The sequence below is a fragment of the Pleuronectes platessa genome, chromosome 14, assembly GCF_947347685.1.
Source record: "Pleuronectes platessa chromosome 14, fPlePla1.1, whole genome shotgun sequence".
NCBI lineage: Eukaryota > Metazoa > Chordata > Actinopteri > Pleuronectiformes > Pleuronectidae > Pleuronectes > Pleuronectes platessa.
Window position 1 is genome coordinate 6,054,093 of NC_070639.1, and position 71,757 is coordinate 6,125,849.

Consider the following 71,757-nt stretch of genomic DNA (forward strand, 5'->3'; position numbering starts at 1 on the left):
TTCATGACGCCAAGAATCAAAGAGTTCGATATAATTACGGTCTGAGTTAGAATCTAAATTACAATTCCAAAATCATATATGTATATGTTTTTGTCATAGATTAATGAAATTAGAAGTACACACCTGAGACTTTAAAATCAAAATGTAAAATAAATAGTCAGAACTGTGAGATTTACAAAATAAAAGCTTTTGGTCATTTTTATTCTTAAATGTTGGACTTGTTTAGTGACTCTTGTATTTGTCATTTGATGTTATATGATTTTTAGTGAACCCTTTCACTCATGTCATATTATACTGTTTTGTGGTCCAGTGTAACACGTGTGTGTGCAGCAGTCCTGCAGAGGGTGTCCTTGTGTGACTCCACATCCTGGTGTTTGGTTCCTCCTCTCAGGGAAGCAGACAGACCTCAGAGACACTGACACACTCACAGTCTCTGACAGGCACAGAAACAGAAATACCTACTTCATCTAATGTGATGATATCAAGGATTTATTCCTTTTTTTGGCGGAGAGGAAACACGTGACTGGACCCGGTGGTTTGTGTGGAGGAGGCAGATTCAGGTGAGACCGAGTTCTCTGCATGAAACAACGCTCAGTGTCTGGTTAGGTTGATTTAACGTAGCTTATCGCACAGAGAGACGAACTGATGAAGTGTTTGTGCAGTGGTTTGGGTTTTTATTTAATATCCTCGATGTATGATGTGTTAATGCGGCGCGGAGGTAACATATCACGTGTGTGTGTATGTGTGTGCGTGTGTTACACTGATTCACTTCACCTGTAGATTCATGATAGTGAAGTGATAAAGCTGATTGGTAAAGTTCAGGTTTCATGTGGTTTTTCATAGTTTGAGAATGCATTTTAATTTATTCAACAAACCTCCATCAGGTTTAATATCTACGTAAATGTAATTTAAACATCTTAAATAGACTCGCCATATAAAATAAACCATTAGTTGGTGGTGTTAGCTAGGTCACAGATTTGGTTATTGTTGTAGGGGTTATATGAGTATTGTAAATATATGACAGCTCAGTAATTTGTAATCTATTTTTCTTTATAAATGTCTTAAACATACACACAATATTAACTAATAGTTGTTTTGATGTTTTAGGGACAGTTGTGCATTGTAACCATTACATTTTGACAAATGTCAATTCAGTCATTTATACATTTATTTATCTTTATGAGAGGTCAAATGCAGTACGTATGAGCTAAAAGCTGGTTCACTGCTGATTAGTCTTCATGCTAAGTTAGGCTAAACCAAACTAATCACTTCTTGGTGTTACATTCTGTATATAAAGATGGACAACATGACGGCCCCTCAAAAGTGAGGCAAAATCTTTCTGATTCCCCCCCTGGTGGGTGGCTACAGTAAAGGTCATAAATCCTGCCTCTTCCAGTTTTTTGTTAAGCCGGAGATATACTTAATGTAAACTACGCATGTGCATGACGGCTGCCTCGCGTATCCTGCGTTCAATTGGAGTGCCAGTTGTGCACGTCCTCAGAAATTAACGCTACCTGATACAAGATGCAATATGCACTTAACCAGTTGTGGCAGTGTAGCGGTAGTATTAGGCAATGTGAGAGGGTCAGGTGATGGCGAGCCGCTCTGCTGAACTGATTGGCTCGCTGTTTGTTGTGGGTTTTCATCAGCGGGCTTATCCAGTGAGGCAAAGTGCTTGTGGTGTTTTTTTTAATCAATTTCTCACATTGGCTGAACGAGAGAAACATACTCGCCATTGTAACGCCATGCTTGTTTTAAGGGCCTTACAGACCATTTACGATTAGCGTCGCCCTTTTGCTATGATCTCAGAATGAACAAAGGGATTTCTGTCGTTTATGGTTCATATCACACTGATGTATGTGTTAATGTTTAAGTGCTTCTGATAAGTTTGGTTTTGGATGACATGATTAGTTTAGACTATTTTGCGATTGGTTAAATGTGTAACCCCCATTCTGGCTCCTAATGATGTCATAGATGCAAGATGTCAGCATTGGTTTCCAGGATAATTTTTCTTTATTGTTGATAGTGGGAGGAAGTGGAGATATGTTGTCCATCTCTATTAACAGTTAATGAATTCTACAGTTTCTTTTCACTTTTATAAATTAGCTGAGTACCTCCATGATCTCCTTTGTATACCAGGAGAGCTGGTGTTAATATTTCCATTGAATTCGTGTCCCCAAAAAAATGGCAACAAGCAAATTTTCAAAACTACACAGACAATGTTAAAAAAAAGAAGAATTTGAAATTGAAGTAGGTGATGTAACAATATCTTGATGAAACACTGTATCCATTCTCCCATTTGTTCTGTTCGCTCTGTGTCTTAGCTCGTTGCCTAGCAGCCTCATTAAGTCCAGTTACAGTCAGATTTCTCTATTAAGCTGATTTCTTAAATCAAATGTGAGGGAGAAACATGGATTTCGTGATCAGGTTAGGGAATTAAAGACGTGTTTTTATCCAGATTTCTTCTGGAGAATGTATTTCTCCGTGATGCAGTTTGTGTCACCAGGTTTTTTTATGGGCTTATTACTGTCTGCATGGACTTGACAGTCAGAAAGTCAATCTGAGTCAGACAGGAAATGCACTGCTGTAACTGCAGGAGGGAAGAAAGTAGAGACCATTACATGTATCGGGTATATAAGAAGGAACTGAAGTAGGAATAGAAAAGGTAGGAAATGACAAGATGTAGGTATTGTAAATGATAATGCATGCAATATTACACATGATCTGAATATAATGCTGTACATGATGATGATGGACGTGATATTGTGCATTAATTCAACATTATTAGTTGCACTTAAACATAGCACATAATAAGGAAAACGTGATACTGTACATGGTCCTGTGCAGTAGCAGTGTACATGTTGAAAGGTAGTTTGTTATATGATATTGTCAAAAAGAAACTTCACTGCGCCTTGGTGTATTTCTGACTGTATAAAGTAAATCGAGTTCATTTAAATTAAGCATAAGCGGCAATTCGGTGAAGCTCTATGAAGACGCTGCTGATGTCTTGACTGCATCAGAGTCTTCACAGGCTACATGCCAGGTCTGCAGGTCTTTGTAAATACGACACATAATGACAAGAATGTAGACAACTTGAATGGCTTGGTGCCACTTCTCCGCCGCGCTGTCATTAGTGACTCGCTAAAACACATCTTTTGTTCATTTTTAGTATTTGGCATTTGTCAGAAGCAAGTGTACAACATTTGTCATCCGGCAGGAGGGAACAGAATGTCTCCTTCCGAATGTGGTGCAAATGCTTAATAGGAAAAATGCATGCGTTTGAATCAGTGTCACCAGTGAGCTTTCATGTTTCAGAGGATTCACACAGCAGTGAGATTTATCCTCCTCTGTTCAAAGTATTGAAATTTAGAAGTAATCTGACAGATTGGGTTGAGTGCAGCTGATTAGTCTTTGACTTTAAGCAGTGTCCACTCTCATCAATGTGTTAACTTTTTCACAGGAGCTTCTCGCATTTCTCATCTGGATTCCTCTTTTATCAGGGGTCCAAAAACATTGGGTTTGGCTATTAGCTTTCTGTTCCTTATATTAGTTCTTTATTATAAGGATATCCATGTCACAGTACATATAGTGTATGTGTTAGGTACAGTTGTACATGCTGCTTTGTGCATGGCCTTATAATGCAGCACATGGAGGATATTGCCCAAAGCTACTCACAGCTGATCAGTCACCGGAGCTTTGCAAGGGACTTTAGGGGCCTAAGGCAAAAGAGACCCAACGGGACCTCGGATAAAAGAGACCTAACACCACCAAATGATATACAGGATACCAGACACCACATCTCTTTTGATATCACGATTTTAAACAAAGATGTGTCCATGCATATAAATAATAGAAGGTAAGTAAAGTTTAAGTGTAAACTTCCACCACCAACCCAGACAGATCATATTCAAGACATTCTAACCTTTAATCAAACCCCTAACATCATTAAGATTTTTTAACAGCATGCTTTAACATAATCAGCTGTTCTTGTGGGCCCCAGGAAATTACCTGCTTAGCCTAATCTTAATCATTCAGTGGGGAAAAATGTGAAAGAATGTGATATCATCCATAAAGTTGTAACTATCGACACGGACAACATAGATTCAGCTGCAGTAGTATGTGTACCCGCAAGAAGCCTGCAATGCATTTCTCTTTCACACTTAAAGGACCCATCGAATGTTGATATGGTTCCTTGGGGTCTTAATGAAATGTCTGACAGATTTTGGTCAAAATACCACAAGGACCATTTAAAATATCACCCTTTCTACCCTGTCTAAAACAGCTCTCCTCAGATTGACCGGTTTTGAGTACCCCGCCCCCCTCTCACCCCCCCCCCCCCCCTCTCACCCTCACCCCTCCTTCACGAGATACAAGCGACCAGATTTTAAGCCATCCATTACCTCTGTAGAAATATGGCTACTGGAGAAAGAGATTCAATCTTGCAACCATATCGTTTTGAACCAGGGTCAGGTGGGCCGAAGCCTGGCTGCGAGAGCCCCAGCCCCAGCATGTTTATGCGGCCACTGAGATGTCTGACGGGTAGCAGCAGTGCGCTAACGCTAGCCGGGGGAGCGGCGAGCTTACGCCGGGGGGAGCGAGCTTGCCGGGGGAGCTAACGCCGCCGGGGGGAGATGGCCCGGCTCCCCCGGAGCCGGTGAGATGATGGTGGGCGGTGGTCCAAGGCCATGTAGCGAGACTCCCTACATAGGCATGGTTGGAGCATTATGTATTTTTTGGTCATAATCCCATTCGACGCAATCTAGCGTATCGTTTCTGACATAGAGGAACCACAACAAAACGCGGGAGTTGTTTTTTTCCAGAGTTTTTGGGACGGTAGACATGCCAGATACACAAATTAACGTGTAGAAGAACTACAAAAGTGGAATTTTCATAATATGTCCCATTTAAGTCTGTGTACCTGTCACTCAGAATCTGTTGCACGTGAGAACGACCTGCATACGAGTGCACATGCACCCCCGCTATCGCCATGTATTGAAGTTATTCTGTAAGAAATGCTGCTAAGAAACTGTAAATAAATCCTGTGCCCGTCCCCTTTTTAGAACAGGTTTATGTACTGTATTACTCAAATTCCTGAAGTGCCTCTTTCCATCCTACGTCTGAAACGGTCTGATTGGTCAACTGGCACATTCTTGTGTGATTGGTTAACTGTTTGAGCATGTGTCAGAAATGTCACACCCCTTACTCAGAGGATTCCGGATCAGCTGTAAACACTGACTGTAGGCAGTAAAAATATTTCACTGGAACAGAGAGAGTTCCTACAAAGGTTACTCTGGAGAGTTCCTACATTTACATATTAGTGTGAATACAATTAAATAAATGTCAGCGCTGGTTTCAGAAGATTAAGAGGACATTTTCATGAAACAAAGATTGAACAGCTTCAAGTAGCTTTATGTGGATAAGTCACTCTAAATTAAAGCGTGAGGTGTTGAATTGCCCTGTGACTGAACCTTGACCGCAGGTAACCCCTCCCACCTGTCAGCTGTGGAATCGCTCACAGCTGCGAGTCCTTCCTCTCTCTTTCCTCCCTCTTTCCTCCCTCTCTCTCGCTCCGCTCTGCTGTCGTGTGCATGTCTTTACATGCCCAGAAACACCAGGGGAGGGAGGAGACACACAACAAAAAAAAACACACACTCAAAAAATAAACTAGAAAAACCGGAGCGCATGAGAGATGGTGTGATAGAGGAAGGTGTGAGAAGAGCGTGAGAAAGGAAAAGAGACTCTTTCTGAAGCTGCATTTAAGGATTATGCAGAACTGGGACAGAAACTAAGAAAAGGGAAGACTGTAGATGTGGTTGGAAGATAGGGGACGACTCAGGCAGGGAAGGGGTGAGATAAATGTCTCTATTTTTGTGAAAAACATGCTGTCAGTTCTTCTCCTGACTTGTTCCCTCTCTCCTTAAGATTTTTGACAGAACAGCTCCACCATCGCCGGGGGAGGCATGGTGAACCTTGGTAATCATGCATCCTCCTCCTCGCTTCACTGCTTCAAGATCAAGATCGACAAATACATCAAGTCCAGTGAAGGAAGTGATGAGTTGGAGGACTTGACCTTTCTCTGACTGATTCCTAAACCTCTGCAGGGGAAGGACAGCAACTGATACTAATCGCCTGATGCAACACTGTCAGGAACAGCCTGTGTGATAAAATACCCGGACTGTGACCAGAGCTGTGACGAACCAGAGCCAGTAGTCTCCAGCTGCAGCTCAACCGGACAGTCAAAGTAAGACCGGTGAGGAAGCATGGGAAGTGGATTTCAGAACAGTGAGTCTTCTCCAGCATGTCAGGCCATCGGGAGCAAATGAGCAGTGACAGCTTTGACGGCAACTCCAGCTTACTCCAGGGTCGGCGTTTCTATTGCCGGAAATGGGCCCTGGAGAAGCTGCGGCACTGCCTGGACACCCGCTCTGTGCCAGGACAACCACCAGGGCTGCTGGTGATGGGGGGCCCTGGCGCTGGAAAGACTGCCCTCTGCACTGAGGTGGTGTGGCCCACCTCGAAGGCAGGGCTGGCGGCAGGCCTGGCAACACGCTGCCTGGCATCCCACTTCTGCCAAAGGGAGGACCAGAGGAGCATGGTGCTGTGGAAGTTTGTCCTGGGCTTGGTGGAGCAGCTGAGGGCCTCACCTCTCCTCTCGCCTGGGTACAGAAAGGTCTTCGACAGCCCATCTGTATCTTCTGCTCTGGAGCCCGTCAACTGTCAGAAAGACCCTGATGACACGTTCAAGAGGTTCGTATAAAAGACTTTCCTCTTAATATTCTCAGTGTACGTCATGGCACCTTTTTTTCGTTAGTTGCTTGAGCTGAGGAGGGGAACTTTTTATTAAAGGAGAGTTGAGGTAAAGTTTATGGTTGTCAAATGAGAGGGAGTGGAAAGTTGCCGAAGGTAACAAGCATGGGGCCCGTCCAGGGGCCCAGCATGTGTGTGCATGTTTGGGAGCGTGGCTCATTCCCAGCTAAATGTGTGTGTGGTATCAGAGACTATAAATGGTGATAACACTTTTTTTACATTATTGCTGAAAATAGGAGCGGCTGAAGGGAAAGAGGTGGTTCATCAGATTAAGACATGAGTGAAAACAACCTGCGGCAATACCTACAACACGAGTTTCTGGTGTTTTGTAAATAGATTGAACAGTTGTTGTGACAGAAAACCATTTGTCTAATAGCTTTGAAAGTATGTGTAGCTTTTAATTAAATAAGATGAATAATTTTATTGTGTTGTAAGAGCTGGCTGTCGGGACAACAGATGAAATCTCTTAGATTATACCTCCACCGAACAGGTTTTTGTTTTCGTGAGTGTTTGTTTAGAATTTTGCAAAAATTACTGACTTCCATAACATTTTATGGAGGGGTGGAGGAAAAAACCTTGGTGAGAATGGTGAGAAAGGGTGTTAGCCTTGTCAGGGGTATGTGGCCTCTGGCTGCCTTTCTAGTTGTTGCATGAGATTACATCAAGAGTCCAAGTTCAAACTCCTAATTTTCCTGATTAATAGGAGGCCTGTAGCTCTGAGCACCCTTCTAGTTGGACAATTTTGAATGACAGACAGATTCTCATGTCTGGTAATTTTATTCATAAACTGTTTTATTCCCAGAAAATATATTATTACTTGTATAAAATGACTTATATCCTGACAGGAATTTTGTCCATATCACCTACTACAGCTGTCTGCATCACATGGTCTCATGTGACTAAACGTTTTTAAGCAAATATAATATGCAGATTTTGTTACTCATTAGAATTGTTGCATCATGCAATAAAACATCAGAAAAAGTGACTGAATATGAAACAATTGTGGGAAAAAGATCCATAAAATCTTTACCGCTGCATTTACTTTTATTATTATCTAAATAATGGTGGCTCTGCAGGTATTTAGTCTTTCAACACAAAACATTTCTCAGAGCCCATAAACTGCAAAGTGACGAGTCCTTCAGCGAAGCAAAGGGAAGCCCGGACAGTCACAGGAAAAAGACGGCAGCAGCCATTCTTCCTAGTCTTATATTTATTTCTCTCATAATGCTGCCCATTCACAGCGCACACAATGGGCCTCCAGTGTGAATCAATGCTACAGTGTTATTTACGACACAACACCCTTTCAGCGAGAGAGAGAAAAAGAACAAAGAGTTTAAAAAAAAAAAAAAAAAAAGTGCCTCCTGGTGACCGTCTCAGCAGGAGTCAGCGAGGTCACTCTCCTCTCCAGGACTTTTCTCTCTCTCTCTCCTGGTGTGTTTGCTCAGCGATGAGCCTCAGCCCCTTGCACTCCTCCTGTGTTTACCCTCCTCTGGTGTGAAGTACCGAGCACATTCCCCTCAGACTGGCTCACGGCCAGCGGCTGCTTGTGTTAGGAGAGAGAGGGAGGGAGATGGTGGCTGCGACGAAACGCTGTCGTAAGAGAATGGCTGTCTGCAAACATGATGAAACATGGGCTTGAATTGGCAGTGAAAGGGCATGAATGGGACGATACGCCTGGAATTGAGTTGTGGCTGAATACAGTCACCAAGTCATTAACTCGTCACTGAGCCATTATGTGCTGCTGCCTGGAACCTCCTGCACTTAGATTAAACTTTCTGTGACTTCAGCAGATATAGTTGTTTGATGCATTTGACAAAGCAGTCAGAAGTATCACCATGCACACCGAATTGTCTGTTCAGTCTAACATTATTCAGTACATTAATATTTATTTCGGTTGTACAGATGGTTGGATTCTCAGTGAGCAGACTAGGTTACAGTTTGCTGTTGAGTGTGGTTTGTTGCAGAGAAAGGACAACATTTTTGAAAATACAACTCACCCTCACCAGACCTGGATCTGGATTCTCGCTCCAGTCAGAGAACCATCACCTGAGGCCTGGGAGAAGGTCAGAGAGCCACTGAAGTGATTTAAGTTATATACGAACGCACAGAGGCAACCTCCGAATGAATGCTTCTGTCAACAAGGTCGATGAAAGCTGAGGGTCAAAGGTCACATGCAGACCTGTGCATACGGCTATGTGAGCTGAATTCATTTCACTTCCTCCTCCGCTATGACTTTAATCAGATGACTCAGGCACACAGAGGTATGATAAGCGAGTTGAAACCCAGATGCTTCACCCAGGGCATTACTTCCCTTCGCGTTTTATCACAGGATATGATCGGTGATAAAAGTCAAGGCTAATGAGGCTAATTAGATGATTCACACTCATTACAGATTGATCTCTCAATATCTTAAGATAATATTTTATGGAACAATGACTTTTCTAGGTATAAGTATAACTTTTCCTTGTGCACAAGGTTTAGCATTTAATGCTTCATTCTGCTTAAATTTACAGATTATCTTCTTCTTTTAAACCCAAGTATATTAAAGGTTTTAGTCAAGGAGATTATTGTCTCAATGGCTAGTTTACAAGTTTTCCGCAATAAGGGAATGATGTTCAGGTATAGTCCCATTTAGGGTCAAATAGACCATAAAGCACTGTTTACATTTGGGTCGTGGATTCAGTGTGACTGGCATCAAGTACTGTCCAATGGGTGCAGGTTGCAGATGAGATAACTATACAGTCCTTAAGTCGTCACTAAATAGAGAAGTAGGCAATAGTGAGTGGGTGATTTCAGACACAGCCTTTGTTACCTTTTGTTTCCAAACATCAAGATGGAGCTGGACAAAATGTCGAAGTCGAGTACTCAAAAGAAAGTTCACCAACCAATGGGTGACGTCATGGCGGTTAAAATGCCTTCATGATATACAACATTAACCTTCAAGGGAAAAGAGCAAGAAATCGATTTCACACAGTAAATGCCAGCTATTTAATGAGTCTCAGTGATATTTAGGGTTTTAATAACTAATGCATCGTGAGTACAGATATGTTAAGATGCTGGTGGCTCTGTTGAATGGTTTCCTGGGGTAAATCCTCCATGTTGTCATGAATAAATGATGAAGAATATAATAATGGTAATGTATGAAGTTAAATGGAAGAGCTAGTAGTTAGTTTGTGCGTAATTTGGAGTCCGTGGCTCCACGAGGTGAATGTCTTTGATGGATCATATTTACCAAAGTCTTATTTATTGTCTATGACTCATTTGTGTGGTGTTGAAATTTCAACCCTCACTTCCTACGCATATGTTAATCCTGAGACTAATATACCGTCGTTGACCAAATTTCTTTCAGATGACCCTGTTTTATTTAGTTACCAACGTGACCTCGATCAAGCTTCTGTTTCCTCACGTATTTATCAAAGAAAACTGAGATTTCAATGCGTTTCTGGCATGGCAGCTCTGAGGACCTCTTTCATGTGTTTTTAAAAAAGTGGTGAAGCTGTTTCCTTCCTGACAGCAGCAGATCCTGCACTTAACGACGTTAGAATCGTTGCTGGATTTGCTATTATTAGACACTAAAGATGCAAAAACACCCACACAGTAATTTTGAGGTTGAAAAGATGCAACCTTTTTATTTTTCCCTGTGATTTATATATTTTTTTATTTAAATGTGGTTAAAAGAAAAAAAAGTTTGATGACCAAAGGTGACTGAAACCTTCTGGTCATTCCTAAACACAGACATTAACACTAATAACAGCACACACACACAAGCACACCCTGTGATTGTGGCAGGATAATTGACTTGAGTTGCGCCTCTGTGTGACCCACTCGTTGGTATGCTGCTGTCATAGGTTAATCACTGTTTGTCACCTTCAAAATAAGAGCCCCACAGTTCCCTTGTATACATGTGTAGCTCTGAACAAATATATATATTTTTTTCTTTGTTTATTGTCTGGTTGTAAAATGTAGTGTCGGATACATTCGAAGCAACAGGAACATTTCCAGAGCATTCAGGTGAGCGAGGGCATTTGTGCCGAGCAGCAGGAGGCAGGGCATGAAGTTTAAATGTGGAAATTAAATGTTTGTGTTTACAGCACATCGGCTCCTCTTCTTCATGCTGAGTTCTTTATATTCTTCAAGCTTTGCATTTGTCATGCATCAGCATCGCCATCAACTCAATCACTTGCTCCCTGTGAATTTTCCAGTAATTTTCCTGCTTCCCGTTTCACATGAGCTCATTCTCATGTGAAAATTTCAGGAAGATTTCCGGAGTTGAATCCATGTCTGCAAGCATCTTAAGTGTTTATCCCATATAAAAAAGTCCTCTACTAATAACTAAACCAGCTTCCTTCATACAACTTTCCCTTTCGTTTCATCATGATGACTGCAGGATTTCATTCTCCTCACACACAGTTGCCTCAGGTCTTAAAAGTCCAACATATTTTTTTTGCTATCGCAGTTAGTATTATATATAATGTTTTTTATTAATCAAGATTGTGTGAGATTTTGTTGAAACTGCAACAACAAAAATAAGAATAAATCGAATGAAAATGTGTATCAAAGTTCAAGCATGTTGAAATGAGGAGGAAATGAATTCATTGGAAGATACTTGGCAACAGCGATGTACAAGCATGCGTGGGTATGAACCGTGTGTGTGCGTACGTGCGTGTGTGCGTGCATGTCAGGGCGGAGCAGGACATTTCAGAGGTTCCATTTACCTGAGTCACTGTCAGATCCCTGCAGGGTGTGGGCTGACAGTGCTTTAACACAGTGGTTCAGTTGTTTTACAATGTGTGTTTGATCACAAAAGAAGATACATAATGTCCTTTCATCGCCTTTATAATAGTTTTACAAAGTATGAGCTAAATGATTTTATGAATTATCTTTTTAAGTCTAATGTCTAATTTCAATGTTCTGTCAATATTCCAAGAGGTAAAATACTTTCTCTTGATGTTGATGAAATTCCATTTGAGCAAATGTGTCAAGCTGCTATTTTATGACTGTGAATCTAAAAGTCTCAGAGCAAAGGTAAGATTGTTCCTGAAATGTGTGAAACGACAAACAAAAGCAAAACACTCAACACGATTATAATGGAATCGCCTGAAGACAAAGCAAAAATAGCTGCCTGCATATTGATGAGGGATTTCATTTAAGGTCACTGACTTTTATCTGCATAAGGGTTGACCCAACGTGTTTAGCTGTGATGTAATTACACCACAGTCAAGATATAAGAAAACAGCCAAAATGATACCGCTGCTTCTAGCTCCCTTATCCGCCCACTACTCCTGCAGTGTTTACACGGCTGACTCTTCCTCTGTGTGTCTGTCTATCTTTCTTAGAGCGGTGTTGAGACCCCTGTTAGACCTCCCTCCCCCTGCCCAGACTCTGATGCTGGTGGTAGACTCCCTGGATGTAGGATATGGACCGGATACAGGAAGTGGGAATAGTAGCTCCATCGCAGAGCTGCTGGCCACCAATCAACACCTGCTGCCTGGGTGGCTGCTGCTGGTCTGCTCCGTCCGCCGCCACAACAAGGCTGTGTGCAAGATCTTCTCAGGTATAAAGGAAGAGCCACTTCTTAAAGGTTTTTGGACATTTTCGTGGCTAGAAATAAAAATACATGTGTGGTGGAGATCAGGTACATTAACCAAACTAACGTGTGAAACCTTCCTTGGACAACGGTCTGCACCAAAATGTTTTCCATTGAATACGTACTCTCATCTTTACCAACCAGCTGTTTAAGTCTTAACAATCTGTATAAACAGAGAAAAAATGCGAAATCCCTTAACAAGACCTGAGGTTCTTAAAAATGTCTTTCCCCTAATCATATAGTCTGCATTTTGACTCCCAACTATGATGCATCTTGAATAAATTATGATGACCTGATCATCAGCATTAACTTTGCATGCAGTGGTTGTGGAACTGCTGAATAAGAGATAAAATAATCTGCTTTGTCTTGACTACATTTCTGATCTTATTTGCAGACTCAAGCTCTGAATAGGAAGGGGCCCTAATAAGATGGTGAATCTTTGCCCAGATTTTTCTGTAACTTAACAACAATACTTGACTGTTACTCTTGTTGAAAGCTGGTACTGCTATCAAGTAAATCATCATCATATCCTAAGCCAACAAAAATGCCTTAAATTTCTTGCTCCGTCCAAATTATAGTCTAATCTAAAAAAAAATTATAAAAGTTTCACTGTTGAGCACCTGCAATCCCTGTGAATTTAGCATTCGAATTGATAAAGTCTGTTATCTTTTTGTGTTATAGGTTTCCGTAAGCTTTGTCTTGATGATCTTCGGAAGCCCCCCCCAGTCCACGATGTGCAGCAGTACATCCTCTGCCGGTTGGACGAAGACGCAGCGCTTCGCCGTCAGCTCACCCCTGACACAGCTGACATGCTTAATTTACTTCACATCAAGAGCGGCGGTTGCTTTCTCTTCCTCGAGCGTGTTCTAGATGGTGTTGCAGTCGCACTGGTGGGTCTGCGAGAGATCCGCGACATCCCTGGGACTCTCAATGGTCTCTATCTGTGGTTGTGCCAAAGGCTGTTTCCCCGGGGGCTTTTCATGTATGTCAAGCCTCTCCTTAATGTGATCTTAGCTTCCCCAAGGCCCCTCACACCCCAGCAGCTGTTCACAGCAGTTTGGACTCATGACACCTCACTCAGCCTCCAGGATTTTCAGAACAAGCTCAAAACTCTCTCTCCTCTCTTAATTGATGGCCCTGGAGGGACCAAACTACTTTTTCATGCCAGCTTTGCTGAGTGGCTGACAGATGTGAAGTATTGCACACAGAAATACCTGTGTAGCAGGACAGAAGGTCACAGTATGCACGCTATGGCTTTGACTCTGCAGGGAAAACACTTGGACATTGAGGACACCTGCCGGCTAGCCACACATTTAGTTTGCTCTGGTCACCATAAAGACAACACTTCATTGTTGGCACTGTGGATGATATGGGCCGGTGTGCCTGCTCTTACTCCGAGCTACAGCAGTGCCCTCACCACATCCTCATGTCAGCCCCCTGTTTTGGTCAGTCAGGAAGTACTTCAGCTGTTAATGAGGACTGGGCTCATCTCTACTGCCTGCTTTTCAGATGCACAGCCAAGTGTTGGAGTACATTGTATAGGTAAAGACGAAACTACTTTACGACAACCTTTTAAAAGAGAGGTGTCTGTAAAAAAGCTGATAGACAGTGGGGTGTCGATAAACCAGTTATGTTCTACAGATGGACAGACATTTCTTGCCAGTGCAGCCCATGAGGGCTCTGTAGATGTTGTTGAACTTCTCCTGACACATGGATCTGATCCACTGATCAGGGATCATCAAGGTCAGACACCATTAAATTTGACTTCCAGGCAGGGTCATGTCAAAGTGTTGACTGTGCTCCTGGAATGGGCCAAGAAACAGCATCCAGAAACTGCAGCCCAGATGATGGAGCATGTTGACAACGAAGGCTGGACAGCACTGCGCTCTGCAGCTTGGGGAGGACATAGCAAGGCTGTTCACCTTCTTCTAGATGCAGGAGCTGATGTGGATGGATGTGATGGGGAAGCCCGGACTGCACTCAGAGCTGCTGCATGGGGTGGTCATGAGGAAATTGTTCTGACCCTGTTGGACTATGGGGCACAAGTTGACAAAGCTGACAGCAAGGGCCGCACACCGCTTATTGCTGCTGCCTATATGGGACATCATGAAGCTGTGGAGATATTGCTGGACCGCAATGCAGAGGTTGACTTAGCTGACGGAGATGGGCGAACTGCTCTGTCAGTCGCTGCCCTCTGTGTCCCAACCGCAGCAGGGATAAAAAGTTATGGTGAGGTAGCAAGTCTGTTACTGGAACGGGGAGCTGATCCAGGACACAGAGACCATGATGGCATGACACCACTGCTTCTTGCAGCCTATGAGGGCCATGAAGAGGTAGTTGAACTTTTATTAGAAGCTGGCGCAGATGTAGATGAGACTGCCGGTCCTGATGGCAATGTCCCTGCTGCAGCGGCTGTTACTCCCCTACTGGCAGCTGCAGCAATGGGCCACATGAAAACAGTATCTCGTCTGCTTTTTTGGGGAGCAGCTGTGGATGCCATTGATTGTGAAGGCAGGACGGCACTCTGCCTAGCAGCAGCAAGAGGCAGCACTGAGGTTGTCCGTGCACTGCTGGACCGAGGACTCGACGAGAACCATAAGGATGACCTCGGCTGGACTCCAATGCACGCTGCCGCTTGTGAAGGCCATCGGGCTGTTTGTGCTGCTTTGACAGAGCGAGGCAGCATGGCACGTGTAGGAGAGATGGACATTGAAGGACGTACCCCTCTTATACTAGCTGCACAAGAAGGTCACTTGAGCACTGTCAGACTGTTGTTGGACAGGCGTTCTCCCATTGACCACAGGGCCTATGATGGACATTCTGCCTTGAGTGCCACCCTCCTGGAGGGTCATGCAGAGGTGGCAGAGCTGCTTATGAGGCGAGGGGCTGATACAGATGTCCGGGATGCAGAGGGCAGGCCGCTGCTCTACCTACTGGTCCTAGAGGGTCACCTTGAGATGGCTACTCTGCTAATGGAGAAAGGAGGGGTGCCACTAGAGTCCCGAGACTCTGAGGGTCGTACAGCACTTCATGTGGCTTCCTGGCAGGGATGTGTAGAGATGGTAGACTTACTTCTAAAGCATGGGTCAAACCCTAATGCACAGGACACAGAAGGGAGACCTCCAATGCATTCAGTGGCTTGGACAGGAAATGCTGAAGTGGGACGCCGTCTCCTAGACGCCAGGTGTGTCAACATTGACCTTTCCTGCAACCAGGGGGCAACATCTCTGAGCATTGCAGCCCAGGAGGGACATGATAATATTGTTGCAATGCTTCTGGAAAGAGCTGCAAATCCCGATCACATGGACAAATATGGCCGGAGTCCAGTCAAAGTGGCAGGGAAACATGGGCACTTTAATATTGTCAGGCTTTTGGAGCGCTATGGAGCTAAGCCATACATAGGCCCGTCGCTTAACTCTAGTACCACCTCCCCTGCAAAAATCAACAGGATCCTCTCCTCAGGAATCTCTGAGTGTAATAGAGGTGAAGTCACAGCTGCTACCTCTTCCTCTTCTGTATCTTCTCCTGCCTCCACTGCAGAACGATACGATTCCATGCAGAGTTCCCAAACTTCATCTACCTGCCATTCATTGTCCACAGTGCAGACGGTGCCAGCTGACAGCCTCAGCTTTATTCAACAGATACAGCAGCACTCCCTGCCTCGTAGTCGTAGCCGTCACTCCACCCTCCCTCCACCAGGCAGCCTCCAAGGAAGCATCCAGAGACATCCCAAAGGCAGCACTCCTCCCTCTGTTTGCACAGTTACTGCCATGGTGCACAACTGCAAATTGCCCCAGAAAGTCTTGTCGCCTGAACTTGAATATCATGACAAAATGTACAAACAAAATACTCACTTAATAAATACAGACAGGACTACTTACCCTGGTGGTAAATGGAATTCAGTCATGGCTTCCCTTGGGATAATGCCAGGGCAAGACAGTCCTGCCATAGGTGTGAAAAACAGAGGAAGCCCTCCTCTGGGCTACCCATTTAAATTGCAGAGCCCAATTCAAGGAGAAGCTTGGGATTCTGTACCCCAGAAAAACATTTTGTCTCCTGATTGCTACAGTTTTACTCCAGTCTTATCCTGTAGTGCCTTGCCAGAGGATGTTATGGTTACAATGACTACCACAGACCCACAGCTTAATCTGAAACAGGCGATCAAATTGCAGTTTGAAGGTCCCACCAGTGCAGCCTTATACAAAAGAGAGACACCCCTGTGACTGGTGGTCAACTAAGAGACTCAAATTCCCCTTTGGTTTGGATGAATGCTGAAAGTTTATTGATGGTAAATTTTGTAATTGAGACTTTTGTCAAACAAAATTGCCAAATAGTGTTTTGTCACAGCAGCTAAAACCTGATATGTTTTCTGTGTTTGATATTGTTTGGGTTTCATCATTTCATTATTTAAAAAAGATTATATAAACAATAATCAATACTTGCAGCCCCAGTATGGGTATTTATAGATTATTTTGTGGTATCAAAACCGTCCAGAATTTTTTTAAACATATTAATGTCCAGCCCACGTGTGATCAGAAATCAGTACTCGATACTCACAGGTCAACCACACCCTTCTTGAAACATGGACTTCATTATGACTTGGCCTTCATTTGCCATAGTGTCACACACTCACTTCGAAGGTTAAAACAGTACCTGCTCTTCTGTCGCGGCTGGCAAACAGTCGCTGGTGCTACACATTCAGAGCATTAACGATGACCCCATTGTTCTCGCAGGAGTTTGGAATTTCTGCTGTTCAAGGAGAAGACAGTTCTCAACATGTACAATGACTTCCTGGGTTCAGATGAAAGAGGAAGTGATTTCTCTCTCCGCCCCTCTTCAGAAAACTAGAGGAAGAATGAACTGAATGACATCAATTCTTACTTTCCAACCTTTCCGGTGACTGTTAGTTGAGCAGGGCTCTCACATTCAATATTCACATAATGCATAACTTTGCTCATTTTTAACTTGGACCTTGTTTTCTAGTTGATGTCCGCAGTTAGCCTGGATGCCAGACGAACTTAGCCCCGCCCACAACAGATTTGGTCGGGCAGTTCGGTCTGGGGTCGCTCCATTGGGAAAAAATTATGGCCGGACCGGGCCAATCAGATTGTCAGGGCGGGCTTTATACGATGATTGACAGATGATCAACGGTAACGTAATCAACCACGTCATCACAGTGCCCTCGGGTTGAATTCGTTTTCAACAAACATGCCTGCCGCTGGCGAGCTGAGATGTGTAGATGCTGCCATTGAGTCTGTTTTAGAAGACATCGACAGCGCATTCATTTTGAAAGAGGAACACAGAACGTGGAGGCGACGCCAGAGCACCGTGCTAATCCCTATCGCCCCGGCGCTTGGCTGTTCACAACGGACACTGAAGCGACGCTGAACCGCCGGGCAGCGCTAATAATATCACCCGTTGATCCAGTAGATCGCTGCACGGCTTTGTGCCAGTCACACCGGAGGCTGAAGCGACGCTGAACCGCCGGGCAGCGCTAATAATATCACCCGTTGATCCAGTAGATTGCTGCACGGCTTTGTGCCAGTCACACCGGAGGCTGAAGCACCGCGCTGCGCCAAGGCTGCCTCGCGGTGCTTCAGCCTCCGGTGTGACCGGCACAAAGTTTTAACATGGGAGTGGATGGGAGCCAGCTGTTATTTAAGGCTTGGCGCTGCGCTGAAGCGTCCGGTGTGAACCCAGTAAATAACTCACAATGCGTTGCTTAGCATACGTCACATACTACGTTGCTCTGATTGGTTGTAGGTCTATCCAATTGAGCGAAGAGGAATTTTACTTCCTGGTCAGTTGAAACACGCCCCATAATTTTTTCCCAATGGAGCGACTCCAGACCGAACTGCCCGACCAAAATGTTGTGGGCGGGGCTAAGTTCGTCTGGCATCCAGGCTAGTCCGCAGTAGCAGTTTGATGAGAAGGTTTTTAGTATTTACTAAATTTAGCCTCTTGACAGAGTCTGGAGTCATACATAGGTTAACAAGACTTTATCAGCTATACAGTGAATAACGCATATCTGGATTGGCTTTATGTTTTAAATAATTTTTCTGCTGGTAAAGATCCTTTTTAAAGCTGTAAACATCCTTGCTTGAGAGTTTTAATCTTAAGTTTCTTATATTTGTTATAAACATCCCCCTTAAGTGTATTTATGATGAGTATAAACAGTTTCCAAGAGCAGGCCTTACAAAGTGTGTGGTTTATTATTCAAACCATAAAAGATGGCAAATATGACTGCACCAGCTTTGCTCGTTGTGTGTGTGTGAGCAGGAAGGAAAATTAAAACATGACCACAGAAACTGAGGGTTGGTTTGGGAGAGATGGATTCAATTCCAAACTTTCAAACATTACTTGTTAATAACTTTTCAATGATTTTTTATTCAATGACATTATTTAAAGTGGCAAACGTCTGCCATAAAAGTGTCTGCCTCTTCTTTGTCTTGTGTGTGGGATTTTTTTAAGTTTGTGCTCCAGTGCACTTTTGCACTACGACTAAATGTCATGGAAAACCTCTGATGTGGAAGCATCATGCAGAGATGAAACCCTGGCAGCTGCCTGCTGGTGGCCACCTGGGATGAGAGAACCAAACACATTTTGACTAAAGGAAAGCTCCTTCAGCGAATTGTCCTAAATTTTTGTGTTTTATTGTATCTGTGAAAACTTCAGTTATTTGGACCTTGTGAATCCCATTTCTAAACTACAATTGTATTAGTCTCCTCTTTCTCTCTTTCATTTGTCATCCCTTCCTGAATTTTGCTACATGCCTTCTTGCTAAATTGCCTTGGTGGCTTCTTGACACCGACAGTAATATTAGGATCCATTATGCTGTTGCCGGGCAGCAGTCTTCGCACTTTGCTTTCTGTGGATGTGCTCTAATGAATGTTGATTTTATTATTATCTTATTTGGAGCTATGTGTCTTTCCCTGTCCATATTGGATGTTTTTTGACCTTGCATCTCAGCATCGTGTCACTAAGTTACTTTAAAACTACCACAAAATTAATTCACTTTTTACGAACAGATGTACAAATGAGCTGATACTAGACTAAGCTTTTGCAGTTTTTTGCACACCTATTATCCAACCACCAGCAGCCGGGGCTGATTTTACAAAGCTGGTTAGATCCATATCATGTTGTTGACAGATGTTCAGGTGTGAAAGTGCTCGGTGTGCGTTTGTGTTGCAAAGGCAGGTCACGTTATTCCAGCTCTCTGTGATATCTGCGTTACTGCTGTTCTGCAGCTTACAACTACGCAGACGCTCTTTAATCTCTTCGACAAAGTCTGTCACTGTCGTTAACAGAAGGTATGATAAGTACAAGAGCAAACTTGCTTTATGTGTGATATTTGTGAAAAGGATCACTGCTCTGTTTTGATCCAAAGTTAAAACACCAGTAGGTGCACAGAGACCTGCAGAAATAGTCAAACAATTAGAAAAAGCTATTACTGGGGTTTATAGTACATTTTTTATTTTATCTTTATTTCAATTATGAGAAACTAGCGTCTGAGGCTGCTCTACTTTATAAATGCACTTAATAATGTGATAAATTGATGTGGGTGTGTTGTGTTTAGGAGCTCAGTCTTTTCCATAGTTCTTCCTACACAGCTCAATAAAAGTAAAAGCAACATCAGTAAATGCAGTTTACACAAGGTTAAGAATGTTCCTGTTTAAGTGCATCAGTCCCTACATTTAAGCAATGCTTAAGTATATATTAACAGTATTGTATGTGTCAACTGTAAAAAAAAAAAAACGTTTTAAATGACTGACCGCTTGTGAGAGAGTTTAGGATGCTCCCCTCTTTCCTCTCCAACTGTGGAGTCATGTAGAGGGAGGAAAGGAAAGATGAATGGTTTTTTAATGTTTTTATGATACAAATGTTTGGTTTTATTTTTGATAAAGAAAAGCTAGAGTGTCTTGAACCATGCAAACTGTTCATGGTGAATAAAGTGGGGGCATCAGAGGATCAGTGAAACAGGAAATAGCAGGAAAAGTAAATGACAGACTGAGCAGCTGGTGAGGCGCCTGAATGACTGGAGAACAATGTAGAAACAGGACAGGAAGCAGCACATGAGAAACAGGAAGTTTAACTCTGTAGAGAAGGAGAGCAGAATGATGGAGGACAGAAGAGAGGACTGATGTCTTCTGCAGGTCCAGGGGCCACATCCTTTAAAATATAGTCACCTCCATCTAGTGGACGAGGCAGGAAACACAAGAGTTTTCCTCCAAATACTGGATTTATATTTTGTTTAATAGGATTCTGACTTGACTCAGAGAGAAACCAGAGGCTTTATAGTGTAATAAGATTTCCCACACAGAGCAAACATTTGCAAGTTAACATGCATAATATATCTTGCTTTTAATTTCAAAGTGTTGTTGGATGTTTGTATCAGTTTAAATAGTTTACATTTGCTTTGTTTCATCAACAAACAACCATTAGTTACTGGTTTAGTTGATCTAGGTACTTAACGTTATATGGTTTCCTCTCCACCAAATATAGTGAAGAGCAAATTACTTTTCCAGCCAATACAGCCTTTAGCTAGTTTGTGGGAGCTGAGAAATTTGGAGCATTCCCAGGAAATTGACATTTATACTCAAAATCATTTTCAGTGTGTAAAAAATGAATTTCAGTAGACTGGTTTCCTGCTGAACAATCACTGCACATAATCAAGCTGTAGCAAGACTTGAGACGGGAGCACGGGAGCGCTGAACCGCTGCTGAACTGCTGGATTAAAATGTGAGGAGGCTGGTGTGACTGTCTCAACTGTGCAAGAAATTGAAAATGTGAGCAAAGCAGCAGATGTAAGTTTTATGTTTAAGCTGTTTTTATGTTGTTGTTAAAACAGCATTGTATTTCTGGACATACTTGTAAATTTGTCTGCTGTTCACCTGTCATTTAACATTTGATAATGCCATAATTTATAAGTTATGTCTGTGATATAAGATGAGAACAAATCTAATTAAAAAATATTATAATAAAAGACACAATTTTAGCCAACATATTTTATTTACTGTTAATAAATGAACAGTCACACAATAGATTTGAAAGGAATCGTGTCTATACCCTACTAATCTGTCTTTTTTTATACTGTAGTCATAAAAAACCCATCATACTAGACATGTCATCAAATACATGAGAGTTGGAACATTTAGGATCCGATCCAACTGAAGAAAAGCACTAATTGTTTACTTAAATAAACGTAGCAAAATTACAATTGGGCAATAAATAAAAACTGACTTCAGGAATAGGTCTTGAATTGAACAGTTTACTTAAGAAGAGCAGTACAGTGAAAAAAAAAGAATAGTTTCCGTAAAAATGTTTGAGGTACTTCTAATTATTTGATTACACTACTATGGGCTTAAACTACACCAATATGGGATATTGTTGATGTTAAGTATATCTCACGCGTTAAGGATTTTTTTTACAGATTTGTATTGTATGTTTTACCAGAAGTTTAAACCTCCATTTCTAAATAAAACTTCAGAATTTCATGAGCTAATGAAACATATGCATTTATGCCTGTAGTAGCAAGATTATCTCAAATTGAAAGTAAACCGCTCTCAGATATATATAGTGGAGTCAAAATTTCCTGAGTGACAGTAGCGTAAAAGGGGAAACTACCATTACTGCAAATATACCACACTTACGTAAAGGTATTTAATAAAGCTCCTAACACTCTTGCCTGAACCCACATAAGTGATGGTCTCCTGAATGAAACGTGAGCTATTAACAGACACTTTTCGCAGACGACAATTTTTCGCTACTGATGAGTCAGACGTGCTGTCTGGCATTAGTGCATCCATGTGTTAAATGCAGACTCCTTCAAAAAGAATGGTGGATTTACATGACAGACACTGCTGGCGAAAGCCAAACAAGTGGGAGGATTGAAAAAAGCCACCGAGCTCCACTCGTCAGAAAAAGAGCAGCGCCTGTGTGACAAAATTGTAGGAATTATTGAAGTCAGGATTGCACTCAAGAGTCAGAACGCTTTCATTTCAGCACATGACAATAAAAATACCAGAGTACTGCACTGAGAGCGGATTTTGTAACGAGATGTTTTCCTCCATAGTTTAGGGTCAATACTTTTGCCTTTATCAAGAATGAATAACCTTCGTCTCAGACTTCAGCTGAATACCAGGCTCTGCTCTTTTAATACAGCGCGACCCAACATCAATGCATCATTTGTCAGTCAGAGTTTCTCTAGTTATGTTTACAGGTTCAGAATAGAAGGTGTGTCTGATTGCAGAGGAAGATCAGCAGTAAAAACAGATTTATTTAGAATCAAACACTAGAATTCTGATCTGATTAAAAGCTCATTTATGGACAAGCAGACGAAAATGTAGCAATACCACAGAAAATCATGGGGGGCAGCGTATCCCATAGTTAATGCAAGTTGACCATTAGACATGAGAAAGACATTTCAAATGGATGAAAAGCTGTTTTTGCTTCTTTCTTTAGAGTCACAGTATCACATCTTCCTTAAGACTATGTGCGGCCCGCTAGTGGATGTATTACTTGACAATCATGCCAGCATAAAGGACGCATGTATGTATGTGGACACTAATGATTACAGCATTTGAAACTGACATAACTGTGGATACATAAAGTTGAGCCTTAACTCACTTAATCTAACCTTGGATCTCTTTGTACTGGTATATCTTGACGCAATGGTGCATGCTGTCAGACACAGCAAGTTGGCCCTCAGGTAGCAGTGTAAGACCACGTGGACTACTCAAGCCCTGAGTGACTATTGGCCATCCCGCTCCATGTGCTGGGTACAACAGGACTCTGTGCACCTCCCCCCAGTCCACTACCAGCACGTTGCCATCGGTATCTACACAGATGCCCCAGGGGCAAACCAGGACTGGTCCCATACCAGCACATACACCAAGAATTCTCACTGTGTTCCAGCCTGGCTCCAGAACTTTGATGCATGGGACACGACCTGTTTCATTGCCTCTTTCGGAAACAGCTATCAATCCTGAGCTCAAACAAGCTGCTACTAAGTAGGGGCGGTGGAATCCAGTCACCACTGTGCGCTCAAGACGGGAGCCTGTTTTAGGTTCCAGCTTTAGAGCAATAAGGGTACCTTTCCGGATATCAGCTACCAAGAACTCATCCAGCCTGGTTACTGTCACACCTCTAGGAGCTTCCAGTTCATCTTTTGCAGAGCCCAACCCAGATCCTCCAAAGGTCTGGAGCAGACGACCGTGCCGGCTGAACACAAGTAGGGCCCTCTCTGCAGCGCAGCTCAGTGCAATCAAACCCTTAGCATTGACAGCAATATCAAAGTAGTTCCGACATCGTCTGGCAGATCCATCTGAAGTTGGGGAGATTACTTGCTGGACGACATTTCCTCGAGGGTCAGTCACCTGTTTCAAAGTTTACATTTAGTTTTACCCCAGTTGATAACATAATTTTCTGTAGTAGCCATAACAAATTGTTATAAGGACACATACCTGGATGCGTGCATTTCCGCAGTCAACTATAAAGAGTTGGCCTTGTGATGTGGCATGGATACCACTTGGCAGGGTAAGGTCAGCCCGACCTGATCCCTGCTTCCCAAACTGCCTGATCAGATGAGCTCCTCTTGGGTTGAATGCTGTAAAAGACGGGTCCCCCTCCTCCTCCAACTCAACCAAGGCTGGTTCTCCTCTCTCTCCTCTGCCTCTCTTTGGTTCTTGAGAGAAGCCATCTATGAACGACATTGATAGAGACCTACCCACAAATGGTTGTTTTGAGGCAGCCGCTGTAATTCTTCTCTGTGGCTGATGTAACATATGATGAGCTTTATATGAAGGGTATGAAAGGGTATGTCCAATATTAGAGAGCCTATGCCCTCTACCAAGAACTGGCGAGGTTGAGCTTGACATGGAGTTGAATTTGTTACACTTGACCCTCCAACCTCCTTCCTGATTATTCGACCCACCACTGATCAGTGGGCGTGTGTTGTGAGTCAAGTCCACTGCAGATTTTGATAAACGGCCATTGTAGTTCAAAGAGCCTCTGTTCATGCTGTAGTCATGTGATGGGCTTACAATGAAGGTGTAGTTGGAGTCAAGGCTGTCTGTAGGTGATGGTGCTCGGCCAGAGTCCCCAAGCGTACCTAGAGAGTTTTCATCAGAGGATTGGCTGAGATGGGAGTGAGGTCGGCCCCTGGAGGTGAGGTCTAAGCAGCTTTGGCTGGTCAGAGGCTCTCTTGGACTCAACCTAGGAGATGATAGGGCAATGTTGCCATACCCCAAAAGTCTACTTTTGGACTCTCGACTGACTTTTCCTTTATCACCTTCCTGGCTGTCCAAACTCAAGTAGTGACCTAGCTTAGTATGTCTTCTTTCTCGTGAGTGGGACAGCTTCCTACCAGAGACCAGAGAACGTGACCTCCTCTGGTTCCTGGGAGAGTAGTGTTTTCCATTGCTATTCACCTTGTACACCTGCTCCTTGACTTCAGTATCCTTGTTTGGAAGTACCGTAGGGACAACCAGATATACATCCTCCCCCTGTTGCTGAAAGGAAGCTGATTCCATATCGTCATCTTGGGATGACTCCCAGTCAGACTGTTGAAGCCAGGGACACGTCTTCCTTGAGGAGGCCTTTTGTTCCTCTTCTGATTCCAAATCACTCCGGGTAGAGAGACTGATCTTTCTAATGACCCTGCCTGTTGGTGACGTCCATCCCTGTCCCAGGATGCCTTTCTCTCCTGCAGCACCTTGATCATTTTTGTCTTCACATTGTATCTCCTGTGAATGTAGAGCACAAATTTTCCCCTGTGGCCCACAACCTCCAACATGCAAGCACAGACTTTGTTCTTGCATACGGATATCTCCAAAGCTGACAGCATTTGGTTGTGAGCTAGGCTTGAAGTTCACTTTCTTTAGAGAAAGAGAGATTTCCCAGGGTTGTAGAAACTCTGTGACCTCCTTCAGAAGCAGGTTATGATTATGCCCACTTTGATCCAGACCTGGCTGCTGACCAATTCCTTGCATTTGCTGCTGAAGTTGGGTTAGTCTGAAGAGCCTTTGCTCCAACAGGGACTGGCTTACTCGGACTGCTGCCATGTTCTCTTTTAGGACCTGCTCCAGACGCTGCTGAGTGTCCCGGTGGTCTTGCTCCACCCTCTCCTGCAGGCGCCGTTCCTCTCTGCGAGCTCCCAGGATGGCCCGCTCTACACCCCGCTTCACAGATTCAGTCTCCGTTGCATGACGCTCTTGAAGTCGACGCAGCTCTGCCTCTGCCTGGGCAAGGTCGCAACGTGCCTGTGTTGCCCAACATGAAGAAGTCTGAGGCAGGAAAGTAGGGGAAGAATTGTCTGACTGACAGTCAGGACTGGGACTGTGGGCTGGGTTAGGGGAGTTGGGGTTGCAATCAAAAGGAGTTCCCACAAACATCATCACGGAAGGGCGGATGGATCTTTACTTCTTTCTAGCATTCAGTTTGAGTTCCTGCAGACAGACATGATAAATAGAGGGAGAAAAAAAGGACAACAGAAAAATCTTTAACATATTAAATGCTTTGTTTTTATGCTGTGCTGAATCATTAGTGTTTCCATTTCTAAAAAGACTCAATGATACCAAAACAGAGATATTTTTACCAAAGTTATTTCTTGTCCTGAAAATTTGAATAACTGAGCTACATTTTCTCAATGAATCACAGAACTTGCCAGTTTCTTATTGACTTACGACACTGAGGACCATCAGTGTAAGATGAACCTCAGTTTTAAGCACTGATGTAACTTGGCAACACCGGCTCAGCAACCTTATAAAAGGAATTCATAGCTTAAGATGACGCATGCCCAACAATTTCTCAGCAAATTATAAATTAATGAAGATTTATTCCTCACAGAAATGTATAATCAGCTAGTTAACGTTCGCATTAGCAGAAACTTTAAGTGAATGTTAAATGCTCGTCTGCAGTTTTCAAGTGAATTTATACTCTCTCTACATATGATTTACAATAGCTTGAAATATTAGCCATTTCTGATGTTTCAAAGTGTGTGGTCTAAAAATCAGTCGCCAACTGTCGGTAGATATTGCAGGTGTGGCTCATTTGAATACTACAGTTAAATATCTTTGGGTCTTTTTCAAGCATGGTAGAAGTATGGTATACAGTATTATGTAAAGGCATTTGAACAAAGAATGTAGCTTAATCAAATTCAGCCCGCTCTACTTCAGCCAGGCAAAGGTGATGGCGTTACAACATTTTTCTAACCAGATGGGTCTTTTATTAGAGCTACTGTTATGCTGCCAAGTGAACAGATGCTTATGGGAAGGTGATAGAGCGATGGAGGAAGGTCATGAGGGGGACGACTGTGTGGGCAGGACGCACTAGCACAGAGGAGGAAGAAAGTTTTGGGTTTTGCACTGAGAGAGCATTAACATTTCAAAGAGTCCAGAGTGAAGGCTGGAGTGGGAGGTGAAGACACAGCCCGAGTGTCAACACAACAATACTTCTCAACTCCCCACTTCTGAGAGCAGACACAACTTTGAAATTGTATTCATCAGCAGCACAAAGTGATGTAGAGAAACCGCAGTGAAAGATGTCTCTCCTCTGTGTGATGTATTGTGATAACACCGGAGCCCCAGGGCGCCATCACATAATACATACTAAGGGTTTTCCGACTGGGAATACAATTAGAAATGTATGGAATTCATGTACCTCCACCAAGGCCCCTTGGACAAAATTATGAGTCCCAAGGGAAAGCACATTTAAATCCACTGTATCCAGAGTTTGAGTTGGATATGCACCAAATTGCCTTATTTTGAAATCAAGATTTATGAATTATTCTGTGGGAAATCAGTGTGGAGGAATGTGCTCTACTGAGGGCAATTTGAATTAGTTTGGTATTTCTTTGAATGGTTAAAAAATGTATGTGGCCTAGTCTAAGTCTATGATACAGTTTAATACTGGAAACATGTGGAATTTTTGACAAAAATTTTACAAAATTTTGTTGACTTGCACTCAAGTAAAACAATAAAGGCAGAACTTTTCATTCCGATGGAAATCTTGTATTGTTCTTGTGCAGCTTTTGAAGAATTCTTCCAGAGTCACTGGCAGTGAAGTAATTTATGATGAGAGGCGTTAACAGGTGTGTCTGAGGCACCGTTCCAGCCCCATCTCTGTGTCACAGACCAGGTTTCCGCTCAAATTACCAAACTACATTATAAATTAGGAGGGTCAAGTTGCGCAGGACAACTGGGTTGGAGCAAGAAGACGGTCAATTAGCAGCTCAGTGTAACGACTACCACTTTTTTTTTTAAACGATGAAATTAACAAAACTATGGACTCATTTAAAATGGCTGTAGACAATTATTCTCGTTATGTTATGCATTTTCTTACAGAATACACATGAAATCAAAGTCATATCCTAATAAAATCCACTTCACAATAAATCCATGAGAATCTCATTTTGTAGAAAGCTGTAAAAACCAAAGTCCACCCTCCTTACCTGTCGTTAGGTACGAGCACTGCTTCGACCCCAGGCTCCGCTCGTCGTCACCTCGTCTCACCACCCGTCCGCTTTTACCATCAACCTCTGGCCCCTCGCACTGGCTCTGTCCTCTCCGATTGGCTGTTGCTAGGAGACGGACAAGCTGTCTCAGGTTTCCTCTGTGTGCAAACACAGAAGCGTGTGCATCCACTCTTGAAATTGTTCTTGGTCTTAGAGCTGTGTGCTTTACATTAAATTCTTGCTGTGTTTTAGATGTGTGAGTTAATAAAAGAAGAAGAGACGTAATTAATCGCTGACGAAATATATTAATATGAGCTTATGGATAAGGAACTCAACATTTGTATCCACCTATGAGGGTTTTTTTCTGCATTAATTGTTTTCTAGGCACCGTGTCATGTCTGCGTTTGAGCCACGTCTCTATATGATCTCAGTTCTGCTTCTATAATTATTAGAAAAAGTGAGAAAATAAGAAGTAAATAGTGAGTAAATATACATTGTTTCTTTTTATGCTTTTCTTATGTGTGTTGTATTTATTGTGTTGTTATGTTTCTATGTTCATTGTATGCACCAATAACCAGAGCAAACTCTTTGTAGGTGTAAACCTACTTGGCAATAAATACTTTCTGATTCCGATTCTGATTCTGATAATGGGCTGAAGAGTAGAGCTGCAACTAACAATTATTAACATGATAAGTTTAAATACAGGATATTTCCTCAATTAATCAATTCAAGATTTAATTGAGAAAATATCAGAAATTAGTTCCCAGAGTGTAATGTTTGTCATTTTTTCTTTTAAAACATTTATTAACCGATTATCACAATTGTTGCTGATTAGTTTTTTGTTAATGGACTAATGATCAACAGACTTCAGCTTGCCAGTCGAAGTTGTTTTACTATGTTTTTTTTTAATCTTGTAACAAGTTCTACTTAAGATTCTCACACTATAGGGGCTGCAACTAATGAAATTAATATCAATTCAATCAATTACTTATTCATTCTTATCGTTTTATAAATGAGAGTAAAAGTGAAAAATCTTTTTTTATTTCATCTAACCAATAGTTCATATGCAAATGGCTCAATTCATATTATAACATTTTAAAAAGCAATAAATCATCACAGTGGAGAAAACTACAAAGAGGAATATTCAGCTTTTTTTTCCTGATCAACTAATCGATAATTCAATTAATTGTTCATTAGTTCACATGTCTTTGACTCCGCAACACCCATGATGTCTGTTATTTAATTCAAATATGCTGCATTTATTTATTATAGAATTTTTTTTTCCTACCACTTCACCAGTAAAAGACCAGCATATGCAGTTTAATAAGCAGGGAACTTCAGAAACTGGAAATTGAGACCAGTGAGCAGGTAAACATTTGATGGCTCCAGCCTCCAGCCCCTAAAAGCATAAATAATAGATGAACACTGCTCAGTATTTTGGCAGTGAGCATGCTAACTTGCTTACTATTGGGATCAGGCTCATGGTGTCCCGAGAAAAAATGCATAGGTCACAAGATTTGTCTATTTCACAAAAAGTTAGTTTATGTAATTTTATCCCGGCTACTGGAGATTTTTTTATTTCCAAACTCCCATAATTAATTCAAATAAAACAGTTGAGAGGGAAAACAGGAAAGAAAGGACACGGACACATGCGATATTGCTAGGCAAAGAATTTATAAATTAATAAAAACATTCCCTTTGTAGTGTTCTTCTGACAGCTTATCCCACTTTATATTTTGTCCTTTTTTCTAATGATTTCAAAATATAGAAAAATATTTCTGACAACATTCAACATCATTACATTATTTTAGCGTGATTTTCAGGCTGACCCGTTGATTATTTCACACACCTCTACATTTCTGACCCATTGCTTTTTTCCCCATTTTTACAGTATTTACACATTAAATCATCTTCTCAGATTCAAACAGGGGACATTAGAGCATGTTTGCATAGATCACAGGGGAGAAATATTAGTGAAAAGTCACAGCTTTCCAAAGAAAGAAAGAAAGAAAAACTAATGAAGATGTAGTACATCCCATGATAAGCAATACAAATCCTTGTATTAAATAAAAATTCTAAAAACATGGCACATAGTGTTTCTGACACTAAGAGATCAGGAGTGAGAAAAGATTCTAGTTTCTAGTTGAAGTGAAAAAGTGAGTTGCTGAAATGAATGGTATGTGTGTTTAAAGTTAAAGGACCTCGCAGCCTTGCTACTTGAAGCTCCGCTGCTTTTAAGTTGTGTCGCTGTTGGTTTCACTTCTATATTAAGTGACAGTTTTACACTTTGGTTTTCTGTTTGCAGTGTGTTTCCATGTACCCTTGAATAAACACAACACAGCAACTCAAAATTAGAGTGCTCTGAATTGAAAAGCAACAAACTAAAAAATTTAAATATTCATCCAACAGAATACATCTTTAAGTGACAGAAAATTTGTAATGTTCAAGTAAATCTGTCTGAAGACAACGGGAGAAAACGGACATGATTTTTTTTTTTAAACGTAGCTTTGGGTTTAACACTCTGCACCAACGTTGTCAGTTTACAGTCAAAACATGATGAAATAATTTTTTTCTTTTTAATCAACATTTTTATCAAACAGATGATTTGGAGTCTTGAGTGTAGATGAGGTGAGGAAACAAGAAAACTACTGTGGAAAATCTAAACTGCCAAAATTTTAAATAAATATATTTTTCTATATATTTAAAAAAATATAATAAATGCAGATAAAAAAGTTAAATACAAATGAATACAGTTGGGTGATAAAAAATACTGAAGCTAATTAATGATTTAACTATCTTGTTAATTCATAAAAACAGGAAAGATTTTTTCTCTCAAGTGAATTCAATAGGCTTCCGAAGAAAATGGCTATAAATGTTCATGTCTTTATTTATTTATGCTTTTCTTCACTTCTCAATTAATTTATAAATGTTTCTATATTCATGAATTCAAATAATATTTATTTATTTAAAAAAATGGCATTTTCGGTCTTCGATAAACAGCAACTGAATGAGACGCCTGTTATTCAAATCATTGTGTTCAAAAATATGACTCTACACATTTTGAGGCCCTAACATGTTGTGGTACACAGGCTATATATTATGTGCAACTTTTAATTGAGTTAGTATCATTAGTTTGGTTTTCTCTGTCACTTCATGACAATGCAATTTTGTTTTCTTGTGGCCATTTGAAGAACATCAGATAGAAATGGCTGCTTTGGCTTCAGCGTCCAGCTGCGATAGTTGCTGCTTGAAAAATAATCTTTCCGTCAAATGCAAATTTAAAAACAGTGTCCGCTAGTTAGTTATTTCACTGTGTGAATTTAGATTTTCTATATTACGTTCTGCTTTCGTCTGACAAATCCCGAGTAGAAATAATCTCCTTTAGACAAAACACCCCCTACAAACATTTTCACAATAATGTCTTTAGTATTTTTTATAATGAAAAATAAGAGAATGATAAAAAATAAATAAACACAAAGAGTTCAAAGTGAAAGAAAGATTTGCTTTCAAACAGGATCAATGCCGACAATTGAACTTCTGAAACTTGTGGTCACCCTGTGAAAAACGTTTCACTGTCCAAACTTCATCTGGGAAAAATAAAATCACCATTTTAAGAATAAATCTGGATTTTTACTTGTTTGTTATTCGGTTAATCAAAATTTTACTAAAATTACTGAACGGATTTCCATGAAACTATTTGAAAGGATGGGACATAGGTAAAAAAGGAACCCATTTAATTTAGTTACAGATCTGGACAAAGGGCCCCTTTCTTTAACATTGCCGGATAGTATGTTTAGGGTCCCCAAAAAAATCCAGATCCAGTTAACTTAAGTGTTTTCATAAGGGGACTGTTGGGCCTTGGCAGAGATCAACGCTCTAATAGCTGCAGCTTTTCAACGTATAAATAGTGCTTCATGAATAACTTTTAAGACCAGGTCCAAAGAAACTGTCTGCGAGATTCCAATGTTGTCACAGAAATTGTCCTTGTTGTCTACATATGTGTATGAGTAACATACAACTGACTCTAACCACTTACAGGGCAGACTGTAGACATTTACCAAGATGCTTAAAATATGCCCGAACTCTAACATAACTCTTAGTAGGATAGTGAAATTAAAACACAACTGTTGAATGTAAAAGTAGGGAACTTTGTTAACTGCGCCACCTTCTGGACTTTCTTTCCCCGGAACGAGGGGAAAATTAATCTTGTTCTGAACACGTGGATGAACAACAGACTTGATGAACAGATGGAAGGACAGAAGGCAGCGGGTAAAATACAGAAGTGATTTCTCTACCAATTTGATTATAGAGCAAATATTCAGTGTGAAACATGTTCATCGCTGTTGATCTCTGCAGGCACCCGGATGACTCACTAAAACCACTAAGAAAAAACTACCGCATGGAGGCTAACGTAAGCTCGGCACTATTGCACAAACCAAAGAAAACTTACCCTACGCTATTTAATCCATTATTTAATCATAAACCTGATCTTAACAGGCATGCAGAGACTCCTAACTAATGGTATGTATGGGAATAAACCTGGAGGGGTTACAAAATGTGTCTAGAAATTGTGTAGAAAAGTGATGAAGAACTACATGTACAAACAGGAAGATCACGGCTATGGCTTTGACAAGTCGAGGCGGCTTCGACTTGTTGAGAAAGAGGACATCTGTGAAAAAATGATGTGGTAATCAGTTTCAGAGATTAAGACTTTGCAGGCAGTTTCTCCGCTGCTGAAAGTTGAGGGAGGATGGCGAGTATGTGCAAAAGAACAAGTTACTTCACAAAAAGCTGGGCCATGGGCAGTTGGATTCAACACTGCACTCACACCGGTGTCGTGCTTCATTCGACAGGTTATTTCCTGATAATCTTCTAGAAAAATTACAGACCTGTAAAAATGAAGTATCACCGTCTCTTATAAAAGTCCCCACACGCAACATTTGCGAGCCTCAATGTTGAAAGATGACATTTTAACTTGGTAAAATCTTTTAACACTTTGACTGCAACTTCATTCAATCTCTGACACAAGATAATAAATAAAAAAAAGCCGCTCACATCACAGGCACTGAACCATCTTCTACACACATTTAATACTTGGTACCTAACAATGAGATGAAGTGAAAGTATAATTCAAACGGAACTGGGTGCGAGTGTTTAAAAAAAGAAAAATAGCAGCATGTTATATTTCAAGATGAACGCTTGTATGTTCAGTTTGGCCTGTCTCATCCGAAAAAGACAAAACATTTTGAAGCGGATTAAAACCGGGACCTTAAAAAGGACATGAAATTAGCTTCTTATGGGGCCTAATTCTTCGCTCAGACAAAAGATCTGTTTAAAGAAAAGCCATGAAGTAGGACCTTTTCCTGTCAGTTCAAAGTAAATGGAAATCATCAAGAAAAAATAAAAAATCCTTCCCTTCTCGCCATTTTCTCCTTGACTCTAAGGTCTGATGAAAAGACTTAATGACACATTAAAAAGATATGCACTGTAAAGCTGCGCTGCCTTTTCAATCCCGCTGACCTTTTTTGATGGCAATAGGTGAATGGCTTAGCGACGGCCTGATGACTCAACGCCACCTTTCGAAAATGGAGTCACTTTTAAAAACGTTCACAAACACAGTCACACCTGCTCCCACGTGTTGCTGATATGTCTAGAAAATGGTGCAAATGTACAACGAAAAACACATTTCAAACAAAATGTTAAAAAATTAATTCCAGTACATTTGTGATGGTCGTTCTGATTCACAGGAAAGAAAGTGGCACTCTCGCCTCACCTCTTCCAGTTCATTGAGTCTTTGCAGCAGTGGAGCCTTTTAGAAACAAAATGGACACTTGAGGTTCTTCTTCAATGTTTTTTCTGTGATCGTTCTCTTTTGGCCTCTCCTTGATGGAGGCGGAGAAGCTGAGTGGTTCACTTTGTATTTCATCATGTATCTCACATTTTCAACGTTTTCAGTTTTTTGGTGTTTGTGATAATTTTGTTGAGGATAAAACCCCTGTCTCCTCTGTGCCGCCTGAAAGCACCTTTCATCTTAAAATATAGAGCACTGACTAGCACCAGTATGTGCACCTATTTCTTTATCTGATGCTTTTATACCATGACATGGTATGTGTCCCAAATCTTGTTTCTTTCCAAAAAAGAGATTTTTGTGTGTATAGAATGTAAATATAATACATGATATGCACTCTATCATTCGTTTACAGATGAGGACAGTACTTCTAGTCCTATAGGTTTCCTATAATGATTTTGGTACAAAATTTGCCACTGTTTTCCTCTGTGACATTGTAGACGACCTCATCAGTGACTGAACAGTCTCAGTGCTCCAGTATGTCCTCTGGTGATGGGTGAATCCTATACAACTCTTATTTTACAACCTAGACAAAAAGAAATGGAGGCTAAGAGCTAGATTTCAGGAGTCTGTGTTTACCGTCTATTCCTCCACCTCCTGGCTCTGCGGGAAGGGCAGGGTGACGGCGTGCTCTTGAGCCAGGGCAGCCAGCTCCTTGAGGAACTCACAAAAGATGACAGCGCAGTAGACGGCGTTCTTCACTCGCAGTGCCTCGGCTTGCTTCTCCAGGCCTGATGACCCTCCACTGCCCCGGAACAATGCGCTAGTCAGTGATTGGCTGCCATCCCGTACGTGTGCCAGGGCCAGCTGAGCGGCATTCCGGGCCCGAGTCGGGCTGTTGGTGTGACGAAGGATCAGGTCTCCGAGAGATGGCTTACGACTCTTCACTGGGAAAGCAACACATTAAAGCAACACTAAGTACACTTTTCAACAGCGACCTCTGCGGTCAAGGGTTTGTAGTCCAAGCCATTTAGCAGTTTTCAAAAACAGAAACAAATATCAATCGCTTCACTTTATAGTTGCACTCAACGAACTGAAAAACCCAGAATTCAGTTTATTTGATAAATATTGAAGATAAACATTGGTTTTAGTGACTTATAAAATATTCTAACATCTTTTAACTGACCTAAAGTTCGGCTTTACCATTGGACTTACTGGGCCTGATTCCAGAAAAACTTATCAACTCACATTTTAAGACCTTAGAATTAACTGAGCCACAAATATACATGTGAAGAGGTTGCTTGTATACGTAAGTTCAGTTTTCCTGGTTTCTATTCTCACCTAATGAATCCGAGCGGCGCAGGGGGGGAACGGCTGCAGGCGAGTCGGTCCAGTCCACTTTGCCTCGGGCCACCAGGTACTGCTGGGCTTTCTTCAGCATGGCAGGGAAGTCCTCATGGGAAGCTGCAAATGCCTCAATGCGATTCTTCACAGAACCGAGAACCTAAAGTGGATCAGGCAACAAAGCTTCCGAGTTTTGATTGATGTTTACTGAACAGCTGTCTAGTTTTTTTTTGATTGATCACCATATCTGAATGTCTCATTTCTGACTTTACAGATTCTGGCAGAGATGAAAACAGTATAGATCAAGGTATTTGATCTATACTGCAGCCAGTCAGTAGGTGGCGATAGAGCTAATTTGGTGTCACTTTTCTGAGCGCTGTCATGTTAATATACAGTCTATGACCAGTCCAGTACTAGGTAACCATTTACAGTTTCTAAGAAAAGAATATCGATGAAACTCTATGCAAATATGAATGTGGGCCTGGAGCTTGCACAGAAGTGATGTGGGCAGGAAAACTACACCTACAAACAGGAACCTAAGAACATCACTTCAAGAGCAAATACAGAAACTATTATCTCGAGTTTGTACTGAATACGTGGTTATGAAATGAAGTGAGGTTCAAATAAGAGCATTATAGGCCATGCTGGCCTTTATTTGCAAGGTGTTGAAGGGTGTAGGTGTACCTGGATCAGTGACTTGACACTGGGCTGGAAGACCATATTGGTGTTGAGCAGGAAGGACCGCAGGAGGGGCTGAGGGTAGCAGGCCAGCTGGGCCACGATGCCCGTGAGCAGGATGTTGACATACAGTGAGTTCTGGAGCATGTTTTCCAGCTTGGCAAACAGAACCACCATAAATGGACCTGCAGAGGCAAAGATGAATGCATCATTGGATCAGTGTGGTAGATTATAAAGTACATCATTTTGTAAGCACGAATGTAGAGACTGTTAATATAAACTAAAATCATGAAACTATAACCAAATCCCCAAAAATTCTGAAAAACATACATGCATAATGTCAACAGTGCAAGTCTCACCTGTGTATGGCTGCGAGGCCGGCTGGCTTAATGGTCTGGCAGGACTATAAATGCCCACCACATTGCCCTCTACTTTTGTGTCACTTATCAGCTTTGCCTCCAGGGCCAAGGACGGCTGCTGTTCCTCCTCCGGCCGCTCAGCTGTCAGGGACTCTCTGTTCGTTTCCTCCTGTAGACTGGCTGCTCTGCAGCGTTCCTTCACCCTGTCCTCCAGCTCTCTCAGTTCCTGTGTGAAGGCCTCAATGCTGATGCCCTGACCATTGGTGTCTTGAGGGAGCTGGGGGTCCCCTGGTGCTTGCTCTAGCAGCTCCTCGATGAGACTCTCGACAGACTGCTGCGTCTGGTTGGCTTCTGGAAGATCTGAGTTTACACTGTGCGGGTTTGAGGTGTCGCAGGTCAGCAGTTTGGTGTCAGACGTTGGTTGGGAAATTGAGCTCTGTGAGGGAATCTGGTTAGGGCACGATTTTTCATCACTGATGTCACTGCTGTTAAAAATGGATTGTGGGAGACTTGTGCAGCTTTGTGAGGGACGTGTGACGAGGGATCCATTTTGATTTGAATTTTCATCCAAATACTCTTGCTCCCCTAAATCTCTCTTCACTTTCTTTACCTCCAGACCTCTATCTCGACTGTCTGAGCAGCCGTCCCCCAGTCCCATTGTTCCGTTATACATGGCCTGGTAGCTAACAGTGATAGCTGAGGTGGGAATGTGAGGAGCTGGAGACGAGGCGGCATGGGAAGTTGTTAGAGAGGTGGCTGAAGACGAGGAAGACGGGACCAGAGGAGGTACAGGTTTTGGCAACAGCTCCTCCCTCTGCAGGCTGCGTTTCTTGGAGCGAGGCGTGAGGCTGATGCAGCTGTTTTTGCCGATCGTAATGTCCCACTCTCCGCTGTCCCGCTCTGAACTGCTCCACTCAGACCTTGCGGCAGCCACAATGGCTGCCCTCTGCTGGACAGGAGGGGTGTTAGTGCTTCCTCCCTGATGAAAAGAGAAGTGCTCAGGCAACATGACCATGGAGGGGTTGGAGGTGGGGGGAGGTGGGGGTGGAGGGGCTGTGATTGGGGAGGGGTTTTCTCCATCATAGGGTGCTGACCAGTCTCGGCAGGCCCAGGAACAGAGCTCGATGCCTCGTCGGGCGTCTTTGAGGTACTCCAGGTAACCCGAGTCCCAGTCAAGACACTCTGTGTGTGTCTGCAGCTGGTGCATTGGGCTGTCAGGTGATAAAGGGTGAGAGCTGTTAGGACCAGACTGCAGCGGCTCAATGCTGGTGGGCGTAGAGGGACCCCCTCCCCCTGATCCTCCTCCACTGCTCTGTTGGCGGATGAAGAAGGCTAAGCGGGATGGGGTGCTGGGTCTGGGTGGAGCAGGAGACTCTGTACTTGGACTATTCAGCACTGTATGATATAAAAATACAGGGGGGGGAAATGGTTACTTTCTAACATCACTGGTAAGATAAGCTCATATAAAAACAAACTTCACAAGGCTAACAATGAACAGTGTTAGTGAGCTTTCACCAAAGTTGTATCCATTACAATACATTTCTACAGAGCTCAGCTGTTGTCATGACAGAAAACCCCTTTTATTATTATTTTATACCCTTCATATACTTTATCTATGCACATAAATAAACTTAACACAACTTTACCAAATACTCTAAACACTTAAGCAAATGTTAAATGGCTGACAGATATGACAGGCAGATTCAAAAGATTAAATCACAGCAGATCTTCTAGATTGTTATTTGTTGAAAGCTACACAGTTAGGTGCACAGTACACATCATCCAAAAATGTAGGAAAAACCTAGTGTAGTATCAATAAACTCAACAAACTTAAAAGACAGCTGCTACCTTTGTGTAAACAAAAACTCTCTATATACATAATAAAAACTAAATAAATTATTTGGCACATTACAATATTAATCCTGACACCTACAGGGCTCAGTAGGCAAGTTGACTAACTTTTCCATATCTCAAAAAAAGATTAAACAGACCGAATTAAATGACAATTATATGAATCACTATGTTTTGAGTTTTCACAGCAGCAATTGTTGTCTTCATGTTTTCAACCACAGCCGCTCAATGTGAGTTATTCCCTTTGCACTGGTGTTTGCTTCTCACCTTTGCCCCAGAAGGCATTGTCCTCATCCCGCTCAGCAGAGGGCGCTGCATCCAGCCGACAGCACTCGGGGATCAGTGACAGGAACTTGTCTGCTGACTTTCCATAAATGTCTGTCTCTCTGATGGCCCGACGCTGACTCAGCATGACATGGGTACAGGGCAGTAGATACCTAAGAACACACACACACACAAACCACAGAGTATGCAGAACAATATTTACAACCCACTCTATGTTCTGCATATTAAATGAGCCGAGGGAAGAGATGCTGAGATGTGCCAACACACCTGAGAACAAGCTGCAGCATGATGTCTTCACAGTGCAGAGAGAGCAGAGTCCTGAAGAGGCTCAGTGAGACCATGCACAGCTGCATCACACACAAATTATAAAAATGGTTAGAAAACTGTCATTATTCAGACAGTTAACATATGATATGAAAGAAAAAAAAACACAGACTGCAAAATTGCATTAAAAATGATGACCCGAAACCATATACGAACGACATTGGATAAATAAACATATTTTTCCCTATGTTACGATTTTATACTGGTTATTTGTTCAATAGCTAGCTAACACGTTTTTGGAGCGTTCAAATAACATTACAGCATATTCAGAATACTGAGCCACCATCGCAAGATCTCTGACAGAGAATACATTAATTATTTGCTACAGTATTAAAAAACTACTTTAAATTTAAGTGCGGTCCCTGTCGTCAGTCGGGTTGCCACAGGGTAATGGTATCATGCAAATAACGCCCAATAAAGTTTTCTTTTCTTTTCCTGAAACACAGTACGATGATTCCGTGAACAGAATGGGATTATTTTGAGGGATCAGAAAGTATGAACCTGACGATTTATGTGCACAATTCATTCTTGATGTCTTTACAAAATACACACAATGAGCAGCGAGGCAGGCAATAGACGCAGCAGACTTGATGAGATTTTCTATTGTTTGTTCTGAGAAAAAAAAGATCCCTCAGTATTCTGATGCAGTCATTTTCAATAAATTTCCCAGCCCACTCACCACCCACACACACAAACACACCCACCCGCACACACTTTATAAATACGGACCCTTGAATTGCTGCTGATGCGTGTGAGCAATGTGTCCAGGATGGTGTCGTTGTCGTGGCAATGCACCAGGATGAAGCGCAGGAAGGTTTTGAGGAGGGAAGTCTCTGTCACACTACGCAGGAATAGGTCCAGGTAGGCGGTGCTGGCAATCATCTCATCCACCGACGACTGGAAAAAAAACATTCACATAGGATGCTTGTGATTTGATTAATCTATAACAATCCTCCCACAAACACTGAGTGGTATTTAGTCATGCAGATAGTTTGTAGTGCCTCAAAGCATCATAAGTAGGGATGGGCGTTCGATTAAATTGTCTTCGTCGATCGTCGGGAGAGTTAATGACGAATTTTCGATTAATCATTAATATTTTCAAGTTCAAAAATTCACTATTTATAAGCTACATTAAAATGCAGTGGGAAAAAAAAACGTGTTTCCTCATTGAGATCTTTATTACAAGATGAACAAAATATGCGCTGCCGTAATCTTAAGCAGCGGAGCCGACAGCTAGAAGCCGGTGCTACTAAACACAACTGACCCTCGTTTTTTTTTTCCTCCAAAATAAAATAATAATATAAAAAAACAATGTTAAACAACAACTACAAATATATAATACCTAGGTCTGACAGGTTTTGCCAAATGTAACTCAAAACTATCAAACAAGGTACCGAGTCGAGAAAGCTTCATAAAAATAACCTGTAACTCACATACAACTTCAGCACCAGCCTACGGATTTGTGTTGAGAAAGATGAGCATGTTAACATGCTCTGGGGTCAGACGCGAACGCAGCCTGGTGACCGTCAGTCCAGCCGCCGAAAAACCCGCTCTGAGGGGACTGACGTCGCCGTGATACACAGGTAGCTCCGTGCTAACTTGGCCTGCCTGGCTGCGGCTCCGGTGTTTGCGCTCCTTTCGTCCGTGTCAGACAACGCAGGCTCCTTGTCTCCCCCAGCCTCTGGGATAGCTTCGCCTTGTTGGCAGTGAACCAAGTCATTTTTTAACTCAAAATGGTCCCATGCAACACTTCGCCGTGACCTCTTCATGTTTACTTTGGAAATGGAACTACACGGTAACTCGCAGCCAGTCGCAGGTAACTGAGTAGGACTGTGGCGTTTTTTTCAAACACTGCCCCCCGTGGTCAAATGTGTAATTAGCGAATTCCTCGATGAAAAAATTATTTCATCGAGGAAATTCTTAATGATCAATTAATCGATCGTCGATTAATTATGCCCATCCCTAATCATAAGCATTGAGAAGAGTCTTCTTTTTACATAAAAATACTTCAAACTACTGCCGACAAGTGGTCTTCAACTGTGATCTTATTATCTACCTTATGAAGGGCGGGGCCCATGACAGGTACAAGGAAGCCATTGTGGAGGTAGTCCAGGAGCTGGGAGCGGACCAGGGGGTGAGCGACTTGCACCACAGCGTTGCAGAACTCCAGGGAGTTCATGAACAGCACGAGTGACGACACACCGATCCAGTCCTCCCGCCGCAGGGCGTGCCAGTCGTCTCCCCGAACCTCAATTTTTCTGGGCAGAGAGGAGTAGAGAGCGCTGAGGCCTGTTGCTAACACCTGAAGAGAGACAGAGAGGCATTAGATGGGACTGGTTATTCTCAATAGCCACAGTAGTGCAGAATATGTGTGTGATATGTGTGCACAATAACTTATATAAGTTATATAATCACAATTTTTTTGAACATTAGGAATTAAGATCTTTTTACATATTTAAGACTTTTTCAAGGCCAGAAATTCACTCTGGCTTTACATGTAGGCTATTTCACTGCCTGTGGAAACCCTATGATGATCATTCCGACTTTGACATATGGGTCAACGCGTTGGTGTGAGAGAGAGAGTAGGAGAGTCAGCAACATTGCAAAACACAAAGTTTTAGCTCTAATATTTTAGTATAAGAAGTGTATGAACCTATGGTGGGACGAAGCTGATTTTTTTACAATCGAAGGTCGTTACATCAAGATGCACACATACCTTCATCTTGCACATAGTCACAATCAGTTTGAAGTTCTTTGGTTAACAGTGGTGCAACCCTGCTCAGTAAATACACAGTTTAAAGTGCAATGAGTAAAATATGACATCTAATGGCAACTGAAGGAAACTACAACAACAAAGATCAACATAGCTCACTGGTCTCCCTTTATAATGATCCACACTTCACAAATATACATTAAAATAATAGTGTTATTTCGTTTTAGAAGAACATATTACCCAAAAACTTCATCCAGTCTTCAATTTTAAATGATTTTGGTGTTCCTTCAGGAAGTTTGGACATTATTGATTTCTGTTGATCAGCAGCTTCTGGGTGATACAGTGGGTTTTAAATGCATGTGTTCATCTTATAGATTGTAAATGTCTGAGGTTGACTGAGGTGGTTATTTATTAAGACGTTCACAGGAAGAACTCTGAGCTGAGGCAGAGCTGACAGATGCAGATAAGGATGGATGGTTTGTCAAAATGCAGAGTCATCTACTTCCTCTTCCATTATCACACAGCATCATTGATGCATCAGAATGAGAAATGGGAACGTCAACATGCACAAACACTCAGAAACACTCAGAAACACTCAGAAACACACCCTCTATTTTAAAAGCAGTGTTGAAAAGAAGCCAGAGTCCCACATTATAAGCTGTCCTCAGCTATCACATCATTAGAGAGCAGGTTGTAGTCATGTGCATATCATAGCTCTTTTCTCTAAAAATCAACCATATATAATAGAGCATGCTATTTCAGAATATTACTTTAGTTGGTTGATCCACAATTGGGATAAAACCATCATAGCGTCAAAGGAAAAAAAAGGCAGGAGACTTACAAATATTTCCTTTGAAAAACACAGTGAATTATCTTATGGATGGAAATTGAAAACTTGACAGTAACTGAGGACGTTTTAAACCCAAATGAACAGATCTGTTGTTCTTTTGAGTTTTGAGTAAGATAATTAATTGATACTTGATACCTCAGTAGCTTTCTAAGGCTTTTGATTCAAGTATGATTTCCACCCAACAGGCTGTTTGGCTCTACCAGTGTGTACTGGTTGAAAGAAAGAATAAGACCAAAACAACAAAAACACACAATTCAAATAAACATGCACCAGACAGAAAACATCAACAATTTTCAGCTGAAAATCTCTGAATGAACAATTGATGAAACTCCCTGAAACTCACTCGGCCTGAGATATGCATCAATCTGAATAATTATCACCAAAACAATCCCACATATTGATGACGAAATGAAATTACCAATAAATGCATCTCTTCTAAATTTGTGTCAACACTCATCAGGACAATGATCCATTATCATAATTACTGTAATTCCTATCATCTCAAATTACACATGTGGGCTCATAACAAGGGAAAACAATAAAATCACACACATCTCCGGAAATAAAAAAATGAAGCAGCTTTGCGGCAAAAACAAGTCACGAAACATATGAGATTTGAGCTCATCGCTTACCGGGCAGAAATAGGAGTTCTCTGCTATGTAGCGCGCCACGGCCTCGTGGCTCGCAGATGCCGCCATGACCAGCAACAGCGCGTCTCTAGCCTGCTGTCCGATCGCTCCGTCGCGGTGGATGAATGGCACGAGGAGGGAGAAGATCAGCAGGTTGGTGGAGCCCTGCTGGGCTGGTGCTGCACGGAACAACATCTCTAGAACCACTGGTTGCCGGGCCATGGTCACGCACACCTGGTAGGGATTAATTGAGTTGCAGTAAAAAAAATGTATACAGCATGACAAATGAAAAATTACATCCAGATGAAAATATGGGACTCGATCTTAGTCAGACTGACATAAGTTAGGAAGCAGCCCCCCCGGAAATTCCCCAGAGTTCAGTGCATTTCGGAAAGCAGGTAAAGAGTGTAGCTGTGTCTCAATTCGACGGCCGCATCCTGCAGTGGACCAGGTTTTCACCCCTCTTTCTGCCACCATTACCTCGATGAAAGACTGTTCAACGTGACTGGTCTATTCACGCCGCTGTGACACAATTGGTCTACGAATGCAGCCGACGAAAGAAGCGGCCCCCAAAATTGAGAGAGAGCCTGATGTTAATGGTGGTGAGTTTACCTGGTTGAGCAGAAGTACCAAGCTGTTCTCCAGCACTGGAGGACAACCAAGATCTGGGTCAGCACAAGCTCCCATTAGCCTCAGCAAGGGGTGGAGAACGGCTGTGTGCTGTAGCAGAGGCTGCTGGGACTGGCCGATGAGCATCTCAAAGAGCTTGAGCAGCGCCCCCTGGCTGTCAGGATCCAAGCCGCGGCGGAGGTGCCACTGAACCAGGCACTCCAGAATATTCTCAGTGACCACCAGCTCCAGTATGGGGCCCATGGGTGGCACACTGGGGCCGCCCTCTGTGCTCTCAGCAGGCCTCTCCTCTGCCAGCAGACACAACATCTGGTCTGTGTGATTCCTCACAGCTGTCAGGTCGTCGCTGGACGATGAAGGCTCGTGCTGCTCCAGCACCCAAGAGAGCTGAGTAGAGGACAAGCATTTTTAGTGTAATGTTTAACTCTTAAAATTACTGTTTTCTGATGAGGAGTTACAAAATAACATGTGTGGCTTCTGACAACATTAACTTATATTCCAACTTGGTTAAAAAATCTTGGATTAAGTAGGGTAATGAAACCTTGTTTCTTCATAGCAGACATGTTGTTGTCATGGTAGGTAAAGCATATGATTAAATACACCTAAGAGTGGCTGAATGTCATTTTGCAGATCTTGTCAAGGTCCTGGCATTGTCTGAGGCTCACTCCCATAGTGGCTGTGTCCAAAATCAATATGGGGAGTGGTGAATGAGAGAACAAGGGAATGATTCAGGACACAGCCAACAATTAATACTGGGGCACTAAAAGATAACTCAATGAGACTGGCCGATTGAATAAAGATTAAAAAAAACATAGCCTCTATTATGGCATTAGTAACAAGTGTGCCATTCCTGCCATGACAAGACAGAATGTATACTTTTAAAAAAGCTTTTATTGTGTAAATATAACATAAGGTACTTAATCAGCATTTAAAATTATACATAATTCCCTTTATGTTATTCACTAAATTATGAAAGGTGTTGACAGATAGGAACATATCAGTGACACTGCAGGATATTTTTTCAAGAAAGAATGAAACAAAGTTGTGTAATAAGTGTTTAAAAATTGAACAAACAGAAAAGCCCCTGGCTGTTATCAGCACATATCAAGCGGCTCTAGTCAGCACAATGAATCTGCAGATCTGCCAACAGCATGTGAAGGTAAGAGAAGTTCTTCTTTGAGTTTCAGCAGCTTGAAGTGTATGGTTAACATACGAGGGGAAAGCCAGAGCCCAAATTAAGAACATAATTTATTCAATCTAATAATCAAGACACAGACTTTAACACTTTTCAAAAAAATGTTATTGCTCCATCTTCTCTTTTCTTAACTTATGTATGTTATGCTTCTTATCAGCTTCATTTAAAACAAATTTCTCCATGAACAATAAGTGAGAATCCAGCCAAAATTATTGTCTCAGAGCAAACTTCAGACAGTGCCAAGGCTCAGTAACCTATAAACCTTCGGTCAATGATTGGACATGAGTCAGTCACACTGTTAAAGTAGAGCAGCTGAACGTTTCTGTAGTTCTTCACTTGGTGTCTTGAAAGATAATCATTCACTGAAGGACCATTCAAATTCTAACTGATCTCTACCCATGGAAATGTTGAGCAGTGTCACATTTTTTATCTAAATATAATTTGTTAATAAAATTATTTATTAAACTGATATCTATGAGTGTGTGCAACTGGCTTGATATTTAGGCCTTGACACAGGGATGTGCTCTACTCTACTGCCATTCTCGTTTCAAAAGTGGTTTGCATAATATTGTACAATTTGGGACTTTTGATGGTCAGTGTGGTTGACGTATAGGCTTTATGGCAAAGCAAAGTACAACAGATATGCTTCCTTCACATCTCAAATAGGAAGTTAGCCAATACATTTTTTTTTTTCATCAACACTGATATCCAGATGGTATATAGGGTAATAAATGCAATAAAAACAGTATTTTGATTAAAAATTAAAAGATGAAGATTGTCTCCAGCTCACCTGTCTCCAATGGTTATCAAACACCATGAGGCAGGTCTCTGGGTCTGCGGTGCAGGGGCTGGAGGGGGTGGCGCTCCGGCCAGACCGACTCCCAGAGCCTCGCGGGTTCAACCTGCTCAGCCAGCTCATAATGGAGCCAGCAGGCAGCAGGTCAAAAGTCACACGAACTCAAAGAAGAAGGAAGAGGGGTTGAGTAAAAGGTCGAAGTATAACAGAAATTAGGAGGGAGGAAAGGGAAAAGATGGCTGACGAGGGAGAATAAGAAGGGGAGGGGAGGTGGAGGATAAAGGGGAGGAAAAGTGTTTCCAGAGAGAAGGCAGCAAAGGAGGTCGACTGCATGGGCTGTCACTGCCAGTCAGTGTACGTCCAAGAGAAGCCCGCTGCTGCTTTAGAAACTGTGTGACCCTGTCATCCAGTCTGAAGCCAACACCAATCCATAGCCGGTCAGGACGGGCACTCTGTTTAGACAAACAAAACAAAAACATCAACATGCAAACTTTATATTTCCCAACAATTCCGCGCCTTCTATAAAAAAAAAATTTCATTTTGATTCAGTATAGGCATTGGCCCCCAAATCACCATATCGGTAAGGCTGTAAACAAAAACAAGACAATTCGGCACATGAATGGAAAGAAAACATGAATCCATTATTTCTTACAGTTAACATTTCTACTAATAAGCAAAAGTGTGAAAGAGATCTTATACATTTATATATTGAATATTTAAAAGCATCAGAGTCACAGCATCACATTAAAAGTTGAAATAAATAAATGTGTTAGTATTGTAGCAGATTGCAACCAATACAAAAATAACTCCCCCTTTTGCAATTAGGAAAACATAAACTGCTCCTTGTGGGGTATACTGTAGAAACATCGCAGTGCAACATGTGGAGACAATTATCTATGTAGATATTTATGGCTAATTCCAAGCTAACACAACACAATGATCCTTAGCTTAGGTCATTATGAAATCATATAACTCATCAAAACATATTCTATTACATTTCTTCCGATTAAAAAATCATATATACTGGTCCTTTAAGGTTACATGTACTTGTTATTACTTATGAATGCATCATGTGGACTGAAGTCATGAGACAGGAGTAACACATTTGATGACATCTGGTCCGACCTCCTTAAATCAATAAGTGCTTTTCTGGATTTCTTATACAGCAGCTGTAGGGCAAACAACACTATCGAAGTGATTCGCAGGCTGACATTGGGTAAAAACGTTCATTATTCGTTCATTATTCAGGGAAGATTCAGTCTTTCAAATCACTAAATGAACTTAGAACTTAACCAACAAAGAGTCAAAACAGACATATCAGAATGAGCCTTCAAATAAATCTCACTGAAAATACAAATCAATGATTCATGAATTTGATTAACGTAAACACATATCAGCCAGTAATAAGAGCTGTCCCACACATGGATATTCAAAATGGGCTTTATTTGAGTTCACACACAGCCTCATTCAAACAGCCATAAAATAAGTTCAAAGTTCAACAACACATTCCACTCCAGGGAAGGCTGCCTCTGAGCTTGTCAAAGGTTAGTGATCCAAACACAGCTTACTCAGACTGTAAAATATCTTAGCACAAAGTTTACAGGCCAAGAAATGCTGGCTCTGAAGTTCAGACACACGGGAAGTTTGTCCAAATGTTTTTGTGATTTCCAGCAACGTGCATAAACTAAAATCGACCAGGTGTGCACACGAATTAAAACAGGCAGCGCAGCTCTAAAGTCTCTGCTAATTTTGTCAAATTCTCACATTTCTACATCTGCTCCGAAACTTGCTTCTACACATATTTTAAAATCACCATGATAAAACTGGTGATTAAACACAGTGTTTAATCAACCTCTTGTACTAAAAACTACCTTCGTCACTCCATTCACATAGACAATAAGTTTCTCACCTCACGTTCAAAGGTTGTCGTCGCTTAAGTAATTAATTTACTAATTTGTTTTCTGAGGAGGTAACATTTTTGGTGATCTGTGAAAATACCTAACCCTCACATAGTTGTTGAGATTGTATAAAGCAGAAGAAAACGGAGGTGGTCTGATAAACTTGATTTTATATTTGTGATATATCTACAGTTTTTAAGGAAAGTGGGAAAAAAGTCAGATCAATCCACCTTGTTGTTTAAGTCATCCTGCTGACAAACAAACACACAATGACAACACGCGTCTCTAAATATGTTCCTTGGTTTTTATCTTTCCCTCTCAATGCTTGATTCAAATTTGAAAACTTTTTACTTTAATATTGTCTATCTTTACCAGGACTGCCTGAAAGAAGAGATATTATACCCCTAAACAATATAAATAAATTCCTTCCTTGGCTTTTTCTTCTTTATGCATTTCAATTTATTTTCTTTTTTGTTTCCGATTCTTTCAAATGTCATTTTAACATGTTGTAATGTCTCCTTAAATATGCTCTCTTCTTATTTTAATTACATTTAAACATGTTTTAATACTTATTTGCATGCTATCTCAAGCACTTTGAGCTGCATGTCTTGTATGAGACGGTGCCATACAAATAATGTTTATTATTATAGTCTGTGTCAGTACAATGCACTCAATGTAGTGTGACCATAGACATTTGCTGTTGATCAAAACTTCTGACACATGTGAAGAGATTGACTATAACTTCATGTGAACTCCTGGAAAAATAATATCCACTTATTTAAAGACTACAGCGTCTACACACAGCATCAGGCCGGAGACAGTCATCAGACACTGCGGTGTTGTGGGTCCTGTGCGCCCCCCCAGTCTGACAGACAGTTAGCAGCGAGCTGTGCAGCCATCAATCAACACGACCTTCCATTAAAACCTCAGTTTGTTGACACCATGTCGGTAACATTAGCTCTTCACATGTGATCCCTCAGTCATCGCCCTGCACTGGATCTCATATTAGCCGCTTACGTTGGACTACGCCTGAAAACAACAATCCATGCAGTTCAATGGCGAGATGATGTAGCAGGCTAGTGGTGGATACTACACAGATGATATGCCGGCTCTGGGACGTCAGCCATGTCTGTTTCTCCAGCTGGAGGTGTCTGGTTGGAGCAGGAGTCACTCACCTTGGTTGTCTGTATCTGTCTGTTGTTGCGAGGGGTCCACAGAAACCTGCTAGCTGCCTGCTAGCGAGTTAGCGCTGCTCGGAGGCTAGCGGCTAGCTGCTAATGAATTCCACAATGTCAGAGCAGTGAAGGGGCGAGCCGCGACACAAGGAGCCGGGGACAACCGCTGGGTTTGACCGCACTGAGCCGGGGCAGCTGACGAATGAACCACTGCTTCTCTCGGGCTGCCGTGCATCCTGTTAGCGACAGATAAACATCCCATCAGATGATTCCTCAGACACTCTCCTCTCTCGCGCAGCCATCTTCCTTTGACTCCGCCTACACGGCCCGACGCACGCCTCACACCGCGACTCCACTGAGCTGTGCGAGCGCCGAGCGGCGTCAGGAGCCGGAGGTGAGCCACTACCACCGTGACCCACTTCCACTAGTTCTATAATTAGGGGTACATTTAATATCCGTGGGTTATATTTGCCAATATACTAAACATTCACTCCAAGCAACGAGTAGTTTATTATTTGAGCAGATTTATCTTTCATTTATTAAAAAAAGTAAACAGGTTCCATTACTTATTTTACAGAAAACATGTATATAATACTGGAATTTGTAGTTTTTATGTAGTCAGATTTGGTAAATATCAAAATTTGCTCAAACCCGTAGGACAGGGGTTCTCAAACTTTTGCAAGCTGCCCCCCCCCCCCCCAGCTGGTTAGGGTTAGTTCCAAACAAAAGGAACAGTACACAATGTAGACAGGGACAGCACAGAATAGTATTCAAGTGCTGGTGATTTATTTCTTGCAACACGGTGGATGATTGAAGATGTAAAGGTAGGTATTAAGGAGAAAAGGGCTAGCTGCAGTTGGAAGAAGTTAGCTAGCTAGAAGGCTTGCTCTTGGGGCTATGAGCTTTCTAAAAAAGACTGTGGAAATTTCTCCTTAGATTAGTCTACGAATAGGCCTGCTGCAAGTGCAGGAAGGTATTACCAAGGAAGGAGTGAGTCTTTAAAAATACTGTTTATAAAGCAATGAATATCTGAATTAAAGAGGAAACAAGAGCAATCGCACAAACTCTGTAGGGTGTTGTCTCAGTGAGGGTGAGCGCTGACCATGCCTGCAGTTAGTTTTATACTCGGAAGCTTACGTGCAACTCGCGTGCAAATGATAACACACCTCTATTGATTGGTGGATCAGGAACGAAACAGTATTTGATTTGTTTGTGTCATTCCAGCCCCTAGCATTTTGCCACTGACGGAGCTTTCACTAACCAGTGACAGGTCGTCGGTCATTTTATTTTATTTAATTAAAAAATTGGTCTGTGACATTGCGCCCCCCTCTGGAGAGTGTCCGCGCCGGGGATGGGATGAGTTTAGTGAAATCATCCAAATGGTAATACTGCTGTGAAGAAGCTCAGTGGATGGTATATGGAACATTATAGAGCTTATGATCTGCAAACATCACCAGGCAAGGAAGTGGAACTTGTTGAGCAACAAGAACTTCTAGATGCATACCCACTGGCAGACTACAAAATCGAAGGAATGCGTCTTGTCTCATTGAAAAGATACATTCATGTCTAAAGGGTGAGGCCTGAATGCAATGTTATTTTATTTTATTATTTTAAGTTTTTATTTGTTATTGTGTCATTGTGTAAGATTTAGTTGAAAGGGATTTATTGGCAGAATGTTTATGACTACCACAGGTTCTCTTTCATGTTCGGAAGTAGAGGGTGAGGTGAGGGGTATTCATCTGCAACATGCAACTTCACCAGGAGATGTCACTAAATTCTACACACTGAACATTAAAGTGTAACTGACACAAGTTTTAACTTTCTAGTTTAAGATTTCAACATTCCAAATTTGACATATTTATCCAATTTTTCTTCTGCCACTCTCATTTACTTCATGGGACCCCACATTCTGATAGAGGACAGCGTATCTTGTCCCCTTTTCATAATCCACTCAGTAAATGCTAATAGAACTGGTGTGACATCCTGTCATTTTAGTTTGTTAATTTGTCTCTGTGTGTTTTCTGTTTCCTGTTTTATTTTGTAGTCTCGCCTTCCTTGTGTGTTGTTTCCAGCTTCTCGGGTGTGTCACTTCCTGTCTTGGTGATTGTCTTTCCCAGCCCTCATGTGTTGCACCTGTGGCTAGTTACCCCAGCCTTCCCTGTGTCTCTATTTAAGCCTCTGTGTTCCTTCTGCCCTTTGTCGGTTCGTTACTCATTTCTACACGTCGTAATCTATGGTTTGTTTTGTCCTGTTGTCTTGCCCAGCTTCTCTTTCCTTGTTCTCCGGGCGCCTTGTCGCCAGTCCTTACTTGTTATTGTTCATGTTTTGTTTTTGTCTTGTTTTAAGACTCCTTTTTATATTAAATACCTTTTTTCATTATAACCTCTGCATCCTGGGTCCATCTCCTTCCTCAAACCGTGACAACTGTGATGTTTTTCAGTTCTCATTGATATTAAATCAATGTACAAGGGAAAGATAATGCATAATAATTAGATTGTTTTATCCCCAATGTTATAAAGTGGATAAAAATGTCAATACTCATGTTAAGTACAAGTACCTTAAATTTACTTTAGTTCCTCTACTTTTTTATTAGAAGCTAGTCAAAAGGGCTCAGCGGGGATGTGCCTCATATACTGAACCTTCTGCTTGTGTTCTCTTCTCAGACTCCCAATGACTGGTTCAACGCCTGCAAGGCTTAAGGTGATTTTTAGGGAGAGCAACGTTGAAAAACGGACTCTTCCAGATGGAATCCAAAACTCACTGGATGACCTTCTCAGCAAGATAAAGAATACCTTTGGACTGGAGGGCAACATCAGAGTACAATACATGGACCCAGATTTTGGCAACGACTTTTTAGGGCCCAAGAACCGAATGGTGAGAGGCCCTATTGAAATTGTAATTCAACCTGAATTTTACCAGTGAGCTTCAGGATTTGGGGACAATCAAGGTGATCCACCAGCAAACAAATCAACCTTCGATCAGTGCCACTGAGACCACATCATCTCATTCACTGTCAACTGAGTCTGATGAGGGGATAAAATGATACAGTGCTCCTCTCGTCCCCTGAGTCTGTGTCATCTTGTAAACATCAGTGGCCAGCGGCCATCCCACTACCTTGATTTTCATACGACACAGAGCTGCAACAAGAGAAGCACCCTTGTTTAAAGGAGCCTAGCCCATTTAGAGGCCAAACCGAGCTGAAGCAAAAAAAATGTCCATCCTTACCCATTGGTGAGACTCTGGAAAGCCTTGAAAAAGAGAGACTTGAACTTCAGAGGCAGGTCAGTGTAAGGAATAACGAAAGGGTAATTGCAGACAAAATGGCTCTCACATTTGCCTACAGCAGAAAAAAGGTGGAAAACAAAGAGCCTAGCCTTAAGGATTTCAAGGAGAGATGGCATGCACTATTCCAACAAAGAGAGGTAATTATGGAACTGAAGTGATCAACGTTTCTCAGCTTTTGTATTAATTATTAGTCCATAGTTTCCATATTTGTTGTACTTTTTGGTGTATTTATATTTTTATATGCATGCTTCTATGGCTACTTAGGAAAACCTAAGGTTGTGTACCAGTCCGTTTGTGGAAGGATACAATATCGATTGTCTGTTTAAGATCAACGCAGAGTTCCAGAGGCTCATGGCTGTTCCCCTGGAGGAGAAATTCATGGCCAAGTTGGACATGCACTCCAGTGAGCTTATCAGAGTCATCCGTTCCAAAGGAGGAGCCCATGCCAGAAGATTGCTGGCATCATGCAGACATTGGACCAGGTAGATGTGTATCATCAGAGGAGAATCCTTATTTTTCTTAGTAGCTAAGGGGGGTGTCACAGGTTATCTGTATCATTTATGGATGCATAAACATGGGCAAGCCAATGTTGACCACGTCTTTAAATTTACAGGTCATGTTTTCAGCTGTAGAAAAGATACACCATTGCACTCACATTGTTACTTTTTTTATGAAAGTCTAGAATCACATATCCCTCTTTTAAGCAGATGAAAGGGTTTAGCTGTAAGAGTTAAGACATCTGTTTTTAGAGATTTGGAAAATTAAAATTAATCAAGATAATTTTTTCCCTAGACGAAGGATATAGGAGGGTCAGGAACCTCAATTCCGTGACCTAATATGTTATGATGACTGATTTGACATCTATACACCATTTATACCAAATTTAGCCCCCATGTCCCTCGCAAAAATGTTGGCATTTTTCGCTAGATGGCCAAATCCAAAATGGCAGCCGTCACTATCTTGTAAAATTAACTTTTTAAACGTAGGCTGTGTTCAAAAACTCTTAAAAGTTAGATAGCTGTCTTAATCCTCGATCTCTCATTAAGACAGGTGTCTGACGCAAGATATCTTACGTATGATGGTATCTTAAAAAAAACATTGTTTTTGAACGGCCTTTTTAATATAGCGTGTACGATAACGTGTGACGTTGTTAGGTACGCTGAAACGTTAGGCTATCTGACGTAGGCTAACGTGCTAATGTTAGAAAGTTGGCTGACTGATGCCTCGCAAATTACATCAACCATTATTGCTGGTTACAATAACGGTGTTATAGGATAGTACAGTGTCTATTTCTCTGTAACTATCGAAAAATCGAAGGGAGAAAACACCGAAAACTTTAAATTTACATAAGAGAGCATTTTAAGAGTTTTCGAGCACAGCCGTAATTTCTAATACACAAATTTACTTTTTAACCAGAGCACCTAGAATAATGCATGAAGACCCTTTATGTCAGGGGTGTCCAAACTTTTTATCCTGAGGGCCACATACAGAAACAAATTTGAAGGTCTGGGCCACTCACGCCGCCACGCCCCCCTGCCCTGGAGCGGACTGTTGACAGTGCGCCTCAATCGCGTAGCTTAGGGCGGGGGGGCTTGGCGCCACCTAGTGTCAAAACTGAGAAGTACAATACAGTGGGCCATAGTCCATTACATTACAATCAATTTAGCTAACGCTTTTATCCAAAGCGATTTGCAATCAGTGCATTCAAGGGAAGGGGAGAGCGGGGTAATGTGAGACACCCCCTGTATCTAGGCAATGGAACACATTTGTGGTCATGTGATCATTATGTTTTCAAGCCCCTCCCATTCCACCCTTACCATGAAGGAGAAGTTGGTGCTGATGCTATGGTTTGAATGTTTTTTCTCAAAAATGTCAAATTGATTCAGGTAGAGAAACTTATATCATACATGTTGGTGAACTTCCAACATATAAAACCATGTGATTGATGCTAGCTGAAGATTAGCCTGAATTGCTAAGAGATGTTGTTTTTTCTAAAATGTTGGCTGTGGGGTAAAGTGAGACATGTAGCACAAGTTAATGTGGCATTCGACGTTCGAGGCTTCAATACGATGAAGTTTTAGTTGAACTAGTGACAAATTGCCAGCAACGCCACCCCAGGAATTTCACCTGGAGAGTTAGATTAACCTTAAAGTTAAAGCACACAAGTTCATTACTAATGAAAGCTTGAGACTGGGTCCAACATACAATTTCAATTCCTTTTAATTAATATATACAATCTTTAAACATGACTTCGCAATAAAATATGTTCACCCAACCACACTAAAGCGAACACACACACACACACACAACACAAAATACAAATAAGGGAGGGCAAATAAACTCAATAAATGCAAACAAAAGACAACTAACAAAGAAATTAAATCAAAAGTAATGGAGATTTATCCAAACTGATGAATCCAAATAAATAGGTAAAGCAATTAAGCCAAACCAAAATAACTAAGAAAACGAATTAAACCAAAAACATGCAAAGCAAACCACAAAACACAAATAATATCATCAATAAGATCAGTTAGAAGTCGGTTAACTGAATAGATTAAGATGAGACTGAGGATGAGGCAGCAGTCACCATACTCGATGGTAGGTACAGCACAGTAGGAGATGCAGAGTAGGATGGATGTGTTGGCTATATAAGCCAGTGGGCAAAACAGCAGCCGGCCAACAGCAGCGTGAAGAGGGGGGGGAAAAACGTGCTGGCAGAAACCGCCCACACACACGTCAACCCTGCCATAGAAAAAATACATTTGTTCTAGAAGCTGAACAACAACTGTGGTAACTTGAGTTAACGTCATCTTATCCACATACCGTCAGGAGTTGAATGAACATCAAAGGGGAGGAAGGAGATCGCTTGCATCGAGCAGCACAATTACGTGCAACTCGATCGATCAGCTGATCGCTCCCCGCTGCAACCGGCAGAGGAGGAAAACACTCGCATGCCCTACAATTGGGGCCGATACGGGAGAAGGAAGACCCGGAACTGCCTAAGGGATGGAAGCCAGTGTTGAGGACTTGTGCAAAGTTTAGAAGGTACACAGATGCAAACAACTACTACATACCAAACAACGGCGAGCTGCACGACCCAGCTAACAAAAGGCGACCAGGTGAGGCGGCCAGGTGCGGTGATAACAGGAGGCGGGGCAGTCTGGAGCTTCAAGGCAAGAGGGCTCCCAGTGCACAACCACTCACCTTTATAGACAGCGCAACCAACCGTGATGGGCCGGTACTGCAGCACTAATTAAAGGCCCATCCTGCTACATTAAGTTTAGTCTTAACCATATTTTAGTGTAATATTAAATTACATATGTTTTATTTTTAATGCCTTAAACATTGTAGAAAAGCCATCATGCAAAGAAACTACACCAGGAAGACAACCTTGGGCCAAACACCCCTCGCAGAGATGGAGAGTGCAGCCGCTGAGGTCATGCAAGGAAAGAAGTCCTTAAGAAAAGCTGGAAGGGATAGAAATATTGATAAGACAACCCTCAAAAGATTCATAAAGAGAAAGGAAAAGTAAAATCAGTATTCTGGGGTGCAGTAGCTGAGGCAAAGAGAATATTCACATATGAGATGGAGGAGGAGCTTGCCAAACACTTGAAACAACTAGCTGACCAGTTCCATGGCCTTGCTCCAGTTAAGTGCCGTGAACTAGCATTTGAATACGCAGAGAAAAACAATATCCCTGTCCCTGCCAATTGGACAGAGAAACAATGTGCAGGCAAGCTAGGGTGTGCAAGAGATCACATGAATCATAATAATCATAAATGTGCTTAATTGACCTATTACACCATTTGTTGTTATGGTAGTTTTAAAGTGGAAAAGGTAAGTGGATCACTTTACCCCTTTGATTTCTCTGGTCTGTCTCACTTTACCCCTAAGCTGGGGTAAAGTGAGACACAAGACCACTTTTTTACAAACAATCATATTTTCACTGCCCTTTGTCCTGAAGACATTCTGATCATTTCCATTGCTAGGAAACATCCTGAATTAATGGTAAATGTGTAAATGTTACTTATATATCATTTTAGCTCGCCTAGAGGGGAGCAAATGTAAAAAATGTCTCACATTACCCCGCTCTCCCCTACTCGAGGGTACAAATCCAGAACAACAAGAATCAAGATTCTTTTATTTAAATTTTTTTGAGGCGGGCCAATTTAAAATGGATGGCGGGCCGCAGATGGCCCGCGGGCCGTAGTTTGGACACACCTGCTTTATGTGGTAAATTGACCATAAGGATTGTAAATTTGACATAATTTTGACCCCGAAATCCAAGATTTATACACAGATTACACAAGGTCCTCTTTTAATGTTATTTCATAGCGGGTGGTCACAGACAGGGTTTGGTTAAGTTTTCGAAGGTTCTTTTTCACCCAACACCCTACAATCATATCATAACTCACACATTATTAACAAACCCTTATTTCGAGTCTTTCAAATATATATGCGAGACAGCAAAGTGAATTGACAATTGACAATTGCAAACATGCCAGGCATTCCATGTGTCCTTCAGTGTGGCAGGCTTTGTGATAAAGACACTGATTCAATTACGTCAATGGAGAGGTGAAAAAAAAAGATAGAAAAAGGCCCTGTTATGGAAGGGTCTAGACAAATTTTGAGATGTTTACAGAACTGTCGATTGGGATAAAGTTCCCATTGGCAATGTGTTCATAACACATGTATATAGACTTTTTCGAATACCAAAAAACTAGAACAAGCCAACAAAAGACAGAGAAAAGAAGAGTTTGAAGAAAGCCAATGTCATTCTTTGTCTATGTCTGATGTTTGTTCCCCACATATGGCTTCAGCTTCCAAACGGCTGCGATCAAGCCTAGGGCCGATCCATGACAAAACTAAATGTGTCTGGTGCTGTGCTCCAGAGTCGAAGAAGCACCCAGAATCAAAGCTGCACTTGATTTCATATGATCAAGCATGGACAGCATTCAAGAGCCACACAGTGGCCCTGGAAGACCAAGTAATGCGCACCAGAATTAACTGTCTAATAGATTTTGCGGCTGACCAACCCTATGCACTTGAGATCAGATATCACCTAAAATGCTGGTTGAAACATGTGCGTAGATACCAGAAAATGAGTGAAGATGACAAGCTTCCATTGATGCACAATGTCACTCTCCGTGAGGCTCAGACAATGTTCTTTGACCACGTCAAAACAGTTATCTTTTGGAACATGAACTAAGGTCAATACAGAGAGTGTCATCGATTCTGCTGATACTGATGCCTATGTCGCAGCAGCGTTTATCTCAAACTAACTGCCTGGTATGCTCTACATCAGGAGAAAGCAGGAGACGGTAGTCTGCAGTGATCTGGTAACTGACGAGATGGCAGACTGCATTGTGCAGCTGCACTGTATGACAGGATGTGATGCTAACTCTGGATTCTATGACAAGGGTAAGAAGTCAGTGTATGACCAGGTGGCGAAGAGCCCTATGGTACGACAACAGCTCTCACAGTGCGGAGATAGCCTTGACCTTGAGGAGGAGGTGTTACAGGAGCTATTCAAGTTCACAAGACATGTCATATATGGTGACCAGAAGAGTAGCACCATGGCTGAGGCCCATGCGGTGAAGTGGAAGAGCATGAAATATAAATCATTCATCCTTCTACCCCCAGATGAAGATAGTTTACGCCAACACTGCCTCCGTGCCAACTACTTGGCATATCTAGTACGCCATCCCTCCCTGAAGCACCACCCCTTGCCAATCAGACATGGATGGGAGTTGCTGGATGGTCATTGTCGCCCTGTCTGCTACACACGACCTGCTCTTCCAACTCATCTACCTGCATCAAGGCCAGTTGAAGACAGTGAGGAAGATATGAGCGAGTATGATTGTGATTAAAAGAAAAATGCTGATGTGCAGAGTATGCGATGGGATTCATCGGATAGTGGTGATTTAGATTCTAGTGAGGCAGAATGCTCTGATTTAGACTAATCTTATATATCAATGTCCTTATTATTCACCAGTTACATTGTTATAATAATGTGTAACCTTTAACAACATGAAAGCATCCTGTAATTTACAATTTTTGCTTTTTTTAATCACCAAAAGGTGAAATTATTGGGGTACAATGATTTCTTATTGGCATGTTTCAAGTGTTTTTCGTTCCTTTCTTAAGTTACAGTTATTAAATATAACATATTTCTGATATTCTTTGTTTTTGTCCTTCCATAATAAGTAATGTATAAAGGCCACACATCACCCATCTTCTGGAGACCTGGGGCTGATTTGTGTATAAAACTTTAAATTTTTGCTCTCCCGGATGGTGGCCATCTTGGATTTTGGGGTTAACAGGATGTTTTAATGTCAAAATGATGTCAGAATCACAATCCTTATGGTCAATTTACCACAAATAGTGTATTAATACATTATTCTAGGTGCTATGGTAAAAAAGTTACTTTTACAAGATGGTGCCAGCTGCCATTTTTGATTCGGCCCTCTAGCAAAAAATGCCGACGTTTTTGCGAGGGACATAGGGGCAATTTTTTTTATAAAAGGTGTAAAGATTTCAAATCAGTCGTCAAAACATATTAGCCGGAGAATGGTAACGGAATTGAGGTTCCTGACCCTACTAATATTCACCTACTGAGAGAGTGTCTCCTGAAAGCCCTCATCATATTCCTGGGAGAAGATGCAGATGACCTGATCAAGGAATATCTTGTAAGTTTTAACACAAATATGCATGTCAGTCCAGGGGACATACATAAATATCCTACACATGGTGCATTTTTTGTCCTACCCAATGCATAGTTACTGTATAACAGTGCAAAGTGCTGCCAATGATGTTTGTTTTTTGTGTCATCTGTTGGACTCAAGTGCTGAGAAGGACCTGGAGCAGCAGCTCACCATGGCAGTAGTTGTAATTCGCAAAGAGGGGCAAGGATGCCAGGAGCCACCTGAAGATATCAGCATCATTATTGAGGGCGTGGAGGTGCTAAGTGGTCTGACCTCAGTTGCCTCAGGTTGTGCTCTCTTTCTAGGATATATTTATGCCATCAACCTAGCTTACCCCATACCTCTGCATTACACATTTGAAGTCCTTCAGAAAATAACCATGCAGCTTGAGCAGCACAAGATGTCCCCGAAGGTCCAAAATCTTTACGGCAAATTGCTCCTTTAGACCATAACGAATGACACGTGTAAATATTTTTATTTCTTACAATTTATTATTTTTTGTGTGGTGACTGATAATTACACTTGGACTGGAGTGTTGTTGTAAATCATTGTAAAGTTCAATTGAAACAGAATTTGTTTTTTCTAACCCTAACCCAAGAACAGGCTTGAATACACAACACTGGCAGCCGGGCAGGCCCAGCTTCGCGAGTCTCAGGGTCACGGAGACCCCGATAGGAGAAACGGCCCTCGACGCGAGCGGCCGTGCAAGCCCCACGGCTCACGTCATCGGGTCGCAGAGACCCAGACCGGAGAGACGCCCCCAACCTGAGCGGCCGACCGGCCCCACGTCACACCGGGGCGAAACTTGGAGTGAAGCGTGCGGAGATAATAAAAAGTCAAACGCTTTATCACTGTATCGTAATTTTCTTTTTTTAACGATCACTGAGCAAGAACATGCTCGAGTACACAATGCTGGGAGCCGGACCGGCCCGGGGCTTCGCGAGTCTCAGGGTCATGGAGATCCCGACCGACAACCGACAGGGCCCACGTCACACCGGCCCTATGTCTTTGCATGTGTCGTGCAGCTACAAGAGAGATAACAAAAATGTATTTCTTTTTTTTTTATTATTACCGCGCAAGAGTCTTCTTTTTCTTCTTCTTCTCCTTCTTCTTCCTCTACTTCTTCTTCTTATCATCACTGCGAAAGAACAGGCTGGAGTACACAATGCGGGGAGCCGGGCCGGCCCAGCTTCGCAGATCTCAGGGTCGCGGGGACCCCGATAGGAGAGACGGCCCTCAACGGCCGTGCAACTTGGAGCTTGGTGTGCGGAGATAAAAAAAAAATTCAAACGCATTGCATCTCGCAGTCAAACGACGAGTGGTGTTCTCCTCCGTGTTCGCCTTCAAGCCAGCCACCACTCTGGTGTCCTACGTCCCGAAAAAGAAGAACAGGAACGTTGTGCGCCTGAGCACGCGGCACGCCGAGGCCGACGTTAGTGGCCGCGCGGACGGCATACCGGTCATCATCCTGGACTACAACCGCAGCAAAGGAGGCGTGGACAACCTGGACAAGGTGATCAGAACTTACAGCTGCCGGAGGATGACCGCGCGCTGGCCCCTGGTCGTCTTCCACAACATCCTCGACGTCTCTTCCTACGCCTTCGTGGTATGGCGAGAGGTCAACCCCGACTGGATGCCGGGCAAGCGGAACAGGCAGAGGGTGTTCCTCGAGCAGCTGGGAAAGGCTCTCGTGGCTCCATAAATCGCGAGGAGGGAGTGAAGGCCGTGAAAGCGTCCGCCGCGGTCGTGAAGGCCGTGAAAGTGGCCGCCGCCGCCGAGCTGAGAGGCGTTGACCGCGACCGAGACGACGCTTGGCCCAAGCGTCCAATCACCCCTCCGGCCCAAACCCTGCAGCAACATCAATGACAGCAACAACAGCAACAACAACAACCCTATGGTCCGGCCTCCTGTCTAGCCCCGGTTGATGCAGCCTCCGTGGCAGCCCCGCTTGCGGCGAGTAAGAGGAAGAGGTGTCAGATATGCCCCAGGAACAAGGACTGTAAAACTCACACAAAGTGCAGCGGGTGTGACAAATACATCTGCAAGGGCTGTTCGCTTTTCTATTGCCCATCTTGCGCGTGCCGATATGTGGTGGGCTGTGCGCGTGCGTCAGTCTGTGTGTTTGAAGCAGAGGGGGGGATGTGTGTGTGTATGAGTGGTTAGTTAAATCAGTACCCAAACGCTCACAGCCAACAGCATGGGGAAGCAGGGACAACACGAGGGTTAAAGCAAAATATCAGGTATTTATGGTTCAATATTTTATTTTTAGGTAAAGCAAATAATTGAGTTGGACAATTGGGAAATATTAAGTTGAATTGCCTTAAATCTAAGTTGCACAAAAGCAATATTTGATTTGATTAAACTTAATTGAATTGCGTGGTACTAAATGAAGTAATTCAATTAAGTTGGTGCAACTGATTTCTTTTTTCAGTGCAACACTGTGAATGGACTGTATAAATGTGACATGACGTGGCAGAGTTCTGAAGATGGAGACACACATTCAGCTCCGACACGAAATATAACAACCTTAAAATCACAGGAGGAAACATGGGTTTGAGCTCAGGCTTCATTTGATGGAGTTGGGCCGCTTGGGAGTTTTCCACATTTTAACAAACTATTGAAGAATCAGTAGCCTGGATGCCAGACGAACTTAGCCCCGCCCACAACATTTGAGGTCGGAAAGTTCGGTCTGGCATTGCTCCGTTGGGGAGAAACTATGCCCGAACAGAAGCTGTTTGGACCAATCAAATTGTCAGGGCGGGCTTTATACGATGATGGACAGATGATCAACAGTAACGTAATCAACCACGTCACCAAAGAGCGCTTGTGTTGAATTCGTTTTCAACAAACATGCCTGCCGCTGGAGAGCTGAGATGTGAAGATGCTGCCATTGAGTCTGTTTTAGAAGACATCGACAGCGCAATCATTTTGAAAGAGGAACAGAGAAACGCGATCAAGGCATTTGTAGATCGAAAATATGTTTTTGCCTGCCTTCCTACGGGATTCGGAAAAAGTTTAATTTATCAGATGGTCCTGATGGTCGCGAAGAAGATGGCACACAATGAAACCCAGTGGTCATTGTGGTTTCTCCTTTGGTCGCACTCATGGAGGACCAAGAGAAAGAGGCAACCGAAATGGGCATCACAGCGATGCAATTTGGCGTGCACGACGAGGTGGACATTACCAGCGGTTGTTGCCAGCTCCTTTTCGGAAGCCCGGAATCCTGGCTGCTGAACATGAGTGGAGGGACATGCTAGGCTCCTATGTTTTTCAAGCCAACGTAATAGGTATCGTCGTGGATGAAGTTCATCTAACTTACAAATGGTAAGAGAAAGTCTTGACTTTCTGACTTAGTAAATAACTCACAATGTCGTGATCTAGTTGACAACAACTATGCGTCGCTTAACATACGTCACATACTACGGTGCTCTGATTGGTTGTAGGTCTATCCAATTGAGAGAAGAGGCATTTTATTTCCTGGTTCGGTTGAAACAATCCCCATAATCACAGCCCAATGGAGCAGTATCAGACTCATATTCTGACTCAAGGAAACACGTCTTCATCGTGTTCACATGTTGTTACAGTAAATAACAATAAATATAATGAATGTTTATATATTTCTTTAAAGAATATTTCATGAGTAAAGTTACAAACAGCAGTTTTTATTTTACACACACACATACACACACACACGCGCACACACACACACAGAGTCATGTGATTTCCAGTAACTGCAGAGTGGAGGAGGAGCCTCCAGTGAAAGTGGAGGGTGTTCAGACTTGTTGTAATTACAAGAAGCAGACGTAGGGGACTTAAGTCTGATGCTGGTGTTCAGCAACATTAATATCATTCATTCATATTATTTTACTGTCACTGACTCTGAGTCAGTTTTCTACTCGTGGACTTTAGAGAGAAGAGGATTCAGGATGAACATCTGTCAGTCAATCAACAGTTTGAATTGTCGTAAATTAAGCTAATAGATCTTTCTAACATGGTTATAAACCATGAGGACATGTTACCATCTTATGTTACTTGATACTGCAATTCTCAGGCTCTTTAAGGACTGTTCCATATGTTTAGGTTAGTTCTCCCCCTTCTTGGAATGATCTTTGACCTATGGAAGAGTATCTGACCTGCTACAGCAGGGGTAAAGATTTAGTGTGCAACTTCAACTTAAAGTACCAAAACATGTCCTCATTTAGGCAGAAGGCCCTATGTGGGACGGCATGTTACCTCAAGTCATGGGGTAACATGCCGTCCCTATATATGGTGAGTTCGAACCCTGCACGTCAGATTTTCACTATTTGGCCTGTGTGAATTCTCCGGGTATACCATGGTGCCAGTGTTGCCAACTTGGCGCCTTTGTCGCTAAATCTGGCGACTTTCCAAACCCTCGTGGCAACTTTTTTTGTCAAAAGCTACTAGCGACAAATCTAGCGACTTTTTCTGGTGAAAGCACGTTTCGTTCTGCAGTGACTGTCCTCAACGAGCAGCGGGTGCTGCCGTGAGCCCCTTCGCCGTCCCAACGCACTCACAGGCGCTCAGTCTCCCAGTAGCCTTGCGGAGGAGTCCCAGCTGCAGTCAGAGCAGAGAGGAGACCCACGCTCCGCGTCCTCCAGACTGCAAATGAATCGGCGTGCGCAAAGCCACCGCTGATCTGGCAATTCCGCCCCACTTAACAGCCTTTTGATTAAATTTGATATTCTTACATTTAACAATACAGGACAAAATTTATTTATGTATGTGGGTCTAGATACAGCATTAAAGTCATGAAGTTATTTTGAGAAGTGGTGGCCTATTTCAATGGCAAGATAAAAAATAAAAAACAAGAATCAACAAAAGAATACGGAAGCGTATTGCATTCACTTGAAAAAAACAAAGTTATGGTAGGGAACAGATTTTTTTTTCTCAAGTGAATGCAATACACTTCCGTAGAAGAAAGCTAATTTTTAGTTCTAAACATATTTAGGGTGTTTTTTTTCTCACTTTTTTTACGTCCTACAGCGACCATTACATTATGCAAATTGGGCGATTGGTAATAAACATATTATACAAACAAGAACGAGGTCCGCTGAGATTCCTTCAACATCAACTTCTACAACATCATCGACCTCTCGGCTGCAAAGAATATACCACAGACTCAAACTGTAATTGGCTGAGTCCAACACATTAAACCTACAACTGTCTCAGGTTACCATGACAACAGGGACACAGTGTAGGAGGGTTGACTCTGTTATGTTTGAAGAAACACTGATCCTGAACATGTCCAGCAAGATATTTAGAGACATATAGTGGTGAAGTTACATATTACAAACAACTGAACCCCGAGGACTTTCAAGCTGTTTTCAGTCAAGAACTCTGTAAAATAGTGTCTGGACATTTTTCTGGAGTTTGACTTTCACATATGAAGGGGTGGAGCAGCAGGAGGCCGGATATGACGTATAAATCCTGCTGTGGAAAGATCAGTTTTGTTGTTTACAGCTCATCCACACCGGCGTCGGCCCTCATCACCAAAAGATCTGGAATCTCCTCATGTTTCCATGTTGACGTCTTCGTCTTTCACGTGTACGGCTCCTCTTCTTTATCCTGAGATATTTGTGTTCTTCCAGTTTCACGTCCGTCTCACGTGTTTGTGTCCTCAACATGTCCACTCGCTCTCTGTGAATCCTCTGGACATTCACCTGCTCTATTCTCACATGGACTCACTCAGAAACTTTATTAGGAGGCTGCAGGAAAAGTTCCAGAAAATGTCCAGAACTACTTGACTCAGACTTCAGGTCTGATAACAGAGACAGTGATGTTTAGTCAAAGTCCTTTATTTTCACACATGAACTCAGTTTAATTTACAGTTAAGTTTTATTCTTTATCCAGGTTGGAGAACTGCAGACTTTTAGAGATCAGCTGTTCTTCTCTGGCTTCAGCTCTGAGGTCAAACCCCTCTCATCTGAGAAAACTGGATCTGAGTCTAAACCTCTACCTGCAGGACTCAGGAGTGAAGGAGCAGTTTGGTTTTCTACGGAGTCCAACCTGTCGACTGGAGACTCTAAGGTCAGTTAACTGACTGACTTTTGTAGATCTCATATCTATAAAACAGCATTTATACACAATTTATCTCATTTGATTCTAATTAAACATAATTCCTCTTCATACATAACTTGAATCCATTCATTAATTAATCTGTGACATTTTAATATTCAGCTACTTGTTAAAACACTGAGATAGGTTCTGGATTTCCTAAATTGATCTGCAGGACAGAGACCGGGTCCAAATAATCTATTTTGACTGAATCAGGACTCGTTTTAGTCCAACATGTGTGAGTCTGTGCTCACATGAATATGTGTCTGTTATTTTCACACATGAACTGAGTTTAATTTACAGTTAAGTTTTATTCTTTATCCAGGTTGTGGGGCTGCAATCTGTCAGAGATCAGCTGTTCTTCTCTGGCTTCAGATCTGAGGTCAAACCCCTCTCATCTGAGAGAACTGGATCTGAGTAACAACAGACTGCAGGACTCAGGAGTGAAGGAGCTGCTTGATCTACAGCAGAGTCCAACCTGTCGATTGGAGACTCTGAGCTCAGTAGATGGTTGGAGTCAATCCACGCTGCTTTCACAAGGTATATGTTGAGTCAAAGCTTTATTTACATATAGCATAAATACTGTACAAACACAACTGGCCTAGCCAGTGAAAAACTTATCAGGGAAAGCTTTAAGTGTTTCTTTGCAGCCTCTGGCTCATAAGTTCTTTGTGGGACTTTGTCTGAATCTTCTCCAGTGTGTAAACGTCTGTGGTGTGTAGCTTCCAGTGTTATATGAAGTGTGGCACACAGGTCGGTGAGCTCCTGTCTGTAGAAGGATGGATCCATGTCATCTGTCCCGCTTCAATCAGCTGTAATCACAATCATTACAATTAGCACAGTTTAGTGACAACAATCACCTATACATTTTATTTTATTTATTTGCCTTTATTTAACCAGGTCGGTCCCATTGAGATACAATGACCTCTTTTCCAAGGGAAGCCTGGCCAAGACAGCAGCATACAAAAAAAATGTCAACAGTCACAAGACACACAGAAATCACATAACATAGATAAAATACTTTTGAAAAAAGAAAAAAAGATAAGGCAACAGGACTAAAGCTCCGGATTCACATCAAAACAAGAACAAGTGCGGTATGAAGCCGCTCCATTTTCTCTCACACGAGTCTTCAAAGTTTCAAGGTTTATGAGCTCCTTTAACTTTAGAGTTTTTTGCAGTGCATTCCAAGCAGCAGGTGCAGCAAACTTAAAACAGTGCTTACCAAATTCAGAGTGAACTTTGGGCATAATTAATAAATAAAACTCATTTGAACGTAAGCAGTAATTGCTCTGGGATTTAAAGATGTAATTACATAAGTAGTGGGGGAGCAGACCCAAGATAGCTTTATAAATAAAAATATGCCAATGTATAAGGCGGCGTGCTGCCAGAGATGGCCCCTCAACTTGAGCATATAAGATGCAGTGGTGAGTGAGGGCTTTACAATCAGTGACAAACCTTAAGGCACCATGATATACAGTGTCTAGAGAACGCAGACAGTTTGCTGGGGCATTCATATATAAGAGATCACTGTAATCAAGTACAGGGAGGAAAGTGGTAGCAATTGTCGTGTATTCATTAGACTAAAACATGTTGGTATGTGTGCTTAAAACATAATGACTTGGCTTAGATTGATGATGACTGCCTTTTGGACTCTTAGTCATTCTCAGAGAGTCCTCAAGATGGTTATCTTATTTATTCCCTAACTTTTGGGTATGACCTTTGATCTAGGGAATTGTTGCTGACCAGCTGATGAATGGATTCAGATGGACCGTCTTTTGAGTAACTTATCTTAGTCCTCAGACACAAAAATGTGCCGTTATAGTCAGAAATCCCATGTGGGATGTGTTTAACCTGAAGTCATGGGTGGAACCAAACTCCCTATATATGTCTGCTTTCGACCACTGCAAATCCGATTTCACTATTGGCTGTGTGTCTCCGGGTATCTAGATGCCCGTCCCGACCTGTAATTTCTTGTAATAAACTTTGTTACACTGAAAGTACTGGGTCCTCGGAATCCTTCCTTCATCATCAACAACTTCTACAACATCATTGACCTCTCGGCTGCAACAAATATACGTTACAATCAACTTTTTTCTGGTAAAAAAAGAAAAACAAGATTTGTGACGGAAGAAGAATCCCAGTTTCACTCTTAATTTTTTTACCAGATTTTCTACATGTGGTTTAAAAGAAAGTCGATCATCAATTAAAATGCCGAGATACTTGTAACAGTTCACAAGTTCAATATCATACCCTTGCAATGACAAAATGCTGGGTGGAGACACAGGCACTTTCCTGCCATTGGAAAATATCAACAGTTTGGTTTTGGCGGCATTCAAGACAAGTCTCAGTTCAATGAGCTGATTTTCCACAAGGTTAAAAGCAATTTGTAAGTTGCCAAGGGCTTCGGCAAGAGTGGTGCCACAACAGTATATAACTGTGTCATCAGCATAAAAATGAAATTTGGCATTTGGGACATTACTGCCCAATGTATTTACATAAATAACAAACACAATCGGGCCCAGAACTGAGCCCTGTGGCACACCAGTAGAGACATTTAGCAGTGTGGATGAGCTGCCTTCAAAACAAACACATTGTTTTCTATTAGACAGATAATTATTAAACCAGCCAACAGCCTGCTCAGATAAACCTATATCAAGCAGGCGTTGCTTCAGGATGGAATGATCCACTGTGTCAAAGGCCTTAGAATGGTCAACAAAGAGAGCTGTGCACACTTTCTTTTGATCCAGCCAGTCTATTATATCATTAGTGAGTTTAAGTGAGGCTGTAGTTGTGCTGTGCTGTTTCCTAAAGCCGGATTGGTATGGGTAACTGAAAAATGATCTACTGAATCTGACCTTACCCTGTTTCTTCTCCGACGACTCCTGAACTCCTCAATGCTGCTCCAAGAGCTGCAAGGTCCGGTTGGATGTACAGGAAGCTCCTTCATACTGGCTCATAGTGTGTCTTAGTACGTCATAGTACAGGCAGCTGGAAAACAACATGAGTAACATGAGTTTATTATAAATGCCAGTAACTGGTAAACCCTCGTCAATTCTTGACATTTTTTGTGCTGACTGCAGATTCCTGTGAACAGCCGTTAACCGAAACTTCTCCCAAAATTTGCTGCGACACTTAGTGACACAAACTCTTCTTTTCATGCAGTGATGACAAAGGTTTATCAAAACCTATTTGGTTATTACTAGAGATGAGCCGGATCTTTTTTTTTTTTAAACCGTCAGTTGGCTCTAACCAGTTTTATTTTACTTCACGCACTGAGTGTCTGACACTTTCTAGGTAGTAGTGGTATAACAAATATTACAAATTAAGCTACACACACACACACACACACACACCTGGTGTGGAAATAAATAAAAAAAAATTTAAATAAAAAAATCATAAAAAAATGTCAAAGTTAAAAAAGAAAGTTATGGGTAACTTTACATTTCACTTCATAATTGCAACAGCATGTGTTGTATTCATTGTTGCAAAACTTGTTCTGTAAATAGTTCATTTAAAAAAAAAGAAAATTTAAACGGCCGTTTAACTGGCGTCGCACGAGTGGCTGCCTTACACAGCAGCTCTTGTTCATCACTGAGCCTTTTCTGTTTATTTTCTGTTTTATTGTGTTATTTGTGTTACTTTTTCATTTGTAATTTTTGTAGCGCACTATGGCAACAAGACTCGTCAAGTTTGTCGCTGTCTTTTTGCTGCTTATTGCACTTTTCACCACCGTGTCCGGGGATCCAGCATGCAGCCATGCAGCTGCGATCCCATTGTTTACTCCAGGGAACAGCTGTTAGCATACCGGCACACGGCGCTGCTACCTGGGGAGAGACCCGAAGTCTCCCGCAAGCTAAGGAGGAAGAGACGTGGATGCCGAGCGGGAGCAAAACGCGCCAGGAGGAGACGTTTTAAACCCGTTCTCCCCTCCATCATCATGGGAAACGTACGGTCCCATCAAATGGATTACCGTGAGTGTAGCCTCATGTTGTTTACGGAGACATGGCTAACGGAGCTAACCCCGGACACACATGCTACACTGGACGGGTTCCGTATCATACGGGCGGACAGGACAACGGAGAGCGGGAAGAGAAAGGGAGGAGGTCTGGCAGTGTTTCTTAATGACAGATGGTGTAACCCTGGGCACATCACTGTTAAGGAGCAGACCTGTACCAAGGACATTGAGCTGTTAGCCGTTAGCATGAGGCCAAGCTACCTACCACGGGAATTCTCGCATGTTATTGTGATGGCTGCGTATGTTCCCCCCTCTGCTAATGCTGAGGCGGCCTGTGACGTCATCCACTCGGCGACAAGCAGGCTGCAGACCCAACACCCCAATGCACTCCTCCTTCTCTCTGGTGACTTTAATCATGCCTCTCCGTCCTCCACTCTACCCACATTCACCCAGTATGTCACCTGCCACACCAGAAACAATAAGACACTGGACCTCTTATATGCCAACACCAAGGAGGCATACTCTTCATCACCTCTTCCTCCCCTGGGAAGATCTGACCACAACCTGGTGCACCTCCTGCCTGTGTACAAACCTCTTGTGCAAAGGCAGCCAGCTGTGACTCGCAGAGTAAAAAGATGGTCCGAGGAAGCCGAGGAGGCTCTGAAGGACTGCTTTGACTCTACTGTGTGGGAAGTATTCAGTGATGACCATGGGGAGGACATCGACAGTCTCACTACCTGCATAAGGGACTATATAAACTTCTGTACGGAGAACACCGTCCCCACCAGGACTGTACGGTGTTTCTCCAACAGCAAACCATGGATTACCCCTGAAATAAAGGCCCTCCTCAAGGAAAAGAAGAGGGTCTTTAGATCAGGTAACATGGATGAGCTAAAGACTGTGCAGAGAGAGCTGAGGAGGAAGATAAGGGACGGGAAGAAAGTCTACAGGATGAAGATGGAGGACCAGCTGCAGCAGAACAACATCAGCGGGGTCTGGAAGGGCCTGAAGACCATGTCTGGTTTCAAGGGGCCCAACCAACAGCCTACGGGGGACCAGAAGTGGGTGAATGACCTGAACTTGTTCTTCAACAGATTCGATCAGCCACTCACCCCTCCCCCATCCAGTCCTCTCTGCTGCTGCAACCCCCTATGGACTGCCTTTCTCCAGTGCCTTCAACAGCATCCAGCCTCTACTTCTATGGGATAAGCTGGAGCAGACCGGAGTGGACCACCACCTCACCGCATGGATCCTGGACTATCTCACCAACCGTCCACAGTATGTGCGGATACGGGGGTGTGAGTCTGACCTGGTGTCCTGCAGCACGGGGGCCCCACAAGGAACCGTTCTAGCTCTATTCCTTTTCACCATCTACACCTCGGACTTCTCATACAACTCCACTAACTGCCACCTGCAAAAGTACTCTGACGACTCTGCAATCGTCGGCCTCATTTCCGCCGGTGATGACAGGGAGTACAGAGAACTGAACCAGGACTTCAAAAGATGGTGCCAGCGGAACTGCCTCCAGATCAACTCTGGAAAAACCAAGGAGCTGGTGGTGGACTTCCACCGGGGTAAACACTTTCCTCCGACACCAGTGAACATCCAGGGAACGGACATTGACATCGTGAGATCTTATAAGTACCTGGGTGTTCACCTGAACAATAATCTGGACTGGACTGATCACACACAGGCTATCTACAAGAAGGGACAGAGCAGACTCTATCTGCTGAGGAGTCTGAGGTCTTTTGGTGTGCAGGGAGCACTCCTGAGGACCTTCTTCGACTCGGTGTTGGCATCAGCCATCTTCTTTGGAGTGGCCTGCTGGGGCAGCAGCATTTCGACAGCCGACAGGAAGAGACTTAACAAGCTCATCAGGAAGGCCAGCAGTGTGCTGGGGTGTCCACTGGATACGGTGGAGGTGGTAGGAGACAGGAGGATGGTTGCTAAGCTATCCTCCCTGATGGACAACTCCTCCCACCCCATGCGGGACACCCTGGCAGCTCTAAACAGCTCCTTCAGCCACCGGCTGATTCACCCCCGGTGTGTGAGGGAGAGGTACCGCAGGTCCTTCCTTCCTGCTGCTGTCAGACTGTACAACCAGCTGTGATCCCATTGAACACACAACACAATTTGTGCAATTTATTTAATTATTTTATTTAATTATTTAATTGTTCTATTATTTACTATTTATTTACTTATTTACTATTTTTTTTATATTTTTTTTGCTCATTGTTGTTTTTGTTTCTTACTATGTTGTTTTGCTCTTTCTTTTGCTCTTGTTGCACTCTACCTGCGCTGCTGTTGTAAACCCTCAAATTTCCCCACTGTGGGACTATTAAAGGATTCTATCTATCTATTTGCTATTGCGATCAAAATCATTGATCTGAAGCTCAATGCTGATGCTGTCCTGTAATAGTTTTCTAATCAGCAATAAATATAACAATTTCTGATCAACCCATATCAATTGCATGCTTAAAATAACATACTGGTTAAAGCCCCGCCCGTTTCAAGACAACCCGGCCTACTTCCGGGTTAAATCCAGCCCACTTCCGGGTTAAATCACTACCACATCCGGGGTAGGCCCCGCCCACTCCGAGTACGGATACGGATACAGATAATTCATATGGTTAACAGATACAGATACAGATACAGATAATGCTGTACTCGCTCATCCCTAGTTATTACTATACATTATCTTTTTCAGTGCCACTTCCTTTCTGGAGGGAATGTTGAATACACTGAGGTATATTTCTACTCCTCCTCTTCAATATGTTATCAATATTATTGTTTGCCCTTAGAGCGAATTAACTGCCAGTCAACTGTGTTATCAACATATTCTTGTGTAATTGCTTTAAATAATATATTGACAAAATTGTAGAGACAACACATGAGATAAGTGATGACATGTTAGCAGCTAGCAGTTAGAACAAGGGCCTAAAATGAAATGAATGTCAACTGTGTTATATAATGTTGGTATGGTTTATTGGAACAGTTGGACAATTTTTTTTTTTTTATTTGCCCTTTATTTAACCAGGAAAGTCCCATTGAGATTAAAAACCTCTTTTCCGAGGGAGTCCTGGCCAAGAGGCAGCAACAAATAACATATGTACACTCACAATATTACACTCACAACATATAGACAGAAATTAAAATGATAAAAAACAGTTACAAGTAAATTAAAATTCATAAAAAACATCTACAAGTAAAAGAAGTGGTCTGAAATGCTCTCATCGTAGATTTAAAAGCGTTCAAAGAAATCATTTCGGTTAATTTAAAATCTTTTTGCAGCCAGTTCCATGTGGTGGGAGCAGAGTGGACGAATGCCCTTTTTCCTGATTCAGTGCGGGCAAATGGAACTAACAGAAGCATCTGATT

At 42.3% G+C, this 71,757-nt stretch overlaps 2 protein-coding genes and 1 long non-coding RNA gene across 6 annotated transcripts; 1 reads left to right on the plus strand and 2 right to left on the minus strand.

Moving 5' to 3' along the window:
* The first annotated feature begins 385 nt into the window (after positions 1–385).
* Positions 386–17,931, plus strand: ankrd50l (ankyrin repeat domain 50-like). 4 transcript variants are annotated; one of them, XR_008341775.1, is made up of 5 exons: positions 5,654–5,847; positions 5,923–6,747; positions 12,144–12,361; positions 13,076–16,682; positions 17,128–17,931. XR_008341775.1 is itself a non-coding variant. In XM_053439933.1 (5 exons), exons 2-5 carry the CDS (start codon positions 6,299–6,301, stop codon positions 17,179–17,181), a joined length of 930 nt encoding a protein of 309 aa, XP_053295908.1. In that variant the 5' UTR covers positions 5,654–5,847; positions 5,923–6,298; the 3' UTR covers positions 17,182–17,931. The 4 variants fall into 4 exon arrangements, 3 of the variants coding, with proteins under 3 accessions (XP_053295907.1, XP_053295908.1, XP_053295906.1); XM_053439933.1 differs by having other exon boundaries at positions 13,076–13,284; XM_053439932.1 differs by lacking the exon at positions 5,654–5,847 and adding an exon at positions 386–560 and having other exon boundaries at positions 13,076–17,931.
* Positions 17,932–29,500: 11,569 nt separating this feature from the next.
* fhip1b (FHF complex subunit HOOK interacting protein 1B) lies at positions 29,501–48,673 on the minus strand. Its single transcript, XM_053439565.1, has 12 exons — positions 48,361–48,673; positions 45,282–45,739; positions 43,279–43,683; positions 42,670–42,900; positions 40,531–40,776; positions 39,204–39,371; positions 38,418–38,497; positions 38,133–38,302; positions 36,015–37,409; positions 35,662–35,840; positions 34,975–35,137; positions 29,501–34,580 (listed from the first exon to the last, which is right to left on the minus strand). The coding sequence occupies exons 2-12, from the start codon at positions 45,408–45,410 to the stop codon at positions 34,276–34,278; spliced, it is 3,471 nt and encodes a 1,156-aa protein (XP_053295540.1). The 5' UTR covers positions 45,411–45,739; positions 48,361–48,673; the 3' UTR covers positions 29,501–34,275.
* Positions 48,674–54,117: 5,444 nt separating this feature from the next.
* Positions 54,118–54,790, minus strand: LOC128456008 (uncharacterized). The gene is made up of 3 exons (XR_008341779.1): positions 54,720–54,790; positions 54,469–54,644; positions 54,118–54,387 (listed from the first exon to the last, which is right to left on the minus strand). It is a non-coding gene; the product is annotated as an uncharacterized LOC128456008 (long non-coding RNA).
* Positions 54,791–71,757: the final 16,967 nt, after the last annotated feature.

Coding starts and splice junctions, on each gene's coding strand:
- fhip1b (XM_053439565.1), bottom strand. CDS start 45,410: ATGAGCTGGCTGAGCAGGTTGAACCCGCGAGGCTCTGGGAGTCGGTCT. Junction 38,303..38,417: donor ATGCTGCAGCTTGTTCTCAG/GTGTGTTGGCAC, acceptor GTGTGTTCTTAG/GTATCTACTGCCCTGTACCC. Junction 34,581..34,974: donor GCGCCGCTCGGATTCATTAG/GTGAGAATAGAA, acceptor TTGCTTTCCCAG/TGAAGAGTCGTAAGCCATCT.
- ankrd50l (XM_053439932.1), top strand. CDS start 6,299: ATGTCAGGCCATCGGGAGCAAATGAGCAGTGACAGCTTTGACGGCAAC. Junction 6,748..12,143: donor CCTGATGACACGTTCAAGAG/GTTCGTATAAAA, acceptor TATCTTTCTTAG/AGCGGTGTTGAGACCCCTGT. Junction 12,362..13,075: donor TGTGTGCAAGATCTTCTCAG/GTATAAAGGAAG, acceptor TTTGTGTTATAG/GTTTCCGTAAGCTTTGTCTT.